This window comes from Ptychodera flava, chromosome 9, assembly GCF_041260155.1.
Source record: "Ptychodera flava strain L36383 chromosome 9, AS_Pfla_20210202, whole genome shotgun sequence".
NCBI classification, from domain to species: domain Eukaryota; kingdom Metazoa; phylum Hemichordata; class Enteropneusta; family Ptychoderidae; genus Ptychodera; species Ptychodera flava.
This window is the reverse complement of record NC_091936.1, coordinates 11,318,463-11,390,551: the sequence shown is the minus strand read 5'-3', so window position 1 is coordinate 11,390,551 and position 72,089 is coordinate 11,318,463. Positions and strand designations below refer to the sequence as shown.

At 36.8% G+C, this 72,089-nt stretch overlaps 2 protein-coding genes and 1 long non-coding RNA gene across 5 annotated transcripts in view; 1 reads left to right on the top strand and 2 right to left on the bottom strand.

The window, feature by feature from the left end:
* LOC139139989 (uncharacterized) overlaps window positions 1-4,274 on the bottom strand; it is a 4,483-nt gene extending 209 nt beyond the window's left edge. The window contains exons 1-3 of the long non-coding RNA XR_011553921.1: window positions 4,144-4,274; window positions 2,262-2,340; window positions 1-1,386 (exon numbers count right to left, since the gene is read on the bottom strand). The exon at window positions 1-1,386 is cut by the window's left edge and continues 209 nt beyond it. This is a non-coding gene — a long non-coding RNA (uncharacterized lncRNA). The remainder of the gene's footprint in view (window positions 1,387-2,261; window positions 2,341-4,143) is intronic.
* Window positions 4,275-30,767: 26,493 nt separating this feature from the next.
* LOC139139987 (actin-related protein 2/3 complex subunit 2-like) lies at window positions 30,768-51,619 on the bottom strand. The gene is made up of 9 exons (XM_070708969.1): window positions 51,421-51,619; window positions 49,405-49,439; window positions 41,179-41,291; window positions 38,762-38,994; window positions 38,246-38,339; window positions 37,195-37,321; window positions 36,252-36,352; window positions 35,751-35,851; window positions 30,768-33,435 (listed from the first exon to the last, which is right to left on the bottom strand). The coding sequence occupies exons 1-9, from the start codon at window positions 51,492-51,494 to the stop codon at window positions 33,411-33,413; spliced, it is 903 nt and encodes a 300-aa protein (XP_070565070.1). The 5' UTR covers window positions 51,495-51,619; the 3' UTR covers window positions 30,768-33,410.
* Window positions 51,620-51,828: 209 nt separating this feature from the next.
* LOC139139988 (ferroportin-like) lies at window positions 51,829-69,682 on the top strand. Of its 3 annotated transcripts, XM_070708972.1 has the most exons (8): window positions 51,829-51,910; window positions 52,211-52,505; window positions 53,507-53,583; window positions 56,216-56,375; window positions 62,520-62,761; window positions 63,226-63,438; window positions 66,888-67,654; window positions 68,408-69,682. In XM_070708972.1, the coding sequence occupies exons 2-6, from the start codon at window positions 52,283-52,285 to the stop codon at window positions 63,229-63,231; spliced, it is 708 nt and encodes a 235-aa protein (XP_070565073.1). In that variant the 5' UTR covers window positions 51,829-51,910; window positions 52,211-52,282; the 3' UTR covers window positions 63,232-63,438; window positions 66,888-67,654; window positions 68,408-69,682. The 3 variants fall into 3 exon arrangements, with proteins under 3 accessions (XP_070565073.1, XP_070565072.1, XP_070565071.1); XM_070708971.1 differs by having other exon boundaries at window positions 51,835-52,505; XM_070708970.1 differs by lacking the exons at window positions 51,829-51,910; window positions 52,211-52,505; window positions 53,507-53,583; ... (1 more) ...; window positions 62,520-62,761; window positions 63,226-63,438.
* Window positions 69,683-72,089: the final 2,407 nt, after the last annotated feature.

Sequence of the window (72,089 nt, the reverse complement as noted above, 5' to 3'; positions counted from 1 at the left end):
AAAATTAATGTAAACCTTATAATTGGTAACGTTACAATAACGTGAAATATGACAGCAGAGAAACCGCATTATAAACAAACGTTAAAGTCGTCTTAAGACAAATATAAAAGTTAAATTTTACACAAAGTTGGAAAGATTATCAATGTCTGTATATATAGTCCTGTTGATTAAAGATTGTTCACATAGGGAGAGGAAGTTCACGAGGAAGTAGGGCGATGATTTAACATTTTGTGCAGGTTCCAGTAATACAGGTTCGACACTGTCAAAAATATAATGACTCTTGTTGCCCTGTCTGAACTAGATAATCCTCTATTTTGAAAAAAAGTGACAAAGCTCTATTATAAAATATCGTACAGACACTGTTCTTACAAGTACTAATGATGGAAGTAAATACATATATTTCTAACTCAAGTCAGTTATAAGTTTATATGGATAGTAATTTTGAGTTGTCTACAACATTTTGTGTTTTACGTTTTCTTAAAGCTATCGTACATCTCTCTCTCTCTCTCTCTCTCTCTCTCTCTCTCTCTCTCTCTCTCTCTCTCTCTCTTACTCTCTCTCTCTCTCTCTCTCTCTCTCTCTCTCTATATATAATATATATAAAATTATAATTTATGATGACAGCCCCAGGTGGCCAATACACCCTCCACAATAGACTTGACTTTCACTGTTGATAATTTATCAATCATCGCCCTCAAGCCTACTGCTTAGTAACCGTATCCCAGGACTCATCGCCTGTCAATGTGGTGTCACCTAGAACGAAAATCTCAACCCATACAGTATTCTTATTAACAATTTTGTGGTAAACCTTGTAGGTATCGCTTCCTGACTTGCGAAAAATCACGTCGTTTTGCAAGTTTAATCTGTGTAGTTTGTCATCACAAAATTTTCTGAGCTCTGCGTCATTACCTCTGTCTAAAACTAAATATACGTACGTGATTCCACCACTCCATCTGTAAGAATCGAAATACAGGCGAGATCTGCCCCCGAAGAAGTCTCTCACAGGAATCTTGACTCGTTCAGTGCCGTAAGGTGAAGTTTCCGGAAGGGTTATTTCCCCGTTTGAATTTTTAGTAAGGCTACAACAGAAGAAAACTCCAGACTTGCCGACGATGGGCCCACAAGGACCCAACTTTTGAGGCTTGGTCTCCGTGGCTTTTAGCGTGCGTGAACGTACGATCTGGCGCTTGTTTTCTTTTGTTGTCACATGATAAAACACGGAAATGTTCAGCATTTCCCCTCCACTTAACCTTCCTTCTGTTATCATCTTAACTAGGTCTTGGTATTTTTTGTTGGGATCATACTCCACCTCTAGTGCACCAAACTGTTCTGTAACTTCCCCCACTGCTGCCGCATTCGATGACTCGTTCCCCATTCTTCTGTTTACTGTTTTTAACGAAAATCGAGTACTTTGTTTAACAATTATGCCAAACAGCATTCATGAGATATAAGCTTATGCATGCCAAATTATAGAACTTAGAATGTAAACCGTATCTGCAGAAATTAACTTGAAGTGATTGCCAGGGTAGCATCATAGCATCCAATTTTTCAATTGATAACTCTGACCAGCAATTGTTTTGCAATGTCAATCAATGAATTACCACCTCTTATGGCCAATATTAAATCAATGCGCACAACAGCTACGTTACTGAAAGTGTGTACTCTGAACCCTGCTTGTGCGTCACAAGTAAGGTCACACATTTAAGTATTCACAGTTTATAGGTTGTTTGATATTGTCTAATTTCACTTTCGATGCAGTGTTATACACGACAAACGCTAACAGTATGTATGTATGTATGTATGTATGTATGTATGTATGTATGTATGTATGTATGTATTATGTATGTATGTATGTATCTATCTATGTATTATGTATGTATGTATCTATCATCTATCTATCTATCTATCTATGGCAGAATGGATAATGGATAGATAGTTCTCCTATGGGTAGATCAAGGGTGGATAGGGAGGTCATGGATGGAACAATTGGGCTGATCATTTATGAGCAAGCGGATATATGGATAGAAGGGTAGATGACAGAAGGACGGATGGGTGGCTTGAGTTTTGTTCCATGACACTGATCGCTCTCTTTAGACTGCACTACTAACAGAACTTCTCTGTTGCAGTGCAGGATTATCATCGGCCATAGTGAAGAAAAAACCCATAAAATATAGAGTGTTGCCGATCAGTGGAATCAGTTATAGGTCCATTAGATGAAATCAACTTTCCTGTTTCACAGTCAGCATATCATATCTACTCACCGGTCACTCGTCATCAACCAGAACAACTGGTTCTTTTCACTCTGTCTGCTGCCTTGCTCTTCCTCAGCGTGACCTAAAGCTGAAATGGGAACAGGTAAAGCTGGTACTCAGAGTCTTAAAACAGCTAGTCTATGGGAGCCTTCGTTATTATGAAGGGGGGGACGGAGGAATTGGTGGGAGGGTCACATTTTACAAACTTGCTCTAGGCGAGGGTCACAGTTTACAAACTTAGCCTAGGGGAGAGTCATATTTCAGAAAGGGGCATCGGGGGAGGGTCACATTGTACATGATGTACCTCCCTCAATTTCCTCCGGCCCACCCCTCATAATAAGACTCCCAACGACCAGAAATCTTATGACGCTCCTCTTCAACAAGTACAATGACTATGAGTCATTGAAATTCTGATTTAGTTTTTTTTTTTCAATGAAAAGAAAATGAAACTACATCGAAAATGACGAAGTCACTTTCTGTTGAGATTCGTTGCACTGAACAGTTCGTATTTTTACTTTTTTGCAGATATTCACAGCAAAGGAGATAACGCGTAGTCATTGGGTAGCAGAATATATGTCTTGATACTATTTTAAGCTGGAATTCTCTATGGTCTCTTTAAAATTAACGAGCTCTTTTTCGACTGGAAGAGTATAGATTATAACATTGTCATTTCAACAAGAGGAGCGAAACTAGCGTCTCTCTCGCGACCGGGTTGTAAATCAATCTGCGAAGTATGATTCGGGGCGAAAGGCCACATTCTTTTCGAGGTAGTCACGCCATTCCGATGTATGTTTGTCTGCCTCAGCAGGTCAATGCATTGCACAGTATCTCGAGGTGTCCACAATTTAGCGAAAAATAATAAGACCTATAGCTTTATCATATTTACTATCCTGCACTATGTATTAATTGTTTCGTCAAAGTTAAATATTGCGTGTCGCTTATATTCCATTATTCCATTATTTGTGCACATCATTAAATGTGTTCAGTGTCATTGCGATATGGACAAATACCTAGCCGCAATGGCGTTTCGTTTATGAGGATGGAAGTTTACACAGGGGGACCGGGCTAAAAGGGTTAAGCGTTAGGTTGCTTACATGAACAACAGCGCGAGGGCAATACAGTACGACCTTGTCTTTCAGACATAGTACAGGTTGCGCTTTTTTACGTCAACCATAATCGGCTGTACTGTGCAGAAATGAAGTCATGCAAATCCGTGTAAACATGTTTATATGCCTAAATATTCACATTTTACGTGTAGGCACATATCTCCACGTTGCTCGCTCTTTCTCTGCCGTCAGTAGATAGTGTACCCGTGAAACATTCCTATTAATATTTGGAATGGATGAGTATATCCTTTAGCACCGTACAATATGTTGACAATTTACAGTCAAACGTTTCTGGTTATTCACGGGTAATGACGAACAGATGGAAGAAAGGTTTTGGCAATGTGAAAGTGAAAGTGTCACATATATATATTCTATGCTGAAATCAATGACATTAGCAGAATTTCCATTCAAAACAGTACAGAAAATTTGAAATGCCCATGTAAATTTCCTATCTGGGACAAAAATCTGGCATCAGTTTCGATACAAAATGGCGTCGATTCTCCAAGCTGTATTCGAAGCTAAAGATTTACTTCCCCGTGACGAGACGCAGAAAAGTACGTTCACTGTCAGTTTTCAGACTGACAGGCACAATTCCAAGGAAACGTTCGGTGAGACACCTATTTTCTTAAAAAATGTCCAATTACAATTCCGTCGCGAATTGTTCAACTGTTTGACTTTTTCAGCAGTGAATACAGGCATCCTTCAATGTATACACCTAGATACAAGATTTGCCATTGCTACCCGTCCCCCCCCCCCGCCAAATATGAACAACACATATATCCTACCTCTGTATTTACAGAAAAGCAGTTCGGTCGCTCATGAACGCCAATTAATAGCCTTGTTCCTCAGTGAGCAAAGTCCAAATCAATGGTTACGCATGGGGATGTGCGTCACGATATATGGCGATAAAAGTCAGGGTGTGTCGGGAAAAACCCGATGACGTCGACTGCTAGCTCAGCAGAAAAGCTTTGAGCCTTATATAAAGTTGAAAACCTTCTCTAGGTTTGTGCATAATAGTGCTTGCGGTGTCAAAATTGAACCTGATTTTGTTTTCATCGAATTATATTGATACAGTAAATTCTGCCAGTTTTGAGACGATAAGTAGATTATGCGCGCGCTGCTACAAATTCGCAATGGAAGTGAATTCATGCAGATCCTGTTATTTCATAGAAAGAATAATTTTCACTTTGCACTTTGTGTTTGTATAAAATATTGTATTTCACAATGATAAACCGATACATAATTACAAAAATAATTGCCCGAAACGACAAGTGTTGAAAACATTTTATAGTAAATCAATTCTAATTTATCGCCGGTAAAATACGAAATATGAAGGTGGCCTATTGGTTCTAGCTTCAGTGTTGCACAACAGCGTCGAGGGTCATGCGGATTATATCGTGACTATGAGAATGCAGGAGTGCCAAAACTGTTAAGACTCCTAAGAAAGCTCGGACAAGTGACATGAAAAATGTGTACTATATATCGGAATACATGTGTTGCGAGTGAGCCATCACAAGTGATGTTCTCCTGATGCGTTTCCATCGTTGTTTTAAAATTGTCGATATTAATAGCATGCATCGTTTTAAAAGGCCCGTTTTTCACATAGTCATAGCGTCCACCCATAATCCCAGCTCCAGTGAAGGTATACTTTACAATGACTGGGTCGATCATGGCATTTAACTCACTACAATACCGAAGTTCTTCACCTTCTTCCATTATACCTTAATTTTTGAAGGTTATGAGCAATGCTGGCGGTGAAAAGTGTGAGAGATACCTTGAAAGAGTTATTCAGGATTGTATTATATTGATTTTCTTGTCAAATCGGCAGACATGTTATTCTGGGTAACAATATTTTGTAGATCTAAGAACATATCAAAATCCAGTCCCTGTTCCAATAAAGGCAATTTTATGACGGTAGCGTTACAGAAAGTACTTTGCAGTCAAATTTTCGTACTCAGGAAGTCCTGCCATTTTTCGTAGACCTGCGACCAAGTGTTTGTGTAATTAAACTAACCCTGAATAGAAAATTGACCTTTTTCACCATCATACTTTACACGTCCAAGAATTTGTTGTTTACCTCATACAGATATTGAAATATCTGTAAATTTTAGATGTTTGGCTTCAAAAAAATTTACATCCTTGAGTTTTTGGCGTGATTATATAAATTATTAAATGCAACAGTGTGAGAAAAAATATATCTTAAGGTAGTTCGCGCCTCGAAAATGAAACATTTGCTCAAACTTTCCTAATACAAACTTTCAACCATTCTCTTTCGAAACCAAAAATAAAAGTCGGGGGTTAGAGTGCAAATTTGGAACTAGAAAAACAAATTATGGAAATATTTACCGATATTTGAAATTGGAAATGGCTGCTTTTACTGACTTATGTCTTGAGGGAAATTAAGATTCCCGATTTTTACAAAACTAAGCCAGTGAAAACTTAATTTACTCATTACAAAATGAACCCAAAAAGTAGTCAACCAAAAGAATATTGTAAGCGTTTCAAAGTCCGAATATCTGTCCCCGAGGCGCATTCTATATACCTCAACTAGTTTCTGTAAAGTCTACGAACACTATACCCAGTATCCAAAAAATTACATAATTGAGCAATTAAGGCAAAATTGGTACTATACCGTTGCATTCTTGAACAATCACTTTACTTGTTATTGACGATGCAAAGTCACCGTGTTCGCTATGCTGCATAGCCATTACCAATTACGTTTAAGACCAACTGAACTTTTGGCACCATATTTCCTGGACCACCATTTAGTTGACGATGTACTGAGCAATTGAAAATTGGTACTCAGCTAAGGTTTTTTAACGTATCATTTCTATTCAAACTATCACAAGCTGTAAGAAAATAGATTTAACGTAGGTTGCGGGTAATGCGAATTTTTGTACTGCGCATCGTATCTGTGCATGCGTACGAACGTTCTTTCTGCGAGCGTTCTTTCCGGAAGTGGTCTTTTTGTCGCGATATAGATGCGACTTTCAAATCTGGTTTGTCAAAACAGTTGACACCAAGATAGCAAACTTTGTGTAACAGGCCCGTTTTTAGTGTGACAAATGTGGGATTATTTGCAGTATTTAACTGAACTAAACTTTATTTAATACCTATTAGAAAAAGTTTCGAATATATCAAACTAAACAGGGATCTGTCGCTAGAGGGCGCTTCAGTGTAGCATTTTTGTATTAAAAATGCCCATATCTTAAAAAATTGTGCGGTGACCCCCATTTTTTTCGTTTGATTCGAAATCTATATATTGTTGGGCTTAATGTATGAGAGTTAAAAGAAAACGTAGATTTCAGATCATGACATTTGTAATGAAAATATCAACATTTGGCCAAACTTTGCTCTTTTTTATAAAAGCACTATTCATTGAAACGTTGCTATATTTTCTGATATTTTCAAAAGTAGATCACAAAACTAAGATATTACAATACGGGGACTTGTGTTGTATAAAATCTGTCAAATTGTTTTTACTTTATTTCAGTTTTATTTAAGCAATAATGCACCCCCTCCAGGCCCATAATGGACGAAAACAAACTTTGCACGACATAATGTATGAGGCGAAGCCGAGTACATTATGGAGTGCAAAGTTTGCTTGAGTCCATTATGGGCCGGGAGGGTGTGCATTATTGCTATTATTTTATAGTTTTGGCAATGCCAGTGAATTTGTAGTTGTAGAAAACGAATAAAAAAGGAAATTTAAACTGAGTTTGAAGCCAGTGAGCGTCCTGACTCTACACACATCACATGCACTCCACACTGCACTGCACTGAACACGCACGTTCAGCACAAAAAGTGACCAACACTTTCACGGTTCAATATAAAACGATATATTTTCGAAGGAAATGAAAAGGAACTGCATTCCTACCGTCTATATAAAACTTGAAACATCACCTTTAAATATCATGCCATTCAAAAAGCCGACACGGTGAAATGCCAGAGATGAAGAAAACGGAATATTCATGCATCGACATCAGCATGATCAGCGAGCTGCATGCCATGGTATCAGCTGATCAATACGATCATTATTATGTCGCTAGTAGTACAGCATTCATTGCAAACGATATCAACAGAGTTCAACATTGTTATTCTAATGTTTATATTTCAATAATAATGGTGTCTATAAATTTAATTTTCGATGGCTTCTTGAGAAGAGCTATTTTATTTCGGCGAACGAGAAAACTTGACGTAAACGGGTGCTTGAAAGGTACAGTTGACAAACATCAGGAGGGTTTCCGTACCGTCGCGATATCGAGAACAAGGCAAGGTAAAACCACAGACAAGGACATACATAATATGCCATGTGTCAAACCCAGTATCGTCTAGGAGTTTGCAAACGTACTGAGATCTGTTTCACCTATACGGCAAAGAAGCGAACCATGTTGTAAACAAACGTAGTAGTACAACCAGCGTATCGGACGGGGACTGCATATGCTGAGCGCCAGCCAGACAGACGACAAGTGCGTGCGTGAGGACTCAAAAAAATGTGATAAATCGTACAATAAGACATTATTATCAATATTGTGCACCATTATCAAGATTTATAGTTTTGTGTATTACATGGTTTATCCGATACTTTCCCTCCTTTGAAATGCGCAGTCCTTTTTTTCGTTTTCAAAAGAAAAACTTGCTCGCTGTGGGACCGCAATGCTGAATAATGGAATACATTATCAGTAATAATGTATGGATATGACGTCACAAAATTCATTGGCATTGACAAAGCTATAATATAATATTCAATAATACTAGTTAATCGAATAATACAACATTTTAACCAATTTCAGCTAAATGTTTTCGCGGGACAACATAGAGGGCGCCATATCTCCAAAATTTGCATGGGGACCATATTTTTTTATTTTACTCTTTAACATATCTACCCCAGCTTGACATCTGTACAAAGTTTCAGAAAAATCCTGATTTCATTTTTTCTTACCAGCAAGCAAAATATTTTTAAGTCCCGTCAGTGTAATCTTTTTTGAATTTTGCTTACAGACAAAAATACCATCCGATCTTCGGAGAGGTGTTTTAGATTCCCATTTTTATGCCATATTGTGTTTAATAAGACACTATTTCAATCCATGGCGAGTCGAAAATCATGCACTTGATAAATCTAAGTTGTACAATTGTTGAAAATATCACACTTCGGTAAGCATTTTACATAAGTTGCTTTTGATTTCAACCCACCTTTTATATCGAGAAAAGATGCAAAAAGATACAGCTACTTGGGCTTTAAACGTGCGTTGCCATTGCAAAGTCATTCCAGTCTGCATGTTTCTGTTGCGCTGTCACCCCTTTACGATATATAGAGCAGGGTGAGGCAGAATATTGAGGTACCATCGAGAGCTTGTAAACTTTATACATTGAATTCTGTCCTCTTAGCATGTCCTTTGCACGATGACCTAAGACTATAATTACCTAATGATGTTATTTTAGAACCAAGTTTTCATAAACTGTAAAGAAACTCAACCTTTATAGCATTAATTATCAAACTTTAAATGACTGTAGCCCAAGCAAAATTGATGGTGAATTTTAGGTTGTTGGGGTTGCCCTATACAGTTTATAATTTTTGTCTCTTTGAGCTCTATGGAACTATAACACTGTTTTTAGTACATAAGTATGAAATATGAATAATTTGCGTTGCCTGCAGCATATTTCAAGTAAGAATTTAGAGTTGTATGAAAGATTGTACTTGCAGCAGTCAAACTGAAAACGCAGTCCACGCATATTGATAGAATACTTTGCATTGCATTATTCTTATAAAAAATAGGGCATTTATACACATACAATATAATACCAGTTCAATCTTGAAAGTTAAAATGAAAGATATTGCTTAGTAGCAGAGAGAGGATTGGTAGACATGGACAATGTTAACCTATAGGGTTGGTAGAGTTTAAGTTCAGAGTACATAAAATTAGAGGCCCTATTAAAGTAAAACCATTTCACTCTGTGAGATGTTTCTATGTACTTATCTTCACTTTTAATATGTGCAGTTGGATCAGCATAACATGTATTTTTTTGTTTCAATAGTAGCAGTTTTTTTAAACTAAGAAGATGAAAATTTTTCTTTCTCCAAGAGCTTTGAAATGAACCCCCACAAGTCGTAGATTAAAGACTTGAACAAACTTGAGTCCAAATATTTGTCCCTGAGGTGCGTTCTAAAAGTGTTGTAGGGCATCATATACACACACGACAGTTGAGACTCAGGTATCTATTAACTCCAGCTAATTTAGTAGTAGCATTGCTTAGAGCATACACAAGCTTTACTCCTAACAGTTGTCCACTGTTTTACTGATTGAATGACAGCACACACATCAGTGATATATGTGTAGAATAATGGAATTTCAAATGTTGTCTCCTTCCTGGAAGTTTTTCATTTAGCAGAATGTTTGCTGTAGTTTGTGAATGTATCTTTTATATGCCACATCTCAGACTCCCATCAGATCGTGAAGATGGTGTATTACTGCTCATGCTCAACATGGTTCTCAAAATGTCAAAACCATATTGGAATGCAAGGTATTTCAGACAGCATGAGAGAGAGCTCAAAGGAGTTGAGATTAGCCGCACTGTCACTGTCACTGTCAACCATCCTGTGATGTAATTTTGTATTGGCCGGAGAGATGCAAGAAGGGTCTGAGTATTGAACACAGAGAAAGACAAACACACATAGGTTATTGTGTGTGTATATAGTTCAATTTCTGTACTGCAAGGGTTTTTTTGTAATTTTATTTACTTAATATAGGTCTTTTGACCAATTTAAACAACCTGTGTGTTTGTTTTTCTGTGTGCTCAATACTCATACCCTTCTCGCACTTTTCTGGCCAGTTCGAAATTAATCAAGGGTGGTTGACCATCTTGTGACACACACCAGCTGATGAAGTTTTAAAAAATCACCAAGAGAGGTACAAGTATCCATGAAAAGGGATCAGAAAGAAATCAAGACCAGACAAGATGTTGAAGTTTAAAAATGAGCCTTTATTTCCATATTAAATATCACATATCATATACATTCAAGAAATACACCTATATTCAATAAATATGTTTTATTCAAAATTCAATGCCAGATATCTACATCAAAGAGAACACCCTCAAAATTTGCAGCAAAGGTGATATGTAAATGGGATATCTTAGTACTTTGACAGTCATACAGAAATCATGTTTTGTGCTTTCTGGAACCTGTCTAGATGAAACATTTATCATTATCTGAAATATCCATTTGATCTTAAGACTGAAATAATAAAGTTAAAATTAAAAAGAGATGTTACATGAGGTCAAATGCTAATGCCCTGGGAGTAAAGTTGAAATGCAAATAATGAAGTCAACAACAAAATTAAAGTCATGAAAAGTATAGATTTTCTTATGTGACATATTTGACTATCCATCTAATGAACCATTGCTTACAAGTTCTGTGTGATATTTTGGTACAGCATAGAATTCACACAACTCTGCCAGGCACACTGCATACTTACCACTTTCCCTTCAAACGGAATCTGTGAGCATGATACTCCATTAGCAAAATAAAAAACAACAAAAAGGACATACTTCACCTTGTCCTAGAGCTGACCATTATAATGAAATCTTAAAGTTCAAATGATGGAATGGTCCGATCTTGCTTGACTACAATTTTAAAGAGAAATGTTTGTACTTACCTATCATTCCCAGGGAGCTTTGAGGTACAAACACTTTTTTCTAAAAGAGGTTAGACATTATTATACCAGCTACGTGCCTGAATAATTAGTTATGGCAAAAGCCTAACAGAAAACCACCATAGACCTTCCACATTAATTTTAGTAAGTTGTTTTCTGCTGAAAGCACATTATCAAAGCAACCACATTACAAACTGTAGCATCATGATTTAAATTGACAATATTTAATACATTATCACTTAAGAAATGCCACATCTTAATAGTTGGCCTTCAGAATTTGAGTATTTCATTTGCACAGAGATGGAATCAAATGAAAAACTTCCAATATTTGTTTATTCTCTGAATTTGAAATGCAAGTAAGTTTTCATTTCTTAGAGAAAAGTTCCATCAGATTTTCAAATGTACAAGGTGGCATTGCATGTAACAGTGTATTTTGCTAAAGATTCATTCAATATTCATCAATTTGTAAACCCAAGATCAAAATACTGGTTGGGTTTCCCTTCTTGCATTTCAGGCAGTAGGGTGAGAGAGAAGTGCAAAATTATGCAAATTTATGCAAATCACCCAATTTTCCTTTCCTGCGTCCTTCTTCTCCTGTTTCAACATTTCAAAAAATTTTACTCTCTTCTAGCTGGGTCTAATTTTGCAAAATTTTCACTCTGTTCTTTAAATACTACATATCAAAGCAACAGTGTAGTTTGGTAATAATGTACTTGCATTTTAAATAAAAGTCATTTCAAGTTTGCATATTATGATTTTCATCACTTTTTGTGAATGAAAGTTTTTCAACCTCTGCCATTTAAGAATGAGAAGTTTTTTCTTCCTACACTGTAGGTTCAAGTGAGATATAAAATTTCCTGAAGTAGTATCAAGTTTTTGACTGAAATTAATTTTTTTCATTAATACCCAAATAGAGGTTTTCTATCTGCAATATATATATATACCCCTTCATCCCTCAAGTAAAGTATTGCTATTATACTAAACTTTAGATTCTCTAGTTTTGTGTGTTTTTCATGTCATCTTTGAAAAGACATATTGCACTAAAAACAGTGTGCTGATTAAGTGCAATGCCACCTTAATCTGACATAAGTGTACATTTTGCTATTCCTTAGTAAAGCATGATCACATCTACATAGGACAATACAGTAGGAAATATTGAACTGAAAGTAGATAGTCTGACATGTTTCAACAAATAATTTTGAGAAATAATTGTCATAGTGTGCCTGAGCCATACTGGAATTTGCAGGGAAAAAGAATGTGTTTAGATGTTGAGTATTATAATCGAGCAAGGGCGCAATCTGCCAAAGCATAATGGAAATGGCCAACAAGTATTAAAATTGTATATGCTGTTGTTATTATAATCTTTAAAGAGTTGTAAGGGGGATGGTTGTTTGACAGCATAGGGCAAAGTTCATGCTGAAGATTCTATTGTACTGTAAAAATAGTATTCAGGGAGTGATATTTGAAATTAAACCACGTATAGTACATTGGCAGCCCTTTAGGTCTGCATCTCATCCCACAGGGTTAAGTAGGCAGTCCCTTGGGGTGGGGAGGGGTGGGGTTCTTTGTGCATGGGATTATTTTATTTTATAAATTTTGACTGTGATATTTCAAGTAAAGATTTTGACTTCAATCAGTCTGACTGCTTCTCTATTACAACAGGTAATTTTATTAATTTTGACTGTGATATTTCAAATAAAGATATAACTCCAAACCATCTCACTGCTTTCTTTATTACCTACAAGTCCTTATCTCCTCTCCAACCTTTGTACATAATACCACTTTGATTGTTCTACAAATGTTGCCAACTTGCTAATCGGCTGTCCATATCAGCAGATTAATTGATTGAGTCAACGCCACAGCCGTCCCACACGCAGTAAAGTAAGAGAAGGGGTAGAGATCACAGACACAGTGTCACGATGTTGTTCGTAAAACTAGTGGACGCTTAAAATATTCATGAATTCATAAGTAAACAGGAAGGTACACAATTCAATATTCATATGAATAAACAGAAAATGGGCTCGCCGGTGACAATTGCATAATGCTAGACTGGCTTTGCCATTGCTGTGCATTTGACAGGCACTTTTGGCGCTAATTGAAATTTCAAATGTTTTAGGGAAAGCGTCGACTAGGGATACTTAGCCGTCAAACGATCCTATCGTAGTTGGCTCTTTTATGACGTGGTAAAAGAAACTGAATGAAAAACCTCCATGGTTTGTCTGACTTTGACCGGCTGAAAGTCCGTACAACTACCAAAATATAGGCTTTTTGTGACAATACCATTGAAACGTGAACCCGGTTAGTTAGTGGGGACCTATATCTTAAACCATAGTGGAAAAGGATATAAAAATACGATAATTGCATTTTAAACTTAATAATTGCGTAGAAATGTCATGGAATTTACCTCTACGGAAATGTGGGTTTAGAGAGCAAATTAAAGTGTCGATTCCCGACGTGTGTTTAGTTGTCATGAAAGTCCTACACCAGCTAACTTTTTAAGTGCGGAATAACGACTGTGTTATGATTTATTTTGGGTATCCGTTACAGGCCGTACCAACATTTTCACGAGTCACGGGGAAAAGCGTGCATGTTGAAGAAATAATGACTATGGGAAGGGAAGGGGATTGAGGAGAAAATGTGCAGCTTTACGCTGCTCAAAAAGATGCGATCGATCAGTAAAACACCGAAAATTGGAGGACACCGTGACATCGCATAATTATATCATATCAGATATTTACGGCTATGAGACTATATAATATCAAAGTTAGATTGGTAAGGTCAGATCTGTGGTGAAATATTTTCGGATATTTATCCGCAATTTGACAAATCTAGTATTGTTTTGTATCGAAGTTAGAGTCAAACCACGGAAGTTGGGATCGGGCCGTCTCAGATCTGTCCGCGATTTCACAGACCTGGCGAGTGGAGGCACAAGGCAAGTCATTCTAGTAGTATCGTATAGTATAGATATCAGCGTCCCGAAATTGCTGATATGCCAAATTTTGATACAAGATGGTAAATATCCGGAATTCAGAAATTGTGCAAGTGGCGTCTTCATGGAAAACTATGTACGTCGGGAAATCTAAAGCGACAGTCCTTTGCAAGTCAATGTTCACTCACATTTATGGGTTGTACATGTTATGTCAATGAAAATTCTCTGTTCCGTCTAAAGAATAATGAGAAGTCAAAACTTGTAGTACATCAAAGCACAGACATACGATGCGACTTTGACCTTGGAGAACATCCAAAGTATCATGGGAAATATGTTTACTACTCGACTGGAAATACACTGGAAATAAACAGGCTTGAGGTCAAAAGATTGTACTTCTGACTTCCGCCCTGACGGACGACATCAGACCATGGCCGACTCAAGAGGTTGGTTTTCTGGCTCAATGACCATTTTAGACTCCGTAAATTGGCATGCAGCAGTTCATCAGTAAAGTGATACCATTGATAGTCAGTAAATTTCAATGGACTTCTCTACCTGCTTAAGATTTGCGTTTTTTCGTAACACTGTATCTGTGATCTTCACCCTTCTCTTATTTTAGTGCGTGTGGGACAGCTGTGGTGTTGACTAAATCATAATTAATCCGCTCATACGGACAGCCGATTAGCAAGTTGGCAACTTTGCGGAACAATTAAAGTGGTATGTACAAAGGTTGAAGAGGCGATACGCACTTGTAGGTAATAAAGAAGCAGTCAGACGACTTGGAGTCAAATCTATATTTTGAATAACATAGTCAAAATTAACAAAATTACCTGTAGTAATAGAGAAAGCAGTCACAGAGTTTGTAGTCAAAGTGTCTGCTTGAAATATCTCAGTCAAAATTAATAAAATAAAATAAACCCGTGCACAAAGAACCCCACCCCAGGGGACTGCCTCCTTTACCCTGTGCTTATCCTAGACATGATAATATTAGACTGGAAGATCTGTCGCTTGAGGGCGCTCTCCATGCTCCTATCTCTTTTGGGTTTTCAAGTAATTGTTTTGCTTATTTCCCCTTTCTCAGCCCATTTCCTGTGGCAAAATTTGCTTAAACCATCATACTTTCCCATAACTACAAAAAATATCCTTTATGCATAGCATAATTTCGTTTTCAGCAAACGGGTATATTACATTTTGTGTAAAAGTGGCGGCACTACATCATTTTCAAGTCTAATTTACAATGATTGTCAGAATACAAAGTATAAAAGGGATGGACAGGTGACTTAGCCTTAAATTTCTTGATCACAAATTACATTTGTTGTAATGTGTGTCTACCCAAGCAACTGTTTACACAAAATGAGAGTTGTAATCGAGATTATTAGTGAACTAAGTTTTTTTTCTATGTACATCTGGCACAATCATGATATATGTCAAAACTAGTTGAGAGATGAATTATCAAGTATTTTCTCACATTGCATGGCTCAGGATTGTGCAAATATACACAGTATGCTCTTGAAAAATAGGTTGTGTGATAGTGCAAGATTCTCAAACAGGGAATAGCACAAATACTACTCTGGTTTTGACATAACACTTCAAATGGTTTTCCATGACTGCAGTTTTAAAGGGACAAAGTGGGCCATTTTTCATGAATTTTGTTTGATGTGAGATACTACTTATATTGTTTGACATGTTGAACGATACTGAATGAATGGATGACCATGGCATATATTCAACCCTGGTTTTAGACACGATAAACGAAACAATTGCAAAAATGAATTAATGGTCATGACCATAAATTCATTTTCACGATGTTTCATTGATCGTGTCTAAAACTGGGGTCAAATATATGCATGGTCACCCATTCACTCAGTATCTTTCAACATGTCAAACAATATAAGTAGTATCTCACATCAAACAAAATTCATGAAAAATGGCCCACTTTGTCCCTTTAAGGTAAAACGCGCCTCGGGGGCAGAAAATCGGACTCTAAAATTTCTACAATTCTTTTCTGATCTACCACTTGTGGGGGCTCATTTTAAAGCTCTTGAAGAAAGAAAAACTTTTATCATCTTAGTTTTTCCAAAAATCCAAACTTTAATTTCCCCCATAGAGTTAACACCGGGATAGCGGCCATTTTGAATTTGTTTCGCTAGTTCTGAACTTTGCACGGTGACCTCCGATTTTTATTGTTGATTTGGTAAGAGAATGGTTGAAAGTTTCGTTAGAGAAAGTTTGAGCAAAAGTTTAAGTCTTTCACTTTCGAGGTTCATACTGCCTTAAATGACAAAATGATCATTTTCCACACTGAGATTTCAAAGTCTTGTTTGATAACAGAGGTGTGATTTGCAGAAATGGCTGATGTGATATCAAGTGGGTTAATTTGCATCTTTGTCCTCAAGTCCATATTAATTTCCATAGCAACATTGAATCCTACATAACCAGTAACTTTGATAAGAGTATTAAATGGGGGTTTTACAACGAGTACATTTGTCTCCAGCTGTGTGGTACTGATGTAAATTACAATCTACTGAGTTCTAATAAACTTACATGCTAGTACATATTAATAGACTCCCAGTTGCCTGAATGTTACTGCATCTGCATAGATGGGGGGGGGGGGGGGGGGGGGGGGGGGGGGGGGGTTTAGAGGGCCACTGCTCTTTTTACCCCTTGTTTACTCAAGAAACTTACACGACTTAGTTGTTGTTGGACATTACAGTAAAATTTTACATACAAGCGCAAATGTTTTCAAAGAAGAATATAGAATTTAGTGCTTGGTATTTTTTGTTTGACATGTATTTACTTTTCTTCCTTCTATCAGACTGAGTCCATTTAGCTTACAACAATTGTTTGGTCCGGGTAATCATGAGACCTGTATCAATGAGATGGCTTTACATCAAACCAGCGCAGCTGTGTTGTAAAACATTGATCAAAGCTTGATTTAAATGTAGCACACCACAGAGCCAAAAAAGAATATAAATTCTCTTCAAAGCTATTATCAAAGTTCAATGTTGCAATGGAAATTGATAGGGAATTTGAGAAATCGCTGTGCAGGTATTAATCATGATCGCTGTAGAAGATGCACACCAAACTTGGTACGAGTAAATTACTATGTTAGTATGACTAGGTACATGTAAATGGACACAATTAAAATACAGAATGTAATAGTGCATTTTCCTTGTGCAAATGAAAGGGCAAAATTATACACACAGTTCCAACTTCAGATAACAATCAAGCCAAAAGTGGCTTTTTCAAGTTTTCATGCAATGGTAATCATTTGGTACAGTACAAAGTTATCATGTGATGTGTTGGTATAGCTGATGTGACAATACTATGGTACTAATGTAAAGCTTTAATGGTGACACAAATAGCTGGAATGATGGGGTAAACAAAAGGCACACACATTTCACACTTTGTAGATCACACAAAAGTGATAATTTAGAGAACTATTTTTTGTAATAAACATTTTTGATGCAAAGGTACCATGCTATCTTGTATACAACCTATATTGCACTGTAGACATACAGCTTTTTGATGTTTGTTGCTGACTAATGTATATCCTTTTTTTAGTTGTGTATATTATTTTTAATTTCCAGTACATGTCAATGCCAATAAAAATGCAAAGGAAGTTTATTTTGAACATCATCCGCTAATGTAATGGGAAACAAGTATGTCGATAGGTGTTAAGTCCCTATGATTTAAATTACTCTCTTACAAATTAAGTGCTAGACGTCTGCTCTGATCTTTAGAATACAATTACAAGAAAGGTACCTCATTTAATTTTAAAAGTGAAATGACTTTTGTGCTAATTTTTAAAAACATTTTTGTCACACTAGGATGCATTGAAAGTGTCAGATAGGCAACTGCTTTTTCTTACAGCACTTAAGATCCTGTTGAAACTGGCTTGTAGGGAAACAAGTGTACTTAATGTGCACATATTGAACTTAATATTTGATGGAGGCCGACAACAAATTATAAATATCATCTTGTTCCACCCAAAAGCAAAGGTCTCACAAGGGTAATAAGCCAACCATGTTTTACAGGTTAAAGGAGTTTGTTTATCTGATGGTTCTATCTGATGTTTGTTTTCAATTTGTGTAAATGATTGCTCGGGTAAACACACATTAAACGTATAATTTATGATCAATCAGATCATCCTATTTGTTTGAAATTTTTTATTCATGGATATTTGAAACAACTGAGGCATGTCTCTACTGTATTGATGCTATTTCATCATTTTTTTTTTTATTTTCTATAAGCTTCACATCTGATAACATTTTGATTACCACTAATTGGTACGCTGAGAAATAGACATGTAGGGACATGAAGCCCGCCCTCACGCTCAGACAGTATGATTCTTTTGTTTACTACTATTGGCTTTGCCGCCATCTCTGTTTACAGTTGTAACACACTGCAATGCACACTGTACAGATGATGTTCCCGTGAAATCAGCCGATTTCCTGTCTGTTTGCCGAATAACTGTTCAAAGGTTTTCAGTAGAGTCTTGCAAAGAAGTATTTAGAACTCCTTTATTTATACTGTTATTAAGCCGTTTATATATTTTCAGTCAGTAATTTGATGTTTTGATGCATACTTACCAAAACCATGTGACGGACAGTTCGGTGAGTTACCCCCAATAATATACATGCGTAATGCAATTCAGCATACAACGCAGAAAATGGACAATCTATGAATGCTGAGAGAAACTGCCATATCAGTGAACTTAGACTTTTAATGTTTGAGAGATTTACCGGACACTAAACGCGGATCAGTTTCCTGATGTTTATGAGGACTTTTTGTACGGCAACTCAAGTTTCGGCCTAAGGGACTGGTCAGTTTCTTCAGCCTGGGGGGGGCGGTGGATTCATGGGGGGGGGTCACCCTGTTTTTGACTTTGGTGATAGGGAGGTCACCATGTTTTTGAAATGCCCAATAGGGGGGGTCAGTGTGTTTTGAATTTTGACACAGGCTCATCATTGCCTAAAATGCTAGTGTCAGCCACAAAATTCATCATTCAGTTGTATTTTTCGGCGCGCCCTTCGGGCGCGTAACTTTAATAATCAGTCATATTTTTAAGCACGCCCAACTTAAAGTTGTGCTCAGTTGTCTGTTTAAACGGAAACTTACTTGTTGTGTACGTTTAATGTTATTGTTTACAGATCGAATAAAAAACCAATTATACGGTTTCAAGACTCTGCTGCCTGTTTTTGTGTTCATATTCCCTGAGGGTCACACTAATAAATATCAATTACATACTAATATATTTTACAGACTTTTTAAAATTTGAATATCGGAAAAAACAGCTCAATCTCATCCTAATTGGTACAAAGAATTTCTTCAGTGACACTTACACTAGATGCAATGTTCAGCTTGGTCTTTACCTTAGACAGTCAATGATTTGCATATTTTGACATGAGAAACTGCTGTTTATCAGAAAATGAGAAATGTCATGAAAAATGTTAAGTTGAATTATCAGGCTGAGATTTTATTCTTCAAGTTCAATGAACTTTTACAAGACAGTTAATTTTATTATTATTATATTTAGCAGTATCATTCAACCAAATGGATAGTCATCAGGATGAGATGTAGACCTGATGGGAATCTTGCATGTAAACTAGTCACTGTTAACAGTAATGAATGTATGATCATGTTAAAATATGTTGTAAAAGGGAGCTGCATGTTGCCAACACAGTTTTTTTCAACACAATATTTCTCATCAAAGATGACAAGGAAACCCCCCTCATACTATATACTTTCAAAAGCAGAGACTCAATAGTTTAGTATGGTAGCAGTTAGTAAGAATGAAGTGGGTGTTTATTTGGGGTAAAAACCTCATTTTGGTATCAATGATAAAAATTAATTTAAGTCAAAAATTTGACACTATTTTCTGAAATGTAATATTTCACTTGAAAGAAGAGTATATGTAGAAAAAACGACTATTTTATTGTGCATTATCTATCCTCGTTCTAAAATGGCATGGGTTGGAAGACTGACACTCAAAAAAGTGATTAAAATCATGATTAGCAAAATTAAAATGCCTCTTATTCAAAATGTAAGAACTTTATTGCCAAACAAAATAATTGTTTTGTTATATAGCATTTAAAGAACATAATGTGAAAATTTCAGAAAATTTGACCAAGCCAGAGTGGAGTTCAATTCTTTGGAAATCTTGAAATTGGGAGAAAAAGAGAAGCCAGGAAATCAGGTGATTTGCATACATTTGCATACATTAACACTTCTCTATCACGCATATTACAACTGCTTGACAAGCTAAAAGGTTCACTAAACAATACCTTAATCTTGGGTTAACAAATTAATTAAAATTGAATGGATATTTGCAAAAGTGATTGTTTAGCAAAATATGCTTTTTGAGTGCAGACCCATTAAATATTGTAAAAGTTGGCTTTTAAATCATCAGAGTGTGATTTAATTTTATGTAATTTTGTTAGGTTTTGTTCTTAGGTAGATAATTTTTCGAATTCACTGAATATTGGGAATATCTCAAGATTGCAAGATAGGGCTATTATATTACCATACAAATTTGTACAAATAATCTCCAGATGGGGTTGTATATACAATTGTGGTGACCTGAATATTTTCAAATGTATGAATGGAGGTATATCCATTGAAATTCCAATCTAAATATACTGGTTCATTAGAATGAGATGAAAACTGCCATTTTGCCAACCAATGAAATACAAACAACTCCATAAATTTGCATAATTACAGATTTTTTAATCATAGAAATTTAGTCAGTAACAGTTGCAAAAGAAATAGCATGATGCTGATGTACAGAATTTTCAATACCAGAACTATTTATTTTTAAAGATGCCTGCACAATGTGTAAAGTGTTATACCGGACTTTGGCTTCATCTAACAGCATTGATGAAAACAATTTTCCCACTAAGATACAAGCGGAGCACAATGATTTACCTTTTCAACCCATATCCTTGAAACACAGGTACACATTCCATTCACATTTGGTTCTTCACTTTATGAAATATCTATATTGCTAGAAGCTGAACTTGAATGGCTATCATTTTGCACATTCTCACTTGTTACTATGTTTTCAGCACTTGCTTGTTGAGCACATTGATATCTATACTATACTTACTTTTTTCCAGTCATCTGGATACCACAATCTCTTTGTTACATAACAGAAAAAAATGTTCACCTACCTGTCGCTACATGAAATTCTCAAGTACTTGGCCAAACTGTTTCCGGTTTTCATTATGATTCCTGACAAGCAAATCATGACTGTTCCCTGCTCTCATCCATGATACCCATTTATTGCTGCACTGGTTGCCATCAATCTGTAACTTGACGTCACTGATACATGTTTGCTACTGTTCCCTTCTATGTACATTTGCTTCTGTGGCAAGTCTTAATCTTACCTGTTAAGTTTTATTGTTGGCCATGTCGTTGTGACTTTTATCTTTTTCTGAAATTTATACAAACATTTTGATGACAAACTTTTATCCCTCTAGCATTATATCCTCTTGGTTGAAGCATTGTTCTACAGGAAATTATCAGTAACATTCCTTTCACAGAGATATATTTTAATTGTCGTGATATCACTGCCAAATATAAGAATTTCACCTACCTCACTCTTGATGATAATTTGTCCTGTGAAAACTTAATTTTAGGTTCTACTATCCCATTCTTAGTGTGACAATATATCTTTGGAGTTGAGTAAACAAAAAAAATGGGCATTTGGCTGCTTACTCAGTCTCTTTGAAATTTCAAATTGCCTCCATTATCTTCCCTATTTACTGTTTTCTATGATATATGTCTTACCTCTATTTTCCTTTTTCAGGCTGCTTTGGCTTAATGTCTGGGTTAAAAAATACCTTTCCAAATTATTCAAGATGTATCAACTTGAATTATAGACAAGTACAGTAGTTTTCCTCTTTTCCTTTTTGATTTCATTCTCTAAGCCAAGACAAGAAACTAAAATACATCCATACAATTTTTCTTTCAGCAAACGAGTCAATTAATGACAGCAAATTTTATAAAAAACTACGCTTTGAAAATCATTTTATTGGAGGGGGGGGGGGGCATTTTTAAACAAAACTCACAGAATTACTCCAAAATTTTGCTCTTGTTACCAAAAACACACAGTTATGCTTGTTTTGTGCTGCTCTACCATGATTTCAAGAAAGGTTTCAGAATTTTTATGATGGTGTAAATTTTCAAGACACATAATAAAAGTTTATAATATTTTCCTCTAATAAACATCATGGATATGTTTATGAATATCTTTGAAGGGCCACTGATATTCCTTTGACAGAGATATATTTTAATTTATTTCATAACTTATGGACAATTATGGGAGATACACAAGAAAAAACGTAAGAAAAGATTAATACAACCTGTTTGATGGTTTGCCCTCTTTATACCTCTACATATGCTGCAACCTCTTCTTCAGCATCATTTTCAACGTCAGAGTCTGGCATATCTGGTACGGGGCTGGTACAAATGCTGTTGTCCATTGATGTGGCCCGGGAACTGTATATCCGAATAAAAAGTGCGTCAGAAAGTTTGTATGTTTTGTAAATTATCTGTACCTGTTAATGTCATCTTTCAAGAAAAATCACCAGTAATATGAAAGTCTCTATTTCACATCTTTATTTCAAAAGCCTATCATTGAATTTCTTGCCATAGTGAAAGAACCAATTACTGCTATGATGAAATTATGAGAAATGAATTAAATAGTGTCAAACTCACCCAATATAGTACTGCGTTGGACCCAGTTTTTCCAGGATTTCAAGTAAACATTGACTTAGCCCACCCACATACTCTAACTTCCTTTCACCATTCTGCCAGGTGAGTACCAGATCAGAAAATTTGAAGCTTGCAATTTCACAATTGTCCAAACTTTCGATGACAGCCAACCCCTCTGGCACTGGCAGTTGTTGTTTTTCACCAGAAAAATTCTAAAAGAAATTACACAGAATTCATGTAGATAAAACTCGATAAAAAATTTACAGTGTTACAAAGAAAGAGAGACTGCATGATGAACACCTGTTATTTCCATTGTTTCAAGGCATGAACACTTGGAAAATCAAAACTATAAACAGGATCTATATGGGAGCTTTGCTGATGGACCTAAACAGGAATAAAATGTCACACTCCTGACTACCAGTGTCTTTTGGGAAAAAAGGATGTGGGAGATTCTGAACGCACACCTGGTAATATGTACATGTGGTTTGTCAACATTATTTTGTTTGTACCGAGGTCCATTTGAATTCTGGGCCTAACCAATAACAGCTTGCATGCAAAAGGCTATTAGCAGGTAGCTTACACAAAGGTTACCAACTTTGGTACAAATGAAGTGAGCTATGAATAAGTATGATGTGTTAGTATTGCAGAGATGATACAGCAGCTCCAAACCCATTAACACAGACATTTACCATGTTAGGGGCGACGTCAAAAGTTCAATGAAGGATGAAAAACTTAATTCTTCTAGTTTGGGGTGGGGGTTTTGACCTAAAAAAGTTTCTATCCTACAAATCGATTTAAGGTAAAAATTGCCAGGGGAATGAATATTTTGAAAAAATAGAGCAGAAATGCACACTTCGTGTTGAAGCCAGCGGAGGGAGTTGTTTTAACACGGTGCAGAGCTGCACCTGGCCTAGTTAGTGTAAACAATGCAGGCTGTTGGCCTCTGTTGCACCATAGACGGTAGTTTCTCTACTGTCTATATGGTTGCACTCGGAATTTATAATTGTATTTTGCTACATTTCTGGTGCACGTGTAGTCCGCCTGAATGGAATAGTGTGAACTGAGTTGTTACAACCACCAGGACAGTTGAGATAGTTTTTATACCTCTGGAAGGAGAAACCTGGACTTTATTGTTGTTGTTGTTGTTCATTCATTGTTAGTATGTTGTATTTATATTTGATGAAACACAAAGTGTGTTCCCAATCTTAAGCCCCACTAGCTTTATCTTTTAGCATTATTTTTATGATTTTACTTTCAAACTAAAATAAGTTGGTGACAATGTAGTCATTTAGGTCTGTGTACACACTTATAACTACCTGCCGGGGCTATATATGCAATTTTGAACAAGATAAAGATTACACTGCGATTAAATGTTCGCCCAAACATTAAATCACAGCTCTAGCCCCATGCAGAAAAGCTAAAACCTTGATACTATGCATATCTGCACTGAAATCTTCATATAAACTGCACAGAGTAGTCCAAATTGTAATGCATAGGGGTGAATGTTTTCAACTGTGACACTGTATGTTCTGATCCTTTTTAATATTACCAATTTTTGAAAATGCCAGGAAATCAAAATGACCGTTAAAATTTTAATTTACATGTGAAATGTTTCTGAAAGGAATGGTTTCCTAATGCAGTAAAAGTTCATATCTCTTCAGAGGGTTGATTCAGAAAGGAGAGAATAGGTAGATAATTTTAGGTCAACAAATTTCAAGAGTTACACCTAGTGGGGCTTTAGCGATGCATTACTTTATTTCACCCCTAAATTGACTGATCCTTAGCTTTGCTTTACATAGAAAGAGCCTGGCAACAGGTTCAATATAAGTCAATTAAGTTTCTAGGGGGGTGGGGGGGTTTGGGGAGAAACTAAGGGAATTAAGTTTTTTATCCTACATTGAACTTTTGACGTCGCCCCTTAGGAAAAGTATAATATGCAGGCATCCCATACATTTATAGGGAATACCTTCAACCATTGATCAACTGTATGGAGTGGATATTGTAAATTTATATATGTCTGAGATTTCGATATTTGCGTGAACTTTGCAGCATAGTCGACTGATGACATTGATAATGACAATCAGAGTTTGAGAAAGTTGTTTGCCAATACAATTATATACTTACAATATCATCTGAACCGAAATAATCCAGAAGATCTGATTCATTGTCCAAGGAAGCATCAGCCAGTTCAACTGGACTGCCAGGTGTGCATGTGCCATCATCTGAGGATGCCCTTGAGCTGTGTGGAAACAAAAGCAATGATTCAATAAAGTGCTGAGATACTTGATAATTTTATGTTTAAATGTCAGATCACAAGGACAAAAGTGTTGAGCATTTCATCTGACGTTTTGAAGGAAAATGAAAATGCAAAGAGAATCAATAATTGACTAAGAATTGAATTGTTGCTATTATTATAAAGATAACATAGCAATATTTCAAAATAGCATCATGCCTATGATTCTCAATGAGACTCTCACCAATCCTCAGAGTTCATTGGGAACAGTGTTTTGAGTAGTGGTACACACTGAGTTATCAGCCCACCCCTGTCATCCACTTTTCTCTCTCCATCCTGCCCAGTAAATACCATGTCGGCAGCATGGAAAGTTTGGATTTCCCCATCTTTTAATCTGGACATGAGATCCATCCCTTCCCAGAATGTCAATTGTTGTTCTGCACCGTAGTTACTCTGAAAAATACAGAGTCAGATTGAACCAACGACAGAAGTCAATAAGAAATCATTAGTTCGCCATCCTAGCTTTTTTCAAAGTGAAATTTACTATGAATAGTTCAGAGACCCAAAAGAAGTGAGTTCAAACTTTGTCAAAACAGTGTTTGCTAAAGTCACTATGGAACAAAGAATTTTTGAAATGTTTTGATTGCAGTAAAAATACAGGGGTTCAAACCCAGCATACTATGTTTCTGAATCTTGCAAAATGACCGTATTTTGCTTACTCACGGTCACACATATGTATAATTGAATGCCAGAGGGCTCAATAACAGCAACATTTCATAGAGGTAGTGGGGTGTATGAACATCAATGTACAAAAAAATGTAAATGGCGTTATGAAATATGTTCACATTGTTGCCAACAGTTGCCCAACATATACCATTGTCAACATCAATAAGGGTCATAGAAAGTAAATAAAAGTGATGTACTTACAATATCATATGAATCGAAAGGACTAAGTAACTTCTGGTGCTTTCCATCAGTACTCTGTCTCTCAGACTCAGAGGTGGAAGATTTCTGGAGAGCATAAAAACGTAAATCACTTTCTCATGTACAATAACCATAGTTATAGACGTCATTTTTGCAAAACAAAATTCACCTTTCAGATACAGACACAGATAGTGTGCTTGCAAACCATCTACGAAAAAAAATTCACATTATTTTATCATATTTTTTGCAGAATCACAGACACTACCAGCTGTGGGTCCATAGCTGTGGTGTTTTCAGACGTGACTCCAGCCTTTTACGGGCTTGTTTTGACTTTTACGATTTTAATCCCGGGGTTAAAATCGTCAATAGAGTCAAAACAAGCCCGTAAAAGGCAGGAATCCCGTCTTAAAACACCACAGCTATGGACCCACAGTAGACGCGTCTTATGGTTGAATTTATTTTTATAGACCAATGTAAATTAACGATGGCACAACTGCTGGAAATGCTCATATACTTCGCGGTTGACAAAAACCTACCTTTTTGTACTGAAATGCAATTTATATATTACAATATTCACGCAATATTACTCCGTGAACGAAAACAGTTGTCACAATATATTATACAGAGTTGAACAGAGTTCAGATAAATCAAAGGGTTAAAGTTGAACATCAGGAATAGTAAATTATGTTACGTCTGTACTGTAGTGACGGGAGTCACTTTTAGTGTTTTATTACAAGAAAGGAGATAAGCTTATAGTTACATATCGGCAAAAAGTCCACTTCTATATGTATATCTATGTAGTCTTCTATGTGCATATGTGAATGTCTGAGAAGTAGTGATCGCAAACTGCAGTGACTGCGGTGCATGCAGTAATCATAGGCCTGCTGGGTACTACTCTCTGACATAACAGTTGCGTCCGTTCGCAATGATATTTAGCAATACGCTAACGCAGCAGTTAACTTACCTCAGCCAAGTAACCATTAAAGTGAACCAAGTCAGGGTGTGGTCTGGTGGCTTTATAGGTTTTCCGTTGTTTTCTGGGACGTCGACGATTGCCTTCGATATCGGCAGTGTCGCTGTCATGACTACGTTTTCTACTGACTCCTGCTGACGACTTTGTCCGCGATGTTGCTGCGTTCAAATTGTCGTTCACCACGTTAGGACTTTCCCTGAAGCTTCCTGAGGGACATCCTCGTGATCCTGGTGTAGAAAAAGCTGAATGTGGTCTATTCGCAGACATATTTTACTGAAATTGTCGGATTACATTAGTCGTGCTGCGTAGCGAGCTGCGGGCTGTCACAAATTTGAATATTTGTTACTAGGGTTGCTAAGTGACGTCATCACCCCTTGAACCTCATTGGCTAAAAGTTATCGTGTCACTCGTTCACAATTATAATTATACGCAAAACAACAGTAATCTCCAAACAGGGTCAAAATTGTTGCAGTCTATGTAAACGCTAATTTTTGTCGAAGTATAGACGACCGATCAAGTAGAGGTAACCAGATAATCATTCGAAATACGCACCAAATGTATGAAGAGAAATGCGACATCGATCGAGCCAGCGTAGGTCGACATGTTGCTAAGGGAAGGTAAACGTCGATTTTCCACATGGGCATACGGTACACACGTACGTACGTACTTCACATTTTCTCTTTGTCCGGGGCATGTTTGAAAATTTTCATCACAAGGGAGGTTGATATTTAAAACAAATATGGGGAAACTCTTTTTCTTTAATCAAATAACGCCAAGGGCACCTAGGCAGGCCTAATCTATGAGTGTACCATCCATGCATGGTTCGCTGAAAGAAGCTGTTCGTAGAATCGTACCGTTTCAAAGGCCATGTGTGTGGTAAACATTTTTCTTTAACATACTGCATGCTCCATTCTACGTGTTACGTTCACCATCTGTACTATTGATTCACATCTACAACCACGGGTTTACTGTGCGAAAGGCCTGTGATAATGCAACAAGAAAGTGGTACGTCACAGGGTTTTCGCAAAGTGAATCAAATCCCTTTGGCTTCATGACTTATATTTGAGACTGGCAAGTATGTTGACGTAGGATTGGCATCATTTCAATGGACGGCACCAGGTAAAATCTTTAAAAGTATTCTCACTTGTCAAAGAGTTAGAGGAACACAAATTGAATTCACCAGAATTCCCCACTGGATCCCAGAATGTCAAAACAGACTGGCATGACCAAGTGCAAATTGCAAAAAAGAGGACTGTACCATTCGGAAGTAGAGGTAAATCAGATTCAGGAGTAGAGATGCTCTACTTATGGAGTTTTCTCTGAATAACATTCTTCTGAAGCAGATTAAAGTGGATGTTACAGTGGTGATCATGAAAATCATTTGACTTTAACAAGAAGTGGTCAACATACAATTTTTGCAAGTATTGACTGCATCTGACAAGTGTGGTTAAACAAAGAGTCTTCATATTGCTAGCCATGAATGCATTGAGTGTTTTGGATCATATTGGAAAATAGTTACCAGGGATGAGGGGACACTTTTGTGCAGGCATTGAAAACTGAAAAGTGTAATATACTACAAGAGTCTGTAACTCTAATGTTTAACAGAGAGTCTGGGGATTAGGCTACAAATGAGGTAGCTGTGGGTCCATAGCTGTGGTGTTTTTGGACGGGATTTCTGCCTCTTACGGGCTAGTTTTGACTTTTACGTTTTTGACCATGCCATGGTGGTGGCGGATCAAAAGGTTTAAAGTCAAAACCAGCCTGTAAAAGTCAGAATCCCGTACAAAAACACCACAGCTATGCACCCACAGCTACAAATGAGGAGTCAAAGTCAAATATCAGCCCAGAAGAGATTGACATAGAAAATGACATTTTGATGGCATTTGTTGTGTTCACATAGATACTATGAAATGAATTTATGGCAATTTCCACAGAGGTTTGTAAAACTAAAACACCGGTGCTGCTCCCTTTAGAAATAGTACATTCCAGTTAAGAAATAGTACATTCCAGGTAAGAAATGGTATATTCCACCAGTTAAGAAATTGTACATTCCAGGTAAAGAGACATCTGGGTGTTCTGTGAAATTTTCACTTGCACCATGCTAACAAAGGTAATTAATATTTTCTGTATTAGAATTCACCAATTTGTAAAATCAAGGCAAATAATACAGTACTTTCTATGATGCGTATGTGGATGACTAAGGTTAGGAAATTTCGTTGTTTATATTTCTGCCATAAGAAATTCAGCAAATATTTGGAAGGTACACAAGGTGCAAAATGAATGTAATGACTAAATTTTTGCATAATACATGTTAGGGAGTTATTGGATTCATCAACCTTGAGTATTTTCGCCATGAATTTTCTTCCTTTTGGCAAGGCATTAGAAAAACGTCAGTCATGTTTGTGTTAAATTTCATGTTGTGTGAATGCCTTGAAATTTACTTATTATTTTCTCTTCTATTAATTTTTGGTATTTTTCCCAACTTTCCCATTTAACACGATTTGAACTAATTTGGGATAATTGGATCTTCATATTTTTCAAATTTCTCAAAAGTGTTAGGTGCCGTATAGCTGAATGTTGCAATATTACAAATTACTCATAAAAACAAGTGTATAGCGTAAAAAGAAAAACAGATTAGCTTACATGTGCAGATTAAACAGACATTACTTCACCATCTAATTATCCCAAATTAGTTCCAATCATGTTATTTTTTAAAGGTGTTAGTCCTTACTGGTATTATTACATTTTGGAGTCACAATAAAAAGTTTAGACCAAATAACAGCGTACATTTTGTTTATTCACTTGAATTTTGGAAATTCTTTTATGATATCAGAATATAATCAATCAGTGTTGCTATGTGTAATTACAATACAAGGTGGATGGGTATTTATGGTCTTCTCTGACATGGTAATTCATCCATTATATTGTGGATGTCAAAGTTTCCCAAGAAGCTACATATACAGCCAAGGGTACGGATCCGTCATAGACCGCAGATACTGAATACCGGTACTATTAGATGATCACTTTTCATTTTGTGAATTCTTGGTAATTGTCATGTAATTAACTAGGGTGGTGATTGGGTTACATTCCAACACGATTGGAATTTATTTGGGATAATTGGATCTTCATATTTTTCAAATTCCTCAAAAATGTTAGGTGCTGTATGGCTAAATGTTGCAGTATTACAAATTACTCATAAAAGCAAGTGTGTAACTTAAAAAGAAAAGCAGATAAGCTTATATTTGGAGATCAACCCGACATTACTTCACCATCCAATCATCATAAATTAGTTCCAATTGTGTGTTCTGCTGATAGTGCAAATTGTGCACTTTCATGAAAACTGTTATCACTATATGGTGGTGTCTTTCCAAGACAGCTAAGAGCTCACACATCCCAAACAAAATTGAAATCAGACAAAGTTTCAGATCAGTTTCACATCTGACCACATAGACTGCCATTTTCATAACTGAGGGTGAGGAAGAGCTGGGCCACTATGCACTACAGTATGATGAAGGCAAAGTTAATATCATGAGTTAGGGGTCACTCTGAAAAAATTATGGCAACCTTTTTCTTTGATAAAACAGCAATACTATGAGGACATAATCTTTTGGTGAATTCTTTTTCATAGCAGCTCCACTTCTTAGTGCAATGTATCATATTCATCAAACATAAGTGGAAATCCATATCACACCAACTTCCATTTACAAAGTCCATACGTTGCTTTAAGAATCATTTTCATCAACCTCATCACTATCAATATGGCTTTTACTTTGGAGACTAGACAAATCTTTAGAGAAACGCAGTTTTCACTGATAATACATTTCCTACATACATGTACATACATACATACATACATACTGTCATATACTTAAAGATGGATACTGACAAAAATAGAGATGTATTAGGCCTTCTATGTACAAAACTTGCTTACTTTTCACTTATACTTGGCATACAAAACAGATGACAAAAGACAGCTTCTCAAATGTTGTTTATGTAGTATTTTATTCAGATTTTACTTCCTGAAGTATATGAAAAAGTTGTATTGAAAGAAATGAGCATTATCACTTAAATCTTGCCAGACATCTGGCGGAGGAAACAGAAGTCATATGGGCAAAAATTATAATTACAGACAAAACATATCCAAAATGGTGACAAAACAGGGCAAAATATAACTAAGAACATGTTACAGAAACTACTGAGATACTGTATCTGAAAATTTCAAGTTTTCTTCATTGTCAAATTACTGGTTTAAGAATTGTCTGTATAAAACCATTAGTAGATTTTTTTTTTCGGCAATCCACAAATATACGATATGAAGCAGCACAAGCTTCACATGGGAGTTCAGAGCGTCCTTTCAAAAATATGCAACAAATGTTTCAAAAAATGTTCGTTTGTACAGTTACGAAATCTGATATGAAGACTGATTTAAGGTCTGTCTGCTTTCAGATTAAATTTCCATGGAATAGAAGTAAAACTCGGAGAATGCTACTCTGCTTTCACCAACATTCAAAATTTAGCTTCCTTGTCCCTCTTACTGCACACAAATGTAGCAAACAAAAAACAAGCTACGCCATACAATGACCATGTATGTGTAAATTGTACATGTAATGGCAACAGAAGACGCTGTTACTAAATTAACAGGATTGCAACTGGCACAGAAGTTGAATTAGATTTTGATTAAAAAGCACCATTTGAAGGACTGGGTATCTACATCTATGCCTCACAGCACTGTGCACACTGTAGGCATGTCCGTGTTTCAAGACATTTCTCTCCACATTTCTCTCCCCAAAGGAAACAATAGGCATTCGAAGAAGACAGGAAGATTGGGTAAATGAAATGTTAATATAAGTGTCTAATCATGCATAGAAGAGACTAATATGTTTAAAGATTGGGAACTGACCTCTACATCATCTACACTGATGGCATTACTTGAGTATAGAAGATTTTGACACCATACCTGTACCTTTCACTTGCATGTATACTATGCAGGCAGAGTGGCCACTACAAGTCTCGAATATGCTCTGAATTGAATAAACTGCAGCTAAAAGTCACTGAGATTTGACAGAATTTGCCAGCATGTACAACACAATGGCTATACATAAGAATGAGAAAGAAGAGGAGGGACAAATATCACTGCAGAGAAAAAAAAACATCGCTTTATGCGTTTTTACCTTTCTATGATTAAGATTTTCATAGTAACTTTGATTTAAAGATAACCTAATATCTAATGACCATAAAAAATTACAGTTCAGTTATGGGCTAATTTTCAACTGTAGTATAAAAAAGGAAAGTCTAACAGTCTGGTCTGGTATCTTGTTAAATCTTGCAATGGAATAACATGTTAAGTTCACCAAAGTGTTCGCATATCTGAATACATCCAAATGAACCAATTACAACTCCAAATTAACAATAAAATATATGGTAAAATCAAATACGTCATAAGTGAAATTTGGTGAAACTTAAAGGGCCAGTTGCCGTAACTTTCGATGATTTTTTTTTCTTTTTTGTTTTATATGTCAATGGCAAATTCTTGTTCTACTTCCCAAAATGTTGAAACATGAACTATTTAACTTGTCAACACAGCTTCTCTAAATGTAAAATGCAGTGTTGTTTACATTTGGTTTACATTTGAATTCTGGTCCTGACTAGACTGAACTTGCTCATAATACCAATACAATCTGATTACACATGTACAGGCTGAGTTGACATGTTGAATACTGCATATCTCAACACACTTTGGGGAGTAGAAAAAGAAACTGCCACAGCTGACATTAGAAACATAAATAGTGAAAAGAAATCATCATAAGTTACAGCTAATGGACATTTAAGGTTGGATGTGAAAGGATTAAAAACCCCAGAGCTGTAAGCTGTGTAAATACTTGCCAGAATTACATGGCATGGTGTGTAAGGCCTGTCAAAATTAACAACTTGATGGCAAGGACAACAATCTATTCAATGTAACGGCATACAACATGTGCATCTCAACTATTATTCAGAGTGTAAAATTTAGCATTGAATATTGTGACCACTATTTCTTTGTGGATCACTAGATGTACAGACAAACACTCCTGCTGAATCTTGATAATGTTGCAGGAACTTTCATTCCCTCAGTTCTCTCTATGGCTCTTTGTATGCCACATTGATCAATTACATTCATGTCATCATTCATTGCATAAATCTAAATTAACTGGAATTTGTGATAATTATGAGAACCTGACAGGAATTAATTAGGACCATGACCCCAAAGAAAAATTGTCCCTTATATAATTAGGAAGTCAATGTACAGAGCTTGTGGATTCCAAAATACAAAGTGTAAAATGATTCTTGACAGGTTTTACCCACATTAAGTACCGCATGCTGACAAGCTGTTTCATTGTCATTTGTTGAAATCCAAAACCCATGGGACATTACTCATGGAAATTTTTACCAATTATATTACTTAATTTCCTTCATATTTAGCATGCCTACAAAGTAGTATTGAAACATCATTAGAACTCTGAATTGGCTTCATTGGGTAAATTCATCCCTTTTATTTTTTTGCACTAAATATTCCAAAAAAATGTATTACAATATATCCTCCCAATAATTCATGTATGCATGATTCTTCAGTGTGGCAATGCATCATTTCAGTTTCGCACAAATGTTCTTCCCCTGGAAAAAAAATGAAAATTTCAAGAAAGTTAGCAAAGAGGAAATGACATTATACGCAAATTCTTGAGTTTTACAACCACTTCTAGTATGGTTTTTATCACATTGTGTTGCACACCACAGGTATGATGGACTTTGAGAACACTGATAACAAACCATATTACAGCGAACGTCAAAATGAACCGGAGATCAACTTTGATAAGCCCTATCAATTTCCTGGCAATCTTCCAATACCCCTTTCAAAACACCGAGGTACTTTGGTCAGTAAACATACACTGCGCCTGCTGTGCTATCTCCATTCGATCTCCCTATGCAAGCTCTGCATGGATCAAACCATTTTGCGCCAGTTTACAGCTATGGCTGTTTGATATCAGTGTATTCAACAAAGCTCATGGCATACTTGTTATATATTACAAAACAATGGGACGCTGGAGATCCCGAGACAGTATTGTTGGGAAAATGACACGTTTTCCCAGTACTTTCTTGATCTTTTGACCCTGCCCACCCGTCACCTTAATAGTATAGTTCATTACACAGTTACGTCCGCCATTGTTTATTTTCATTCACGGACCACAGCGGATGTTAGTTTTCATCCTCTGAACATGAAGTTTATTAGTTTGAAGCAATTATCCTTTCATCTGTGAAGAGTTTTACTGGTGACTATTACAATTTTCACTGCTATGTTGTTGTTTTCACAAGATGCAGACTGCTTTTCCGTGCAGTCAATCATAGACAGTTTCTCTACACTCTACAGTCCATGAGTCAATAAATGCCAGTTCACACGTGCACTATGCTGTTGATCGGCACATGACGTCTCATGTCAAGTTCAGTTTAGGATTTTTTGATGCTGAAATTTCATTAAAATACCATTTCTGTATCCAGAGATTGTGTAATCAGTTTGATTTAAAAAGCGATATAAAACTGTGTCAGTTAATCTTGGAAATTTCGGCTGAGTTTTGCTGTCTTATCTATGGTTGTCAATCAGTATGTGCACTGCATTAGGGCCTATAGAGAGACCCTGATGTAATCAAGGTATGCCAGTTCATAAAATCGTGAGCATATTTTTTTTCTGTCGACATCGATTTGCCTTGCAATGGAATTTTAGGCAAGAAAGAGCATCATAGAAAATGGTTGACAGGCGTTTCCCAAACCAGTATTGACACAGAAATGCATCGCTCAGCACTGTGAACGATGTCATAATGAAATACCGTAGAACTGGGCATTTCCACGAGTAGAAGTTCACCAGCCGCCGAGAGTCAAATCAGGGCCTCACTCAGTACAACAACATTGTCTTTCACTAGATATACTAACTGGCTGTATTTCAGTCGTTCCATGTGAATGTTTCTAATTTTATCCATGTGAATGTTTCTAATTTTATCGGGCTCTCACACTGACAGTTGTTTACAAGCTCATGGAATTTACTATTCAATTTGGATAAAGTATGTCATGTGACATGACTGCATACGGGAAATACTTCACGATAACAGGATCGACGCACGTAACAATGCAAAACAAGTTCTGTGAAAAATCGAGTTTGAAATTATTATTACAATAAAGGTCTTAAAATCGCACGCTTTATTTCATTTCTTGTCAACCACTTTGGGCTTCAAAATGGTTTCTTCCGGAAAGGGAGCCAGAAATAGAAGGGAGATCGAATGGCAGTAACACAGCAGGCGCCTTGTATGTTTATTGGCCTGTTTATCGGCAACACTAACCAAAGTACCTCGGTGTTTTCCAAGGGATATTGGAAGATTACGAGGGAAATTGATAGGGGCTTATCAAAGTTGATCTCGGTTCATTTTGACGTTCGCTGTAAGCTTTTACATCAGTAATGACCAAATGTGTAAAAATCCTTTTTTCGCAACAGGTGTATGATGAATGACTGGCAGCAGTCAGAAATGAGTTCCCAATATGCCTACCATTCTGTGAATCTGCGTCTTAAAATACTTCTTACAGCTACCTCCTAAATAATTACTCTACAGTATTGCGTGATCACCATTTTACAGATCAGATAGAATGCAATACAGATATGTGTCTTACAAATTTTCAGTTGACTCAATATCTACCAAGGAGGAAATTCAGTTGACTCAATATCTGCCAAGGAGGAAATAACAATCTTTCCTATCTCTCTGCCTCTGTCTACATGTATGGTATGGCTGTTGCTCTCACACACTCTCCAACATTTTCTACTGTACCATCCCTCCTCAAGAGGCTTGCCTTTGGGTGACTTTGAATTATCCATCATGGGACTGAAGATATGAGAAATCAGAAATTCTCTGAAACCTCCGCCAACAAAAGACACAAACTTGTAAACTTACGTTATTGTTTTCTTCTCTTTGACTTCTGCCTCTGGTCTTGCCCTGTTCAGGACTTTCAGAAATTCTGATGTCCTTGCACGCATTCGGCTATGAATGTATGCCTGAAATTAGATGCAAACAGAACCATACAAGTTTACACCATGTTGATCCTACGCATTAAACAATTCTAATGTAGCACAAGTGGTACTGTGTCTGTCCTGATACTCTGTGCTGGGTGGTGGTTTCTTTCTCCTGAAAAAAATTTAGCTTTCTACTGTTTTCATGGTAGTTGATCAAGCTCCGTATATATACAGAATACAAAGAAGTGTGAAGGATTGTAGAAAGTCACATCAGTAGTACGGAATTTCTTCTCGTTCATTTACGCTTATTTCGCGTGAGATAGTACTTTTCACTGTGAGTTGGTCATATACAAGGACAATATTAGTGAAAGGAGATTTACAAACTTTCGTTGGATACGGTTTCCTAATGGACTCAAATTGCTGGGTTTCTCAGCAGACTTACCTTAGAACATTTAATATGATAGTGAAGATAATCTCTGAAGATGTGGATGAGATTAATGGTGTTGTCTCTGGCTTTTCTATTGGTGTGTCTTGGTTCAAGTACTGTAAAGACAGGCAAAGAAGCATGAAACAGCAAGCCTTAGTGACATTTAAACTTGAAAGATTTCATTCCCGCCTGTATGTATAACTGGAATGAGTATATGAATTAACGCAATTGATCAGAATATCAGTTCTTGCATTTGAATCTCATCTAAACAACATTATGACAATATTTTCACTGCCTCAAACCATTGCATGCTTCAGCCTTGGAAAGATTTATACATGTGTATTATAGAACTGTAATCGCCATATCTATAGTAGCCATTCACTGAAATTCACTTGGGTAGCCATATATGAACAGGGGTATTCGTAAACATGGCTGACATGTCTCTGTTGCCATACCATAAATGTACATGTACCGGTAGTAAGGTGAAGTTGCAGTGGCCGACCAACTTTAACAACTAAGAATACAGTCATTAATGGCAGTGTGCTTCTTGTTGAAGAACATGTAAAAATACCACAAATATTTAGGAGGAATTTACATAAATTTTCACTTTTCACTACCTTTAAAATTTATAGAACATTCTAACAGTAACAGTAGTAGGTACGTATTCTAAGCACAATATTAGTACATACACCAAAGTTCCAATTTTCTTAGGAAAGCTGCTGTGGATGTTCTTATATTCCTGGCAATACAATTACCTAAACTATCAGCATGGGAAGAGCATGCTTTCTTTATTGGTCTGGCTGCAGTCCCCTGGGGGATAACGCACAGGCTCAGTATTCGCAGGAGGTCAACCATGGCCTTCACGAGGCAGGAACTCTGCACTGTGTTGCACTGGGATGTTGAAATAAACTATTATGAGGTTGAGACTGGAACTTAATGATCAAATATAAGAACTCACCAAAAGTAATATATCCAATGTTATCTCCTGTTGCAGCATCAGTGCCCTGCAGTTCAAGTGGTGGCTCTTTGTGACTGAAAAGAACTTGTGGAGCTGTTTGACTTGCACGTCGACCTTCTTTGAATTCCTATGGCACATACACAAAAGAGACTTCAGGTTCATGTCATCTACCTACAGTTGTATAGCTTTTATAGGAATCAGACAATATATTACATCACAGTAGTTTGTTGTATTATATATTATTGCCTAAATGTATTCAGGCAATAATATTTTTATTGCATGCCTCTTCACAGCTAATGCTATATGACATTTAGTTACATGCAGGGCACTTTCAAACAGTTTTACCATGATCTTCCAGCATCAAACAGATTTAACGAAAGTCAAAATAGCAGTGCACATATGGATATTTTACATCTAGTGTTAAGCACCTACTTTGACGTCGAAAAACGTCAAAGGGTTTCACTAGACCAGGTAGCCATGAAAACCAGTTAGTAAATCGTTCACCGGTCCGCTAACTCCCCATATGTCAATGCACTGATTTGCACTCACATCAAGGCATGTAATAAATCAGATGATTGGGTGACTCAGTTCACGTTTGCAGTGGTCTATCCACCTGTATTGGAAGTTCATGTCACTGTAGTCCTGAGTACATGATAGTTTATTTTGCACTTGTGAACATAATATTCAATCATGGTAATATAATATGAAAGTAACACAAAGTTCATTAAAAGAGCTCTGCACGTACACTCTTGAGGCTACTTTTCATCACATAATCTGAGACACAGCTGACTGGAGAGTATTAATCTGATTTTCTTCTCTCTAATAGTATTTGCAAATCACTTATTCAGAGTGTAACAGATGTGGTAAATAGTCCTGTTCAGCCACTTTACAATGCACATGTTGAAAAAACAGAGCAAAACACCACACAGCAGAAGGAAGGTGGACTTGCCATGTAGATATGAAATTTGCTACAACTTTGCAACATTAGCAGTGCTTTGAGTAATGGCCTGAGTGTGACAATTACATCAGCAGGGCTCAAGTCAAATCTTACCTGCATGAAAACTTTTCCAATGATAACATCATCATCATCTTTGAAGACTGTGCTGAACACCACTGTTACACGGTCTGGCTGGGCTTGCACATACCTACATGGATACAACACACCATGACAAATGGTAAATACCAACATCAACTTACAGTGACTGCATTCATCATTTCAACTCCAAACTTTGCTATGGTAAACAATATGGTTGAACAAAAATTTGCTTGGAAAGGGTTAATGTAAACCCTGTGGCCTAATGACCTAGTCTGATGAATCCTGTATTCATTCTCTATTACCAAATTGTAACAGGATTCAGCCAGCACTGTAAACTTGCAAATACTTGGACTGAATTGAACTCGACAAGACAAGGGTATTCCCTACATCCTAGATTACTAAATAACGGTAGCACATTTCCTGTGACTGTGTGATGCTGGACTTTTCACAGCATGGTTCTCAGGAATATGAAAGTTACAAGAAAGTGCAGACGACTTCAGAATACTCATTAAAAATACAGCATGAACTCACATAGTTTCATCATCTCTGTAATGCACTACTGCCTTCTCCACACCAGTCTCTTCCTTCTCTTGGAATTCAAAGTATTTCTCAAAGACGGATGCAAAACAATTGCGCTTGAGAAGACCAACTTTTTTGATAACTTCCTCTCTGTTTGCTGGGAGGTTTTCTAGATCAAGCAACACGCTTACATCATAATCTGGTTCTGGGGTGCATAGAAAGTCACCATATTCTCGTTTGAGTAGCTGTGAAAAAGGAAGAAAAAACACGAAAAATACTTCGATTGCAAAGCAGAAGTTTATAATGTTTACTTAATCATAATTAAAATGGCTTCTGGATTTTAAAGGTTTGCTACATAGGTTGTTCAAATCTTCTGTTGGTAGAGGAAGATTGTTTTCAAAGAGTGTGTACAAATCATGGAGGGATTTTCAAACCAAATGGAAGAAGAGCGATGGCATAATTATTCAGATTGGGTACAGGTGTTCTGGGACAGACAATCCCAGGGCATTTCCCCACATGACACAGACACTAACCATCACTCCATCCCTAGTCCTACCTGGTAGGTGGGAAATGTCCCCAGGTGGTGAGTGTCTTTGGGATGACATTGCAGTAATGATAGGTACCCTTGTCTGTCACAAACATTGTGGCAAGGTTCTTTTTCTGTTGTCCTGGGAAGTTCCCAAACTAAACAGTTAAATCTTATTCTTACGATGGAAAATTTAAAGATGATTTGAAACGTGGCAAGAGTATGTAACTGAAATGTTGAGATTTGCCCTTGTCTTTGTCGAGAGGAAATGACAGAAAATAAAAAGGGACATTCAATTACCTAAAATGGTTTCAATGGCATAGAAGCTGCATGTACTACACACTTAGGTAGCATTGAAGACATACAATGCATAATACTAGTTGCTAAGTGTCAAGTCCTTTGACAATACATGTAATTATAGCTGTAGAATTCTTTTAGTGTATGTTCATACTTGCAAACCCTTGCATATATACACAGACATGCACAGATAAGACATGTCTATCATTAGACAGAGGAACATGCATGTAGGAAAATAGGGACAAATACCAGATAGATGATTTTGCATAATTTCATGTACAGTAATATTTTTTGTAGATTTTCCTCCATAATGTTTCCCCCTACTTATTATTACATTAATGTAACAACTATATCTAGCACTATATCTAGCACTATATCAAGCATTTTCTATACATATAGATGTATGGATTCATAACCAACAGTGACCTATACATTTTATATCTTTACTTGTCGAATTGCAATTTATTTCATTAACTGCGACGTAGTTTCTTGTCAAGTACCAGCAATCCAGAACATAACACATCTATAAATTAGATGGATTACACTCATAGTTTAGCCCTTGAAAAAATATGCAATCAATTGTGCAAGAAATAGGAGGCTATTTCATAGTTAGAAAACAGAACAGTACTGAGTATGGACATAAAAACATGAGAGTATGGGAATCACTAGTACTGTACAGATAAATAAATTTCGTAATTTACTGCCCTCTCTCAGTCATGCCCAATACATCAAAAATATGTTTTTTCCTTTGCTTGTTAATTTTATGCATTGACACATATCAAGTAAATTCCAAAAGAACATGTTGGCACATGATAACCAGTTAGCAGTCAGCTAATCATCAAGGATAGAGCATTCTTTCTGACTGTAAACCAGGCCACATTGCACCTATGTTCAACCTTTTTTAAAAATCCTTATCAATGCTATTTTAATTGAGCAAAAAGACACTTTGTGATTAATATGTGCTTTGTTTCATATCCCTCATCCGACAAAACAGCCTTCCTTCTTGTTGGTTCAGTGTGTGTATCACTATAGTCACAGAGTTATTTAGATTCTTCATTAACATTAGAGTCTGTATTAATTTGGATAGGATACACTTGTTTCAAGCTACTCTAACAGAATCGAAATAACATTAGCAACGGTCCTAAGAATTTGATTTGGGCACTATACAGAGTACATTGAATACCTGTAAACTGTAACAATATTCTGCTATCAGTGACAGCCATTCAAAGAGAAATTTGCTGTCTTTCACTTCCCTGTGGAATGTTTCAGAAATCTGAGAAACAGCTTTACAGGAGGATGCCAAAATGTTATCAAAGTCAATCTAATCACACCAATTACATGTCCTATCAATGAACAGAGGCAAAATATTGAATATCTCATCCTCTATGCACACACAAACGATTTCTATCTACCAGCCGCACATTTCCTGCAGTTGTAACTTTCATCAAAATGCAGAGACTGCATGCAAGGGTGACAACAATTTATGTACGCTCTGTAGAAATGACTAATCTCATCCACAGTTAAGTACTACCATGTTGAAGTATTCTGTGTTTTTTACTAAAGCATTTTACTGTCTTACAGAACTTCATATGGAACTCCTTCTTACCGCATCAGCACCATGTTTGCGCAAGTCATTGTAGAATTTCAGTGAGATGCTGATCATCACCTTCGTCTTGTCACCATCGGGATTGGAAATATGGTACAATACTCCATCAAAGTCTGATGACACAAAACAAAGAACATGAAAGGCTGTAAATTTATAGGAACTGTTACAGACTGTGAAGCATTATCTCTTCCAATATGAGGAATAAAATTCACAGCAAGAACTGCCCTCTTTTTTGAATAGCCACAGAGAGAAAAATAGCGTCAATGACACTGTAGCTCCCATCCTGGACTATTTAGTGTTTGTTCACTGGTCAGATATTTGAACATGTGTGAAAGGGATAAAGTGCATGAAGTGAAAATACTTAAATGAAATGTACTGGAGACAGTGAAATATGTTTAATGTAATTATTCAGAATATAAAATGGAAAAAATACAGAATTAGATATATCGAATACTGTGATACAACCATTAACTCAACAAGTCATTTACAATGACATAGTCCCCACTTGTAATAGGAGTATTAGTCTTGATGGGGCAGGAAAATGTGGTCATTAAGAAGTATCACTGAAGTGTATATGTTGAGATCTATGGGCACATAGGTCTATGTCGTTGTTCCCAATTTGAAACACATGAGGCATGTCTAAGTTATGGTTCTAAATCGGGAAAAAAGATCAGACCTCTAGCAGTATTGGCCAGCCAAGAAATACATATGCGCATTATAAATGAGGTACAAATGTGACATCTTAAGGTCTAATATCCTATCAAAATTGGAGGGTATAGAACTTGTGGTTACTGAAATATGCATATATATGTATAATCAAGGTCAAAAGTCATCGAGGTCACATGACATTTTGAAAAAAAAAAATATATTGCTAATTAATCCCTATATGCCAAAAAATCCGATCTCTAGCTCTATTCGCTTGCCCAGAATTAGATGTGTACATAATTAATGAGGTAAAGCGTGTGTTGTCATAAGGTCTCCATCCTACTAAATACAAAGGACATAGCACTTGTGGTTACTTATTTATTGACATAAACATATATTTTAGGTAAAAGGTCATCGAGGTCACATGACATTTGGTCAAAAAATTTCTCTCCTATAGTTATCCCTATATACCAAAAATCAGACATCCAGCTCTATTGGCTCGCTCAGAATGAGATATGCGCATAATTATTGAGGTACAGTATGTGGCCTCATAAGGTGTCCAATCACACCAAACATGAAGGGTGTAGCACTTGTGGTTACCGAGTTATGGAAAAATATGTATATTTGAGGTAAAAGGACACCGAGGTCACATGACATTTTGTCAAAAAAATTGTATTGCTAAGTTATCCCTATATACCAAAAATCAGACCTCTAGCTCTATTGGCTCGCTCAAAACTTAGATATGTGCATAATAATGAGCTACAATATGTGGCGTCATAAGGTGTCCCATCATACCATACATGAAGGCTGTAGCACTTGTGGTTACTGAGTTATGGACAAATATGTATATTTGAGGTCAAAGGTCACCGAGGTCATGTGACATTTTGTCAAAAAAATTGTATTGCTAAGTTATCCCTATATACCAAAAATCAGACCTCTAGCTCTATTGGCTCGCTCAAAATTAGATATGCGCATAATTAATGAGGTACAATATGTGGCGTCATAAGGTGTCCCATCATACAATACATGAAGGCTGTAGCACTTGTGGTTACTGAGTTATGGACAAATATGTATATTTGAGGTCAAAGGTCACCGAGGTCACATGACATTTTGTCAAAAAAATTGTATTGCTAAGTTATCCCTATATACCAAAAATCAGACCTCTAGCTCTATTGGCTCGCTCAAAATTAGATATGTGCATAATTAATGAGGTACAATATGTGGCGTCATAAGGTGTCCCATCATACCATACATGAAGGCTGTAGCACTTGTGGTTACTGAGTTATGGACAAATATGTATATTTGAGGTCAAAGGTCACCGAGGTCACGTGACATTTGTCAAAAAAATGTTTGCTAAGTTATCCCTATATACCAAAAATCAGACCTCTAGCTCTATTGGCTCGCTCAAAATTAGATATGCGCATAATTAATGAGGTACAATATGTGGCGTCATAAGGTGTCCCATCATACCATACATGAAGGCTGTAGCACTTTTGGTTACTGAGTTATGGACAAATATGTATATTTGAGGTCAAAGGTCACCGAGGTCACGTGACATTTCGTCAAAAAAATTGTTTTGCTAAGTTATCCCTATATACCAAAAATCAGACCTCTAGCTCTATTGGCTCGCTCAAAATTAGATATGTGCATAATTAATGAGGTACAATATGTGGCGTCATAAGCTGTCCCATTATACCATATATGAAGGGTGGTAGCACTTGTGGTTACTGAGTTATGGACAAATATGTATATTTGAGATCAAAGGTCATCAAGGTCACATGACATTTTGTCAAAATATCCGAGATATCTGCGTGAACGGATGGACTCATGGATGGACGAACAGACGGACATGACCCAATCTATAAGCTCACTGGACTTCATCCGTGGGGACTAAAAATTGTGTCACTGCATCCTTTTTGCAATATGAATACGATGAGAAACTAAATTTTTATTTTTCGTGGCCTTATACATGGGAGTCTATGGAGATCCGCCTTATACATGGGAGTCTATGGACGTGTAAACTAAAAATATGCAAATTTCACCACGATTTGCCCAAATTTGGGAAAGGTCACTCCTATGCACTTCCATACCAAGTTTCAAATCAATCGGACTTGTGGTTTCAGAGCAGGAGATTTTTTGACCAAAATGGAAGAAAATTACAAAAAAATTCATGAAAAATAGCAAGTCCAAGATATTGACCCAAGATGTGCACAATCATTTAATGTCAGCCAAAAGTACTTACATGCTAATTTTCATGTAATCTGCTCAGTGGTTATTGAGTTTTTTCAATTTTGACTGTTTTTACATTTTTTCACTTAATTTGCATATTTTTGGCAATGACAACTTCATTTGAACAAAATCTCATCTACAGCCCATCATCCATGTACACACCAAATATCAAGATGAAATGTACAGCGGTTTTGGAGTTTTTGATGTTGACGGACAGACATACAGACATACAGACATACAGACATACAGACACACAGACATACAGACATACAGACATACATACATACAGACATTTCCCTAGCCTATAAGAATAGCTTCCATTGCCATATATACATATGGCTATGGGAGCTAAAAATGTGTCGTGACAAGCTACATGACATATGAAAGTTTGATCTTTCATATTGAGCTTAACATAGAAATGTCAATAAATCTTCCATTTGAAACAGAGTGGACATGTACCCCCGGTACTTGTAAGCAGAGTTTGTTCCACATTGCACAAGTTCCTTTTACTCTAACTAAACCAGCCAGGTACCTACACGTATCAGAATGAAAGATTTACAGGGTATTAAGATTTACATATTCTGAATATAAAATACTTGCCAGGGCTGTGAGATACAATGTCATTTATGAGAAACAATGTCATTTATGGCAAAATATTTAATGTAAACAATATCACAAGGTGGGTGGCCAAATATATCAGTGACATGTGCTACAGCAAGCCACATCCAACATGCCTGGTCTAACAGTGTCTGGTAGTGATTCTGTGACTTCTATATCCCAGTACATCAATGTATCAAGTGAGAGGGCAGTATATCATTTTGTGTTGCAGGGATTGTCAAAATGGAATATAAAAGATACATGTATGTACATGTAGTTAGTAATGATGAAGCCTATCTAACTGATATACCTGATTATGAATTCTACTTCACATTAAAATGAAACTCTATATCATCTTTATCGTTCAAAACAGACTGCACAGTAACAAACATCATGAAAAATTTGTAGAAATGTCTACCGTATTCCTCCGATTCTAAGACCCCCTTTTCAGAACCAAAGATGACGAAAAAGATATGGAGGGTGTAATAAACGGATGTCACCGCGAAATCGAACGTCAAAGTTAATTTATGCTAATTTATGCAATGTTATGTAAATTTTTATGCCAATGATTTTTTGATTCGCGCTACAGACAACGTTTTTGTTCTAACTGTAAGTGTATAGGCCGTTTAAGCTTATGAAGTTGGGTATTTTTCCCTCGCAAGACTTCGAAAGCGTGCATAATCTTGAAAATCTGTTACACTATCGTTCTACTCATTGCTGGGACTAGTTCAGGGAAGGACACAAACAAATGCCGTTCAAACAATAAATACCTTCGTTATATGAGAAAAACTACAAAATTAATGAAACATAAACGGAAGAAATTCAAAGAATTTTCAGTTCATGCGCGGAAGAAACTTTGGATATGCGTTTCGTTTGTCAACACAATAATTGCCCTCTTCATCTAAGTCAAACCAGTCGAAGTCGATATCGTCGTCATTAAAGCGCAGTGGTCGTCGCGCTGCGCGGTGCGTGATTTTTTTGTTGATAAACATAAATTTTTGTAAACATAAGTCTTCTCAACTTCAATAGGAGTGAGATGGGAGCAGTCCCCCACTTTGTTAAGGCCATTGTAAGACTCAACATCATGCAATAGTAAAATATTAAGATCGGAAACGAACTTCAGTGGTGTATTTCTATCTATAAACTCGTGTAGAGCTACGAACATTGGGACACTACACTCGGCACATTATGTCGCTGAGTTTACTGCATGCAGACACAGCGAACAAAAAGGTTTGATCGCGCGCGATCACGCTGGTTATACACAATGCTATGGTACAGTACAGTGAAAATACATAACTAAAATGATAAACATTGCCTATATATGTAGACCAGCAACAAGCACAATGCCTAACACAAAAATACACTCAAGACCATGATCGGCAAGTCAGAGCAGGACACGGGAGATGTTGTTTGGAGACGGTCACCGCGTTGACGTACATGGATATAGAGCATCCGGTCCCATAACGTACCGGCCCGCGACGACTTGGCCCACAACCAACTGTTGATCACCATGTCTTACTTCTCCTAGTATTACGTGGTTAGAAACATTAAATGACAGGAAACAATAGACAAAACGAGCGGGTTTTCGCGGCATTTGGGAGGAAAATTGCACGGCTACACCGTGCATCTACGTATCGACAGATCCTGTGCCCCGGTCCTGTGCACGGTCATGGCAGTGATCCAACCGCTAGCTTGTGCAGGCCTACCGGTGCTGGGCAAACTTCGTTTTGTACCTCCTGATTGCCGGGTAGGTCTGAATCCTCTTTCAAGAGAGATAACCCCCACATAACAAGAAGACCTATGAAAGGTCCTTCGCTTGACTTGATACCTGTACTCGGAATTCTCGTTTGCACCCCAAACGGGGTAAACTTTGTAGTTGAGTTGGATTCTCCACAGCCGAGTGTAGCGCGCCATATACCCGGTTTGACACGGACGTTCATACCATGGAGGTAATCTACCTCCATGTTCATACAGACCACGGAACGCAACAGATGCAGAGATGCTTCTTGCTGCAGCGGGCATTGCTCTGCGAGCTGTAGATTTCTGTAGTTTGGGTTTTTGTCTTTGTACTCCTGTCGGGCTTCTTGAAATGAAAGCTCTCGTCCTTGCTAGCGATGTCGAAAACTAGAGCCCGGTCGTTGATAGCTCTGCATGGCAGGGCTGTGTGTTACCGGCGTTACACGGCCTCCCACTTGTGGTGGGAGGCCGTGTAACGCCGGTAACACACAGCCCTGCCATGCAGAGCTAGGTCGTTGATAGCTGTGGAAACGCAGCTATCTGTTGGCGGGGTTGCATGCGTCTTTATGTGGGTCAAAGGTCAACATCCGTGGCGGGGTTGACCTTTGACCCACATAAAGACGCACGCAACCCCGCTAACAGATAGCTGCGTTTCCACAGCTAGGTCGTTGATAGTCTGTTGGTGTAAACATGCGTACATGCGTTCGCTAGCTCTATGGCTCGAGCGATAACAGTAGCCGAGCCCAATTCAACTGATTCAAGAAAATCATGAGCAAATGTTATCTCAATCCAGCGTGCAATTATTGTTCAATATTTAGCAGATATTTAACTTAGATTAATTGACCTTTTATTGCGTGTTACATATGGTTAGTTGGTATGCTTGTGACAGATCAGCCGCCATTTTAACAAGCGGCAATATCGCAAACATTACAGTCAACCCGTAACATGTGCGACGTTCTTGGATTTGTTTACAACAGAGGGGGGACCCCCTCAGGAGGATGCGCAGCGCGACGACCACTGCGCTTTAAGTCTTTTGAAAGCTTTTACGATGCCAATGATATTTCTATTTTCACTGGTTGCTTATACGGTAAAGTTGAACGCAAGAGAAAACTTGCAGCGCTTCACAATGATCACAAAAGAAAACTTACGTGATAGAAACTGTTGAAAAAATCTTTTTATACTTTAATGGTAAATTTGAACGTAAGAGAAAACGTGCAGCTATTCACAATGATCACAAAAGATACCTTACCTGATAGAAAACTGTTGAAAAAATCTTTATAAGCACACCATTTAAAGAGCAACTTTTTCATGTGCCGTAGTCTTTTGCCTCAGTAGTATGAAAACGAAAGTGTAAAAGTTGAGCGAAGCAAGTTCAAAGCTCGTGTCATTCACACGTCCCAAATTTTCTATTGATAACGGCAACAAAAGGATTTCCCGACATCGTTACAAGATCCTATAAAAATGCGTCGATTTATCGTAGACTTTATTTTCTGAAAAGTCATAAGACAGTGCACGGTCGTCATGGGCAAGAAAAAAAGTAATTATTAAAAACATTCTCGCTGTCGGCATGCCTAACTACCGTCGCAATCAGCTAGAACTTGGTTTCCCGTATGAACTTCGCCGAGATGCAGACAACATACACGATCGAAATGCTGTAGCCGTTGTTCAAGATGGTTGCAAAGTTGAAAGTTTGAAGTGAGATGCAGCACTCATACCGGGCACGGTTACTTTAGAATATCATCGATCGTGACGTGTCAGTCAACAAAAATACTACTTGAAGGCAAAGAAGAAAGCATTCATCCATTCTCCAAGAGTTGGCATGGCAGAGAAATGTCACGTCGGTGTTTTGGCAAATAATGCGGCTGTACCTCTGCTAAAGCGATCAGTCCGATGTACTGTTTTCACCGTACATATTCACTAAAACTGACCAAATCATGCCGCTGACCAAAAAAAAATGAAACTGTCCTTTTAAGGGCCACAACAGTCTCCAAAAAGAGAACTACTGATACCCAAACTTTTTTGTGTTTGTATGAGTGTAAATTGTGTTTGTTTGATCGTGATGAAATGAGCGAATCGTACTTGATCGACAAGTCCGAAAACCCGACGATCCTAAATGTTCATTTCATGGTAGCCAAATTGCATCGAAATGTTCGATTCGTACATAATCAGATGTTGAAAAATCTGCTTATTTTGATGGTAGCAAAATTACAGTAACGAAAAGACGATATTGTACTAGATCGAGACACTAAAAAATCCAACTCTTTTATATTGTTCATTTAGGTAGTGAAATCCAAGTGTAGTTTTATCGCCAGGAAATTATAGAACTGTTCCCGATTGACATGTTCCAAACCCCAACAATAGTGTGCGTGTGTGTGTGAGGTTTGATACTTCACTTTGACACTTGTTTGTGACTTTGATAAGCAGCGTAGGTGTTGTGGATATTCTGGTCTCATTACATGACAATGGCTCTATTGTTCCAGTCAAAATTCGGGTGTACCCCCCTGGGGGTCTTATAAACGAACTAACAGCTAATTACGAATTGATAAAATAATCCTGGGGGGTCTTATAAACGGGCGGGGTCTTAGAATCGGAGGAATACAGTAAATAAATACCTAAAGGCACCTCAGATTAGCAAACATAACTTTTTTGCAAACAGGAGAGATCAGTCATATATGAACACAATGGACCTGATAAGAAGTAGATGTAAGTGTCATTGAGGGTGACCATTTCAACCTTGATGTATACCTGACAACAGACCCTCACCAGAGTGTCTTCAGACTCATGACAATTCAGAAGTCTCTGTGCAAATTTGAGAAATTTGGCAATTTCTTTGAGTCAGACCCATACCACTAAATGTAGAACAAAATTATACTCAAAGATTCATCATCATGATTCATTTACAGTGTTAAATGACTTCTAAAATGATCACAATACATGAAAGTATGCTTTATTTCTTGTTGTATTCTGTATTATTAGCGTACCTTAACATTCATAACATGGACAACAAAATACACTTACCTGCTATTTTTATGTCTATACTATCTGGCTTTCCTCTGAAAGAAAAACACAGAGATACAAAGGTTTATTTAGGCTGTAGTTACAAATACTGGAGGGAAAGGTGGGGGGGGGCAGTTGGAGGAATAAAGGGGGATTTGAACAGTTTGCACTGGATATACAATGTACATGTAGGGGGTCTGAAAATATTTTGGTGACTGGTTTTTTCACATATTCAGATTCCAGAGTTTATAGTACGTACTTAACAAACAATATTGTTATGTCATCCAATGGCTGCAATGTTAATAATAATAAAATAAATTCTGGAATTATTTTATAGCATGTCATGACGTTTATTTTGAAAAATCTTCAATAGTATGAATGCCATTGACAACTGTTTATATCTCCCATACTTTTCTACTGTGTATAAATCAAAGGTTCTTGTCCTACTCCCTGTAACATGTATTGAAAGACCACGTATTCACTTTCTTCACCAACAACAGCTGAATATCGTAATTTTAACAACTAAATTGCAGTCTAGGCTAGTGCTGACTGTCTATAATACCAACTATTGACAAGCCAAATACTGACATTTAGGCAGTAAAACAAGACACTGTCAAAACACACAAATATCGAAACATGTCGACAAAAATTGCAGCTGCTCTCCCTTCCACATTTCACAATGAAAGCAAACATCTCATATAGACTGTGTTCAACAAGGTGAATAAATTAGCATTTCAGCATGCTTTGTGAATAGAATGTTCGTAAGGAACATGTACGGTAATTGTCCATAGAGAGTATTAATCAAGATATGTATCACCAGTAGCTGTATTAAACTTGATATTTTTCTCGACATTTGTGTATCAACATCATTTCCTTGTATTTACAATTTTCATAATCATATTGAAGTGCCTTAAGCTTGTAAACACAGCCTCAATATGAATATGCAGCAGTGTTATTGTACTTATGACATTTCAATTTATGGTTTGACGGAAATGCAACTCCCTGCAATGTAGTGTACACAAAACATATGCAGGATGAGCTGATACACTGAATACTGAGTATTTCAACATATTTGGAAACAAGACTGGAGTTAATTGGAAGAAAAAGAAAGAGATTGGAGTTCAGAAGTGCAAAAATACTGAAAAAAGAAACATATCAAAATTTTAGTCCAATATATTTGGCCATATTGGGGAAGATTTGAATGTTTTTGATCATATACAATGGGGCATTTGAAATGTTTTTGAGAGTACCTATGGGGATCTGAAATGCAATAAGATTTCAATCATAAATCCTTGAGCACCCTCCCCCCCCCCCCCCCCCGGTCTCACTAGTATTTGTACTGCAGCCTTGCTTATGCATATAATTTCACTTATTTTTTCTTATGTGCAAAAACCTGATTACTATATTACATAAGAGTGAAAACGTTTGAGAGTTTTACATTTGTAACAAAATAAGTATTTCATAAATAACTATACCCATTCTGATTTATGGGATAAAATATAACTGGTGGTGTCACTGTCACCCTTGAAAATTGACACCCGTTCGTAGATCCGCATTGACTGGGTGGGGACAGGTGCATGGTTAGAATATCATGATACCAGTTGTAAACCATATGAATTTCTTTTCACGCTGTGTTGTTTATTACTTGCTACTTGCATGCAGGCGGGCGTTGAAGTGATTGGGGGGCCGTGGTTAGAGCATGTTTAGAGGAAGTGACGACGAGGAAATCTTATTTGCAGTTCCAGTGGATATTTGACTAAACTTCCGGTTTGGTGATGTTTCGGTACGTATCGTGGTCTACGGTACGTTTTCAAAAAAACAGTTTCGCCTCACGAGCCAGAAACCGTTTCCAGTTACATACCACCCGAAGTTTTCTATTCTTTCAGACATAAATTGAAGTGTTGAATCAAATGAATATACAGCTGAGCAGACCCACCCACATTTGGCGAATGCGAAACACACCTTCCTTCTTTCTAAACTAGTGTCACTGAAGTGTCGAAGGTAACCCACCCAACCCGTACAACCTACGAAACTTACCCGTTCAAGGCATTGCTGAACTTCATTTGAAGAGTGTCTTCAATGATTCTGTTGTTAATTTCAAGTATAATCATTTTGTCCTTCTAGTCTTCAGCGATTAATACCTAGGTCGAAAACCTTTCTACCATACCAGGAAGACCAAATCACACCCGACAAACGGAAGTGTAATGGCTTTCCAAAATGGCGACTGATGTTCGTTCGCGAACCTTTGTACACCTGTTCATTACGAGACACTTGCATATTCCTTTACATGATTGATATGTTTTTATTAATTTATTTTAGAAGTTATACAAGTCGTCTGTTGAACTGAAAATTGTATGAATGGTTTGCCTGCCATAAACTGAGAGTCACAAAATTACAGCAATGTACGAGACTAAAATATACTACGCCACCAACGGTAGTATGTGATATTTCACTTCGTTTCACAGCTGGGGTTCATCCTACAGCCTGACCCAGGGGTTCACGACTTCACTTGAGCTTGCGGTTACAGGTAGGCGTATATGTGGTGCTGATAGCATCTCCAAAACCGAATTTTTCCATGGTTTCTTTTCTTAATTTTGGCCCAGTAACATTTTCTCTCAAAGTCAACAAATTCATCCACCTCAAACAGTGCTCATCTCACGTGTGAACGCCTGTTATACAGTTGTCACGCCATCAGAAAGCTCCATAGGTGCTCGTACACGGTATGGTACAGGTGTTTACAAAAGAGATGACACTGATACCATAGACAAGAAAACTAAGACGGTAGTCAGTGTGTGAGGAACAACAGATGATTGATAAATATTTTTAGCGATGCGCTTCGAAGACCAGAGAAAAGCTCTCGTAGTCGTACAACATCGGGTAACAACCACGAAATCAAAGTATGCAAAACTCGGAAGCAGCAGACGACAAAGATAACCATTCAGCGGACTTTTGTGTCGAAGAGAAAAATCAGCTGGACAATGTTGATGTCACTAATGAGGACAATGAGAAAGGTGATGAACCTTTACTAGAACGAGCTGGAGAACCAAGAGATGATAGTTGCAATGAGAATGACGATGAAGAAGAGGATGATGCTGCTGTTGGAGACAGTTTCATAGCAGTTGGTAAGACAATATTAATTTTTTCTCAACAGAAAATTATTTCATTGAAATTTGCATTTGCTTTCCCAATATTTGGCCATAATTTCCAAGTTTTCAAATAAGTTACTCTTACTCATAGTACTAGTGGAAGTTGTGATGGTGGTTTGATCATTTAGTTAAAAATGTTACTTCACGAAAATGTTACTTTGATGACACTTTGATGAAATTTAAAATTTTCTGTAGGATGGAAACTCACAAAAGAATGTAGGAAGAAACATCTTACTTGTTCTGTTTTCTGTAGCTGTACTCTCAGCCCGTCTGCTTTCAAAACACATGTTATGATTTGAAAACATTAAGAAAAAACAAACTCATTTCTCACTTTCTGCATTTTCCATGCAAAATCATAACCTATAGTAAATAAAAGATCTTTAACTATCTTAGCCCAACAAGGATATCTCTTTTCTGCCAGTTCAAATTAATATTTACAATTTTGTTAAATAATCTGCTGTCATTTCTATACATCTGTTTCACCCAATTAAGGGTTTTGAAAGAATGACATTCATTTCAGAACCATAATATTACATTTATAAAATTTGCAATAATTTATGTCAGGGTAAATACATATAAAATTGAATCCTGAAACTCTAGAAAATTCTGGATATAGTTTGTAAAATGAGGCCTGTTGTTGATATTAGTTACATTCTACTTATGGAGTCTACTTTATTTTACAATAAGTATTAACAATTTACAATTTAGAATTGTTAAAACAGCCTCTTACCGTAATTGATAAATGTCAGAAAATTTGAACCAACACAATTGAAAGTATGTATACACCTGTAAACATCGTCTATGAGAAAGAAGAATTGTGAATAACTCTTGTTAACAATCAGGACCAGATTTCCTAGCTTTCTCAGATAATAGGTATTTTTCTTGTTTAAGTGTATTAAATTTGTCTTTTCTTCAGATTTATTTCATAAAATGTGTTTATCAACCAATACTTCTTCTTTTCATTTTTTCAATCAAAGATGACAAACAGAATTGGAAAGCCTATGTGAGAAGCCCAGCATTTATTCTATTTTCTTCTCAAGGACTGTCAGCATGGGTAAGAACCTTGAAATGCGAAACATCATTTGATAGATTTCTGTCCAGAGGTATAATTCCAAAAGTTTGTCATTGCCAAACTTCAACACAACCCATGATTGTTGATGATATGGTTGGACCTAACAGATAAATATTGAAAAATCGGAGATGAAAAGCTTGTAGATTATTGTAAGCTTACACCGATCAAAAGCCATGAGCCTGCACATGTATAGCATTTACACTTTTTCCATGCCACCACATCAAAGCCTCTTTATATGGGAATCATCATGTGCTAATTGTTTATTTGTTGATGACACTCTACCTTTCAAGCTCTTTGCCAGCAGCAAAATTGCTTTATTAACAATTTGTTCAAACTAACAAAATGTGTGTTTAGATGCAAAAAATTTGTGTTTCCGCTAACTTACAAGCCCCCAGGAATTAGGGTAGGTCAGTCAATAACTTTTTTTATTTTTATTTTGTTGTGACTCAACAAAAACAGCAAAATTCTGCAAAATCATTTGCGATTTATAAAAATGAGAAACAAGTTTAGGGGTGGAGGACCTTAAATAGGGTAGGTTGGGTTACCAGAAAATGACATATTTTTTACTTGTTTTAGTATCATAGGTAAAGTATAGAAAATGTAATAAACCATAATCCTAATCCAGCCCAGCCAGCGCATTTGAACTTTGGTTTCCAAGGTGCCAAGGAGCTGACATTCAGCAGCCATTCCTGTGATTGTAAGCCCAGTCCAGTAACACACACCATGTCAATGTGGGTTTAGGGGATTTGAACTCCCACGCTGAACACATTGCAGTGTATAATATTCTTGTTTATAAAATCTACAAAGTTTGTTATGGCTCTTAACCAGTGTTGGAAACTGGCCAAAATATTTGCCAGACATCAGACTGGTAACTTTCAAAACTTGCCTGTCCTGCCAGAAAGTTGCCTGTCCTGAATTTTTGACAAATCCATTCATTCAAAAAACACAAAACCATTATGTACTTCAAACTGTAAACAACTTTATTTTCAACATGAGTATTAACTGTGATCTTACAAACAAACTGTTCTGAATTCCACTGTTTGAAATGAATTCTAATCCGGACTTGAATACAAAATTTCTACAATGACATGCTGATAACACTCTGATACATTGTGTTGATAACCGAGTACTGGACATTTCATCATGGATCTGTGCATGGTCTCCTTGATGAAATCAGTGCTGACATGAGTCAAGCACAGATTACATCAAGTCAGTGTCACTACCAACATCACTTTCCAGGAGATCAGAAAAGTCTGATTCATAATCAGAGTCCAGTCCCTGTGGTCCTGCTAAAAATGACTGCAGCATCTGCCCCCTATATATTTGGTTTTAACAATGGGAAAACTGAATTTTTTTTAATTTGTCTCCATTTCATGCCACAACTCGTATAAAATCAAGATGCAATCTGTCATCGAATTGGTACTACAATCAACCAAACTGAAAAGATTGCTGAGCAATACAGAAAACATCATCTGGCAAAGAAAATCAAAAACTGAGAGAGTTGCCATATAAAGTAATCATAGTTGGCGGCATGAACTAAGTAAACCAATACTGTCCTCAGACCAAACCGATTTCAAAGGCAGTTTACAGAAAATATTGTTAACGAAACCATGAAACCTGGGAATGGCTAAACACAGAGAAACAAGATTTATTTCTCGAAACAGCCCTTCACAACATGCTTTTCAAACACCGGAAAGCAGGCACCAATATTGACCCGAAAGCTATTACAAAGTCCATGAAAAATTGACACAAAACTAAAAGTTCGGATAATCGATTTAAATGCCTAAAACAAACTAATCGTTGACAGATTAGTACAACATTTACTGTTAACACAACGAGCACTAGCAACGCTCAAAATATGCCCTAAAACAAAAATCCTTATAACCGTCCAGAAACTCCGGTCGATGCTGGGTCATGTTAATTATAATATGACACCACACACCGGATCGCTCACTATAGAGTCAGTCAATAGTGGCTAACTCTCTCAATAACGAATCTGGCTTCTCCTCTTCGAGGACGAAGATGACTTCCCATCACACAACCAAGCGGATGGGATACAAAACAAGAGAGCGACTGATGAAGGAACCCCATTTTTGGTTCCGAAACACCGTTAAGACGAATCACTCAATCAACAAACCGGTTTACCGGGGACCCAGATCACATGACTAGGGTCAAAGCACTATCGATTCACCGGTGTCTCGCCATGTATTCCACACAAAATAAATGCAATGATCCTCTTATTCACCATATCGTAATACTGAACAATCTTGGTAGAGCCGATGTGTGGAGTTGCCCTCATTTTCCTTTATATTCCTTTATAAGCAGCTGATCGATGAGATTACTGGGTATGCCGTATGGGCTACTATCGAGAGCCCGACACACGGACGTGGAAGTACAATTTTCCTCCCGTCCGACTGAAAAGTTACCCGTCTCGGACGGGAGGACGGGCGGTAGTTTCCAACGCTGCTGTTAACTGGTGTTTACTGATTCGGCAGGTTTCGGGTGACAGGATACAAGTGCTGGACAAACATATGTCACAAACATATATCTTTCATATACTGATCAATATTGAAGAGATACAGTATGTAAATGGCCATCAAACTTTACATTTCAGGGAGATCGCATGTGGACATTTGCTGTGGGTCTCTACTTAGTTGCCATAGAGATGAACTCCCTGAGATTGACTGCTATCTATGGTCTAGTACTTGGACTATCAGCGTTGATGTTTGGTGCTATCATTGGAAACTGGATAGATGCAAACCCAAGACTCAAAGGTAAGTTGTGATCATGTGGAACCTTTCAAAGGTTACTACCGTAATGGTATTAGTGTTGGTTACCAGACTGGACTTGGAACTCTCATCTACCACAGCCTAGGGAATTCTCATTTAAATACATACAGGTCAGGAGCCATGCATCCTGGGAGCAACTGTGTGGGAACTATGACTTTAATATCTTATATCAGCTAATGGACAAAGATGATACAATTGACGCATAATGTTAAAGTCATAGTTCACAATCACAATACTAAGTACAGACTTTGAAAGCCACTTTACATAACCTTGAAGCTATATTTTCTGTGACTTTGAAGTTTGTCTCATAATATGATAATTACATCATAGATCAGTTGCTCCCAGGGTGCATCACTCTTGTTTGTGTCGCACCATCTTGCTTGGATAATTTTTAACAGGATTTCCCTAGCCTGTGTAGTGGCAGCCAGGTGAGAACCCCAAGTGCTGTCTGGGTAACCAAGACTAGGTTACTTAGGACTGCCGGCCATGTGATTGTTGATGCAAACTATTTAAACATGTATAGCAGGGGTGCAACTGTAAAAAGACTGCAGATACATGGTATCAATACTGATAGATAACAAGGCAATAACTCTGCAACAACTCACAAAAGAAATAGATATTATTGTGAGGTGAAGTAACTGCCAAAATTACTTCTCTTCACTGTATTGCTTTATTTGATCTTTTCATATCATGGTGTTGTTTGAATATTTCATAATTATTACATTTTTATTTTTATTTCTTTTCCAACCTTTTTTACAAAGAATCTGTTTCATTTCTTTTTTGGAATATTTATTTCATTTCCATTGATTATTTTTATCTATGATTTATTACAGTAATTCATTACCAACTGCTTTTTTAGCTACTATAGACTATAGTCTATAGAAGCTATTGGGATGGTATCCGTCCGGCGTCCGGCGTCAGTCTGTATGTATGTATGTATGTATGTCCGTTTGTGAGGCGTCCGTCCACTCAAATATCCTGAGAACCGCAGAACTTACTGATTTGATATTTGTTGTGTAGATGAAAAGTATGATTTTGAGAAACTATTTTTTTTAATTTTTTGATATTGTTGAAAATAGGCAAATTAATGCCAAAAAAGGTGTTTTTGGAAAAAAATCTTCTTCATAACCGCTGGTCAGACAGCTTTGTTATTTGGTGTACAGGTCCCTAGGGGTAACCCAACTTAGATTTGTTCAAATTGTGATGAAATATGCAAATGTGTATTTTTAAGGAATTTTTTGTCATTTTTGGTCCAAACTTGACTTACATTGTATGTAATTCTTTTACTGTATAAACCCTATCAATTCACCCAGAAAAAAATAAGTAATATGATTTTAAATAATTGAATTAGGAAATCGTCAAAGCCAAAATAATTTTAGTGTAGAATTATCAGAAAGTTCAACTTTTTTTGACAGTTCATAGTGAAATGCTTACCATCTTGGAGGATTAAAACATGTAAAGGCAACTTTCCTGAATCCCAACTTTGACATATTCGGAACCGTCATTTATTGTGCCCTGTATGTTATCTAAAAGAAATTGCTCAAAATAGTCAATAGAGATAGAGATAGAGAAAGTTCTAATTTCCATTTATGGTTGACTTGGTAAGGATAAAATTAAATTACTTTTTGAGGAAAAAAATAGAGCGGTCAAGTAAAAGTGTGGTCAAAGTGATAGGGTTTTTATGGTACAGCTGGGCTGTGAGATTCCTCATGTGCTATTTATAGCAATTATGCAATCTGTGTAAACAGTGCAATGAAAGTTACATGATTCCTTATAATGCTTTTGATGACCTTGAACTTCTTAATTTTCAAACATTTGTCTCTTCAGTGTGCTTTCTCTGAGTATGTACAGTCTCAACTTATTCAACAGAACTTACTTACAATGTTAATCTCAGATATCCACCTTCTTCATCAATACATGTGTCACAAAAGGTTATTCTCTACATAACACAGCAGAGCTCTGTCAACTGTTGAGTTGCTTGTTCTTTCAAAACCGCTGGTCAGACAGCTTTAATATTTGGTTTACAAGTCCCTAGGATGACCTAAGTGAGATAATTTCATACAGTCAGGAAATACTTAATTTTGTATCCATGTCTATAGTAGCTTCAGGGACTTTGGCCCTATGTTTATTAGGGATTTTACATGAAATTGATAGATAGCTACAATTATGATAAATTATATATCAAAAGAAAGTTCTCTTCAAGACCAATTGATTGCATTTTGTTTGATGAAAATTGGTTCAGTACGTGCAGAGATATGTCCTGTTGAATTTGAAAAAATCAGCTTCCTATTTAGAAATTATGCCATGGTAGACACCTGTAGTTTTCATTACAACCAGGTGACCCCATATTGAACATTGTTTGAGGAAACTAGAATTGCAATTTCTAGTGCTTTTTGCAATAACTCAAGCATTTCTTATTGAAAATTGATGAAATTTTTTGTGGATATTGCTGATGAAATGTTCAATGGTTTTAATTTTTATAAATGAAAAATATTATTTAGAATGCTGTTTACAAGGTAAACAAATAAACAATACCTGTAAACAATCAAATGATACCTGTGACATTGATCACTGTATGCATTATGTATTGTGAACATCAACAGAAATATGATAATCATATTCCATCATATATTACTTTGCATATATGAAAAAAGTTATTTAGATTTATGTTTACAAGGTAAACAAATAAACAACAATACCTGTAAACAATCAAATGATACCTGTGACATTTTAGAACTTGATTTAAATTTAACAAAATATTTTTTTTATATTTTTTTTAATTTGAACTTCGGAATTTTTTTTAATTTTTTTTGTGTGATTACAACTTTTATAAGTTGATTATGAAATATGTCTGATTAATGTAGATTTTAAGTTTAACAATTACAGAGAACTTTTCCAAAAGTCAAAAAATCTTCGTTCTCTAACCCTTTTTCTATGCCGTAAAACAGCAACACGCATTTATAGAATGAACAACTGCATTAAACTGGATGCAAAATTACGCTGCCCCGGAAAATACCATAGACACTCGAAGTCAGCGGTCCGAAATACAAACCAGTATAAAAACAACTTTTCCAAAGTCCGGAACACCATCAATGAGGAAAGAACAAATTAATAATCTACGGCCTTTTCTTCAGAGAGAACCAAAATAGTCCCCTTCTCGGGAACTAAAGATCGAAACTAAAATTTCAGTATAGTATCGGCAAAGTGCGGTGCACGTGAGCAGTTCAGTATGATATAGGCAAAGTGCGGTGCACGTGCGTATGCCTACACTGCAGTGCTGGCTTGACAACTTCTCAGTGTCTATCGAAAATATCACCCGGAAATCAAACTACTTCGAACAAGATAACGTTTGAAAGGGTAAAGTATATAAATATATCTCTAGATCCTTGCGTTTGATAAGAAATCAGACAAATCTAGCTGCAAAATCGTGAACGTCGGAACTCAGCTTAGACCTCCTATCACAGAACATGCGGCGAAGCGCTGATTACTTGTATGTGATTCCTGGGAGTGCCCGGATGTAAAGTTGGGGTGAAACCATACTCGCTAAAAAGGGCCTTAAGCATCATTTTTCGCATCGTCAGACTTGTAATTATTGCAGAATTACAATTAATATTTATCATAAAATAATTTTTGGGCGAACGTTTAAGGAAATCAAGATTTTCTTTCAAAAAAAAACACAAACAAAACACAAAGTTTGATCATTGATTGAGTTTTTCTCGGCCGATTTTAACGTTCGCCCCCTCAAAATGAAGCCCATGATCTCGTCTTTCGTACCATCCCTAAAAAATAGTGATGCGATCGGAATAAGTCATGCGGAGAGCCTATCAAAGAGGTATATATTCGATCTCTTTCGCGGGACATTTGAGATCACGGCACAACGCTCATAATGGACGCCAAAATCGCCGGTACGCGTGAGTTTGTAGTCGTGCTGCTTTGCCATTTATTGTAGTACAAAAGTGAAAATTTCCCAAAATGAAGTTAAAATAATAATCTTCAACACTACAGTTTCATTTTCTCTGATTATTTGGTCTATTTAAGAATTAACACGGACTAGTTCGGACTAGACCTGCATCGAACGCGTACGATCAACACGAATGTCACGTGACCTAAAATCCCTATGTTTATTAGTCCCCACGGACACCGTCCAGGGGGACTTATAGGTTTGGTCATGTCCGTGCGTGCGTCCGTGCGTCCGGCGTCCGTTCACGCAGATATCTCAGAGATGCAAGGAGCGATTTCATTCAAACTTGGTACAAGGATTACTTCATATGTCATACAGATGCACGTTGATTTGTTTTGTGATATGATCCAATATGGCTGCCAGGCGGCCATTTTATTACAATTTTTTCATGTACAGAGCCATAACTCAGACATGTTTCAACCGATTTTATTCAAAGTTGGTACAAGGACATTGACCAGTGTAATAGATATGCATGTCGATTTGTTTGTGATACGATCCAATATGGTCGCCAGGCGGCCATTTATTACAATTTTTTCATGTACAGAGCCATAACTCAGACATGTTTCAACCAATTTATTCAAAGTTGGTACAAGGACATTGACCAATATCATAGATATGCAAGTCTATTTGTTTTGTGATACGATCCAATATGGCCGCCTGGCGGCCATTTTATTACGATTTTTTCATGTACAGAGCCATAACTCAGACATGTTTCAACCGATTTTATTCAAAGTTGGTACAAGGACATTGACCAATGTCATAGATGTGCAAGTCTATTTGTTTTGTGATACGATCCAATATGGCCGCCTGGCGGCCATTTTATTACGATTTTTTCATGTACAGAGCCATAACTCAGACATGTTTCAACCGATTTTATTCAAAGTTGGTACAAGGACATTGACCAATGTCATAGATATGCATGTCAATTTGTTTTGTGATACGATCCAATATGGCCGCCAGGCGGCCATTTTATTACAATTTTTCATGTACAGAGCCATAACTCAGACATGTTTCAACCGATTTTATTCAAAGTTGGTACAAGGACATTGACCAATGTCATAGATATGCATGTCGATTTGTTTTGTGATACGATCCAATATGGCCGCCAGGCGGCCATTTTATTACAATTTTTCATGTATAGAGCCAAAACTCAGGCATATCTCAACCGATTTTATTCCAAGTTGGTACAAGGACATTGACCTATGTCATACATATGTACGTCTATTTGGTTTGTGATACGATCCAATATGGCCGCTAGGCAGCCATTTTATTACGATGTTTTCATGTACAGAGCCATAATACTCAGACATGTATCAAGCGAATTATTCAAAGTTGGTACAAGGAGATTGACTACTGTCATACATATGCATGTCAATTTGTTATGTGATACGATCCAATATGGCTGCCGTGCGGCCATTTTGTTACGACTTTTTCATGTACAGAGCCATAATACTCAGGCATATCTCAACGTTTTATTCAAAGTTGGTACAAGGACATTAACCTATGTCATACATATGTAGGTCTTTCTTGTATGTAGGTCATTCTTGGCCATTGAGCGCTATCTGTATCAAAGTATTTTTATCACAGACCTAATTAATGAAGAGGACTCTATCCTCTCTGAGGACATGTAATCAAAGTACCCATTAACAAGTGGGGACTGTGTCATCAACGATGACTTGTTTCAGATATTTTCATGAATTCATTATTTCATTGTTTAAATCTTTTTTTGTGATTTGAATTTTTACCTTTCAGTTATTTCAATTATGTAATCAATTATTTCATTTATTTTTAAAACTCGTGCATTTAAACATTTTTCTTAGATATACAGAGAGGATTCATATGATTTTGTCATTTTAGTTGCTCTTGTGGCAAATAGACCAGCAGTTTACAACAATGTATAAAGCAATTCTGACATGTAGCTTGTTTCTCTACTGTCTTTGTTCAATGTAAGTTGTCATCTGCTGAATAAAATCTCTGTTGCATGATATAAACTGGCATGACATTAATAATTTCAATGACAAGTGAAGAATTTCATACTGTCATGAAATTTACAAAAATAATGTTGTGAATTAAAAACAACTGAACTTGTTTTGGTAAATATTAGTAAGAGTACAGCAAATAAATCTCATATTGTTCTTATACCTGTAACATTATTTTATCTTTTTCAGTTGTCAGGTTATGCTTGCTTTTTCAGAACGCTTTCATCATTGGATGTGCATCCTTGCTTGGCTTGCTGATCGCATTTCAGTCAGAAATCGGTCAAATTTGGAACGATAGTCTGACAGCTCTGTTCCATGCTTTAATCATCTGCTTTGGCGCCATTGCAAACCTTGCCAGCATAGGCAACAAGATTGCTATACAGAAAGACTGGGTGGTTGTGGTGGCAGAACGAGTAAAGGAAAACTTGCAAGTGAGTCGTGATCAAGTGCATGACATGATATCAGGATAGCATCATGACTATACCAAAATTACAATACATGACAGCTCTATGATGGTCACCATTGAAGTTTTTGGTTGTCTTATTATGTCGTGTTATATAACTCGAAATCGAAGGACTAAAACTTTTGCTCTTATTTCTGTGAAGAAACTTTAAACATTGCTTTTCAAATTCAAGAATAAAAATCAGGTGTCAAGTTTTAGTGCTAAAGAAACAAGTTGCCTAATTTACCAATACTTGAAATTCAAATGGCCACCATCCTTGTGTTGACTCTAATAGAATTCACAAAAACAAGTATTACAAATTTTATTTATTCCGTGAGCTTCAAAATGAGCCAACACAAGACCAACAAGTATTTTTAAAATTTGAGAGTCTGAATATCTATCCCGGAGTTGCATTATTCTTATTGTTTGTTTTTATACGATCCTTCTCTACAGATCTGAATGCTGTGCTTCGTCGTATTGATTTGGTAGTCAATATCATCGCCCCAATTGTTGTGGGCCAGATCATGACATTTGCATCCATGTTGGCTGGCACCATTTTCATTGCGTCCTGGAATATTGTTTCTGGATTTGTTGAATACTATCTGCTACTGACAGTATACAAAAAAGTTCCTGCCCTGGCTGTTAAGGAAGATAAAACTCTAAATGGCATGTATAAAGCTTCATAAACTATTAATTAAGCTTTTGCTGTATTTTCTATTACTTTTTAGCTACTATAGACTATAGTCTATAGAAGCTATTGGAATGGGTATCTGTCCGGCGTCCGTCATCAGTTTGTATGTACCGGTATGTATGTATGTATGTATGTATGTATGTATGTATGTCCGTTTTTGAGGCGTCCGTCCACTCAAATATCTTGAGAACCGCAGTACTAACGTATTGATATTTGTTGTGTAGATGCAAATTATGATTATGAGAATTTTTTTTTTATTTTTTGATATTGTTGAAAATATGCAAATTAGCGCCAAAAAAGGCATTTGTGTAAAAACTCTTCTTCTTTATAACCGCTGGTCAGACAGCTTTGATATTTGGTATACAGGTCCCTAGGGATAACCCAACTTGGATTTGTTCAAATTGTGATGAAATATGCAAATCTGTATTTTTAAGGAATTTTTTGGTCATTTTTGGTCAAAAATTTATTTCATCAAAACCGCTCGTCTGACAGCTTTGATATTTGGTATACAGGTTCCTACAGATAAACTAAATATGATATATTGAATATATGATGAAATCTGCAATTTTGTATTTTTGGTGCAATTTGTGCCATTTTTGGTCGAAAAATGTGTTTCTCAAAAACTACTTGTCTGATGCCTTTGATATTTGGTATACAGGTTCCTAGGGGTTCTCTTAGTGTGATATAGTGAAATTTGATGAAATCTTCAATTTTTGTATTTTTGGGTCAATTTTTGCCGTTTTTGGTCAAAATATTTGTTTCTCAAAAGTTACTCATGTGATAGCTTTGATATTTGGTATACAGGTTCCTAGGCTTTACCTTAATGTTTATTTATAGTAATATATTGAAATTATGATGAAATCATCAATTTTGTATTTTTGCAGCTAATTTTGCCATCTTTGGTCAGGCCATCCTGAAATGAGCTATCAAAGATATCAACCTTCTTCATCAATACATGTGTCACAAAAAGTTATTCTCTACATAACACAGCGGAGCTCTGTCGACTATTGGGTCGCTTGTTTTCAAAACCGCTGGTCAGACAGCTATTTGGTTTACAGGTCCCTAGGATAACCTTTAACTTAGTGAGATAATTTTATAGAGTCAGGAATACTTAATTTGTATCCATGTCTATAGTAGCTTCAGGGACATTGGCCCTATGTTTTTCATATTACCCCAGTAGTGAAATATGCCAGTTTCTTATTCTTCCCCGGGGGGGGGGGGGGGGGGGGGGCTATGATCTCGTTAAAATGCCAATTTGTCAACACAGCCTGTCTAATATCAAATTTTACTCATTAAACTTTTCATGCCTAACCCCTATATAGAGAGGTTAACACTGGCCATATTGTGAATCTTTCACACCTTTCCACTGGATATGAGTGGCTAATCATGAATATGTGTAGCCACTCATGAATATTCACTAGCGCTCAGATGGCTATCCCGGGCGTACCCATAGTCTCCAGGACCCCTCCACATACCATCTGTTTCAATTTCGATTTCCTCCTAAGTCACCAGAAAGTCAGGCCAAAGACAATAAGTCTAGACTACCACTCATTTAGGAACATTGGATACACAATGTGTTGTGTCAGCAAAGATAATATTTTTGTATATCAGCAAAGTTCAGGGAGACAATAAAGGACATAAATGTGTTTTATGGAGACCAACAATGACAAACATGTTTTATGAAACAACAGTGCCAGTATTGAAAATAGTATCAAAGTTGCAGTAATTGTCTCTATAGTGTTTGAATTCAATAAAAAGTTTCACTGATATGGATGAAAAGTTTTTGAAAGTAAATCATGCAGGCTCATTTAATCATCGATTATTTGTATCAGGAGCTACCTTAATTGATCTCACAATGGTACTATCAATAGAGTGAACTTTTTTTTGTGCTTTGACATGTAAGCTATGCATGTAGAAATGTTGAAGCTGGTTGCCATACTTTCTATTGATGATGTGTTTGTGCCAGTGACCAGACTTTATATCTTCCCTGTGGTCCCATTCATTTAAATTATATCAGATGTGGAATGTGTAAATCCAGTGTGCAGCAACGGTGTGCTCAGGCCAGTGAATTGCCATTGATCTGGTCTGTTAAGACATGAAAATACTAGTGCATGTGAATGATGTAATCGAAATGAGAGCAGATTCAGAAAATAAATTATTGAGCTAATGCTGATGGAATGGTTTTGGCAGCCATCAAAGGTAAAGTGTCATGTCTGCCTACAATAACCTGCCCAAAAGCAGATATTTATAAAACTGTTAGTATTGAATACTGATACAAATCCAGGGACTACAAATACTGAATGATGAGCTTCATCAACACAGAAATGAGATGGGAGATATCCATGATTCATTATGATTTCTGTTTCTCTGGCTTCTGAAATTTTTTAGTAAATTTACGAATTGGGTATTGAAACTTTTAGTAAATTTTGAAATTCATAAGTAAACTTAACCGTTCCAATACGGAATATCATTCAATCAAATTCAAATTAAGTACAACATGTGCTTAGACAGAACTATTTTGAGGTTTGGGGGCCTTCAGCTCTCAATCAACTAGCTGCTTCCTTGCATTCGTATATTTACGAATCAACAATGAAAAAAATTAGTAAATCATCTAAAAAATTAGTAATTTTACGAATTTGAGAGTGGCAGAGGAAACACAGGATTTGTACTCTCAGACTGTCTCAGAGATCCCTCGATGAAGTCTGGCATGTCTCCAATGTATAGACAAATTTGTAGACAGGTTTTATTAAGTCTGAAAATGCACTTTTAAGCGCGCCATTTTTCTTAATTCCATTTTGAGTGATTTGACAAATATGTATCATTAAGAAAGGAGGCAGCATTTTCATTAAATTTTCAAATCACTGTGTCGTCAGACATATACCAGTAGAATAGTGTAAGGAAAATAGGGAGACTAGTGGCACTACTGATTTTGTCAAACAAAAATATATTGATTTTTTCCAAAGGACATGTCAATAAATTTACACGTGGTTTGCTTTTCTTAGAAAATGACCACTTCAGTTGATCGTTACTCGCTCCCCACAAGTATGACATTTGTTGTACATGGAGACTTTTGTGGTTAGTTGAAGGTCATTTTGAAATTTTGAACTTTAAGAGTACTTTTATGGGATCTAGATAAATAATATTGGGTGCTTCACATTATTGCCAATATGTACAACAAACAAACTTATTGGACTGGCAACCATCTAGGGTACAAAACAGAAAGAACTACAGTAAATTATAGTACTGTGTGATCTTGTGTACCTTTCACCAATATGCATGGACACACTCTTTTGTGTAGGAGAGAGGCTTAGAAATCACCATGGATGCTCATTGGATTTGCACACCGTGGATATACCCATGACGTGTCATGCTTGTACAGTATAACACCACAACTATTCTCACAATTTTCTGTTGCATCACACAGAAAGTGAAGACCAGGCTGATGAGGATGGTAATGAACTTAACACGATCAGCCTTCATGAAGATCCTGCAGAAGAGGAAAAAGACAGTGTCAGTGACAAAGATCTGAAGGAAAAGTCTAAAAGGGAAAAGAAAGTACTTCACCAGATGTTCAGTGTTGTTCTTGACTTTGTGAATGGATGGAAAGTGTACATGGATTACCAAGTACGTTTTGCAGGGCTGGGCATGGCATTCCTCTACATGACTGTCATTGGATTTGATTATATAACTACCGGATACGGGTATTCCCAGGGAATTCCAGAATGGCTGATGGAGTATTCCGTGGTATTGGCTCCATGGTTGGCATTCTAGGAACTCTGCTCTATCCGTTTTTAAGAAAGAAGATAGGCCTTGAAAGAACCGGACTGTGGGCTATAACAGAACAACTGCTCAGCCTCATCTTCTGTATTGTCAGTATTTGGGCTCCGGGAAGCCCCTTTGATCTGCACTATGCTGATAAAATCTCTCCAAATACTACCATGGCAACAAGTACCTCTCTGATGTTAAGCATGCCCCTTGATGAAAGTGACAACTCGCTGAGAACTGCATTCAATAAATCCACAGAAATAGCATATTTAGCACTTACTGAGAATTACACTGAAGTGGCCTTAAATATGTCAAGAACTGTGAACATTATGACTGAGTTACCTACTGATCTCCTACCTAATGAAACTCCAGTGTCACGTATATCGATATCCATATTCTTTACAGGAATCATCTGTGCAAGACTTGGTAAGTCCACAAATTGTTAGGTTGCAGAAATAGTTTACTATGCAGCAAACAGCTTTGGGGCTGAATAGATTTGAACCAGAGTACTTGAACAATTATGGTAAAAAGCATATAAGTTTATTGTCAATCTTCTGACTGCCAGTTTTCAGTTACAGATCAAAATTTAATTAGATCTAGAAATTTCTGGAATAAAATAATTCCATGTGATCAAAGTCATAGATTATCATGTCAGTGGAGGTTTTAACAAAGGGTTATGACTTACATCCTGCTGAGGCAATATCACGCTAAACCCTGCATTGAAATTTGAGGGCTGATGTGCAGCGTCTCGGAAGCTAATATCCGATTGGGTGGGTAAATCTTACTGTTATAATTAAATAATACAAAAGGACTCCCTATGTTGCTGCGAATAGTGACAATCGAGCAATCAGATATAACCTTCCGAGCACGCTGCACATCAGCAGAAATTTAATGAAGAAATGATTGGCCAAGTAGGAGAAGTTGTATGCTACATGATTTTCAAAATCCATTCAAACTGTTTTAACTGCCTGTGGTAATTTTACAACTCATTCTTGTTACTTCTGCCAGTATTGTAATACAGTCACATTTATTTTGGCAAATGTTCTTATTGTCCTAAGTATGTAGCAGTTACATTTGACCAATCGTTGGCATTTTAAGACTACCGTATTTTGCATACAAACTGTTTGCTTTTTACAAGGATACTCCCACTTACCCAGTTTATCATCTATCAATCTTTAGGTTTATGGATGTTTGATCTGACAGTGACACAGATCGTTCAGGAGAATGTTCGAGAGACACAGCGAGGAGTCTTCAATGGAGTACAGAACTCACTCAATAGTTTCATGGAAATGCTACATTTCGTGCTGGTCATCGTTGCTCCGCGACCCGAAACATTTGGACTCCTGATCATCATTTCATTTGTCTCTGTTTTCACCGGTGATGTTCTGTACTGGGTTTACTGCTACAGAGTGAGAGGGCATATCTTACCACTGCATCAACTGAAGCAATGTGGTGGCATTGGAAAGCAGAACAGCAGTCCCAAAGATAAGAGTATTTCAGTTGCCTAGATGTCAAAGGTCATACAGCTCCATCTTTATAACATTTTGATGTAAGTGATGAATGCACTAACCAGTGCCCTTCGACTCTTCAACATTTGAACTCTTTGAGTCAATTTTTTGAATTTCTTAAAATTTCTATGAGTCAGATATACCAATACATGTACCATTTCCTTGCATCAATGTTGTACGTGCCTTGAAAGTGAAATTTTTGCTAAAAATTCCTGTGAGAACTTTAAACCATTCGGGCTTTTTAAAATCAAGAATAAAAATTGGGGTCATCATGCAAAGTGGGTACTATAGAAACAAATTACCTAACATTTACAGACATTTGAAATTCAAAATGGCCACAATCCTTCCGTTAACTCACTGGGGAAAATAAAATTTTCAATTTTCACAAAAATAAGTTATTTACAACTCTATTTACTCAAAGAGCTTCAAAATGAGCACTTAAATTGTAGACCAAAGAAGTATTGTTTGAAAAGCATTTATCTCATAAATGAGCAAAGATTCTGAGTACGTTGTGCATTTTTTATTTTCATGTGGCATTATCCTTTCAAACATCCAATTGTTAATTGTTTATCTATATATATGATTATTTTTAGATGATCTCTTTCTTCAGAATTGGGATCTTTCAGTGGGAGCTACCTTAATATCACAATGGTACTATCAATTGAGTGAACATTTTCTTGTGCTCTGACATATTGTTTGAGTCCAAATTTTCAGGCGCTACCAAATTTAACCAACATTTGGGTTGGAACGGCAAACTTGTTTAGTGAAAAGCATGCCATGACAATTATAAAAGTGAACCAAAATTTTAACAATTCCTCAAAAGTACTGTGAGAGATGTACAATTTTTAGCCATAACTGCACTTTTTGTTGATTCCAAAGATATTTTTATATATGAGATTATCTATATCATGACTGAAATTGCTAATAAATGCGCTAATTCTCCTATACATATTGTCTTTTTGTAATATGCAAATTCTGAACACTTGGGCCAGAGGCAAGTGAGTGGAATATATAATGGTTATGAATAATATAACTATGTACAGATAATTGAACAGATGAATGGAAGTGTAGAAATTTTGTGAAAAAAAGGATATTTTGTCAGTGATAATAGCAACTTCAGATTGCAGGTTAGATACTAGGCATGCCCCATGTAGACACTTGGTTTTTCTCAGCAGCAGCTACTGGCTGTGATGTCAGTGATAATAGCAACTTCAGATTGCAGGTTAGATACTAGGCGTGCCCCATGTAGACACTTGGCTTTTGGCTGTGATGTCAGTGATAATAGCAACGTCAGATTACAGGTTAGATACAAGGCGTGCCCCATGTAGACACTTGGCTTTTCTCAGCAGCAGCTACTGGCTGTGATGTCAGTGATAATAGCAACGTCAGATTACAGGTTAGATACTAGGCGTGCCCCATGTAGACACTTGGCTTTTCTCAGCAGCAGCTACTGGCTGTGATGTCAGTGATAATAGCAACTTCAGATTACAGGTTAGATACTAGGCATGCCCAATGTAGACACTTGGCTTTTCTCAGCAGCAGCTACTGGCAGTGATGTCAGTGATAATAGCAACTTCAGATTACAGGTTAGATACTAGGCGTGCCCCATGTAGACACTTGGCTTTTCTCAGCAGCAGCTACTGGCTGTGATGTCAGTGATAATAGCAACTTCAGATTACAGGTTAGATACTAGGCGTGCCCCATGTAGACACTTGGCTTTTGGCTGTGATGTCACTGATAATAGCAACGTCAGATTACAGGTTAGATACAAGGCGTGCCCCATGTAGACACTTGGCTTTTCTCAGCAGCAGCTACTGGCTGGCATTCACCTTTACGATCTATGCAACAGCTTGCCAAAGTGTGTTGCTTCAATTTCCATTCACGTGATAGTCTGCTGAAGTTTATTCCCTTAGTTTACTCTGTTCAGATATTTATATGCTCACAGACTTGGGGTAGGTTTAATGAGATACAATTTTTCAACTGTCTCACCATTTCTTACTACCGGTACTTCGTATTTTTGGACAAACTGTAATCTTTAAAAGATCGACAAGGATACAGGGGAGGTCAATGACACCATTTGCAACACAGTCACTCCACAAAAGTGGAGTGACCATGTTTGTACATATCATTGCAAAGTGTACCTCTTCACTGACTTGTGCAGTTTGTGGTTTCTGCCTGATACGTTATTTACTAATAGGATATTTCTTCAGATGGATTGATAAAATTCTTCAGGTAGTGTTGCACTCAACTACCAAGCTTTTTTTCAAAGCAAACCCCTCATACTATCAGAAAGTAGGGAGTCTAAAGCTTACTATGGTAGTAACAGTTTACAGGAAGGATGAAGAGGGTATATATATTTGGGGTAATAAACTCATTTTTGGTATTAATGCTAAAAATTCATTTAAGTCAAAAACTTGACACAATATGAAACGTAATATCTCATTTGAAATCAGTATACGTAGGTAGAAAGAAACAAAATTTTGTTGATTACCATATCTCATTCTTAAATGGAAGAGATTGCAGAGATTGCAGAGATTAAAATCATGATAAGCAAAGTGGAAATGACACATTCAAAATACAAGCACTTTATTACATAACAAAATAGTTTTGTTATGTAGTATTTAAAGAACATAATGTGCAAATTTCACAAAATTTGACCCAACCAGAAAGGAGCAAATTTTTTGCAATGCTGAACATAGAAAAAGAAGCTAGGAAATCTATTGATTTACATAAATTTACACTTCTTTCTCAGCAAACTTACAACTGCTTGTCATACTAAAAGGTGAACCTGACAAACATTTTAATCTTAAGCATTATGAAAATTGAATGAGTCTTTGCAAAAAAGCAATTATGAGCAAAATATGGTGTTATGTGCAATGTCACCGTCAGTGAGGAGCTGGAAATAAGTTGGCTATGGCAAAGGACAGAAAAGTAACTCTTTTATTAGAACTTGTAAAACTATTGAACACATGTGTATATATATCGATATTTAAACAAAACTGGTAATATTTGTATGATGGTACGGCTTTATGCTGTGTATCATACAAAGGATAGGGGAGTCCGGGACTACAATATAATCATTTAGTGAATGTTATACTGATAGTCAGCTCTCAGTACACTGCCAGTGATAACATCGATCTTTTACCAAAGTTGACTATCCTAAATTAAAAATATAACAAGCACTGATTTTCTGATACAATTCATCAGACTTCGAAAACCAAGCAGCAAGGCTGAAGTACGTCCCAAGGACCACAGGAACAGTTTTACAAATCAACATACTCCTAGGGGGTCCAGTTGCTGAACGAAACTATACAGGGGTGCCATAAGGGAACATGATTGTTTTCAATAAACGG

Bases quoted from the DNA above. Each gene is read 5' to 3' on its own strand.
- LOC139139987 (XM_070708969.1), bottom strand. From the start codon at position 51,494: ATGATTATACTTGAAATTAACAACAGAATCATTGAAGACACTCTTCAA. The intron at 49,440-51,420 runs GTAAGTTTCGTA...TTTTTCTTTCAG, and splicing joins TTCAGCAATGCCTTGAACGG to AGGAAAGCCAGATAGTATAG. The intron at 35,852-36,251 runs GTAAGTCTGCTG...ATCTAATTTCAG, and splicing joins ATCATATTAAATGTTCTAAG to GCATACATTCATAGCCGAAT.
- LOC139139988 (XM_070708970.1), top strand. From the start codon at position 67,186: ATGGCTGATGGAGTATTCCGTGGTATTGGCTCCATGGTTGGCATTCTA. The intron at 67,655-68,407 runs GTAAGTCCACAA...ATCAATCTTTAG, and splicing joins AATCATCTGTGCAAGACTTG to GTTTATGGATGTTTGATCTG.